Source organism: Eriocheir sinensis, chromosome 42 (genome assembly GCF_024679095.1).
Source record: "Eriocheir sinensis breed Jianghai 21 chromosome 42, ASM2467909v1, whole genome shotgun sequence".
NCBI lineage: Eukaryota > Metazoa > Arthropoda > Malacostraca > Decapoda > Varunidae > Eriocheir > Eriocheir sinensis.
This window is the reverse complement of record NC_066550.1, coordinates 4,139,905-4,211,993: the sequence shown is the minus strand read 5'-3', so window position 1 is coordinate 4,211,993 and position 72,089 is coordinate 4,139,905. Positions and strand designations below refer to the sequence as shown.

Below are 72,089 nucleotides of genomic sequence, written 5' to 3'. Positions count from 1 at the left end.
ACCTGGGGAGGAACGATACAACAAGTCATCGCAGGACAAAATGCGTTGTCGAACGGACCTTTGGGAACCCCAAGTCAAGGTGCAGATTACCTATTTTCTCCGTTTCCTGTTCCCTCTCTCACAAACTAGGCACCTGTAATGACCCCTAATTGATTTACATTTTTCAGCCCTGAGCATCTTTTGTGGCACCACTTCTCACAGGGCAGAGTTAGTAGCCATTTCTCTTCCACACCAACTACCTTCCTGTATACATGATTTCTCAGTAATTACTTATCTGTTGTGCTGTATTATACCTGTTACATGCTACATCAAGCTGTAATACTCAAACTACAGGTCAATCCAATAAAAACAAGTGAATGACTGTCATGTGTGATTATTCCCAAGCTCCATTGGCAATGGCGAGTACACATTATATAACTAATTGTTCTTTACCTCAATTTCCTTATCCTACCCGTGAAATAAAATTAACTGCCCTAACCAAATTAAATCTAACTTAACCTGATCTGACCTAATATAAGGTAATCTAACATAACCTGACCTAAGGCCTGCTACCAAAATTAAATAAATGGAAATAAATCTGATATCAATTTGCAAAATATATATGAGGAACAAAAGATGGAAAATGACAAGAATTGAACAATGAAATTTTTTTTCGGGTTGAAGATGACCAACTGACTAAGAATGACAAGATCTATGCAATGTGACAAGTCGGAATTGACAGTCTTGAAAATGATTTCTGATGATTAAGAATGACATGATCTACTGAATGACAACAATTGTCAGCTTTGAAAATTACCTCAGCTGAAATAATACTGCATGAATTTAAGAATTTAATCACCCTTTTTACATCCCTCTCCAACATTCTATTCCATTCTGTTACTATTGTTACCATAATCACCTTTTCTCTGTTATATTCATACATCACTCAAGCAGGCCAGCATGTGCTCAATCATATCGTCATCCCCCTTTCACACATACATGAATATCATACCTTGGTTCCCCCATCAGGCACCCGTGCTCCCACCTCTCTCTCTTGTCCACCGCCCTTGCCAGCCGGCCCCCAGGACTTGCCTCTCCTGAGCACTGTTAAATCTCTTCCTCAGCTCCCTCATCTCACTCCTCAATGCACGTATTATGCATTCCTGAGCCTCTAACCTCCTCTCGTACCCACACACATTGCATACGTTGCTCACCTCTAACCAACATCTCTCTGCCTCGCCTGACTATTGACCGTCGTTATTTCCAGCACGACGTAACCTCCTCTCCGGCCAATACTCATCATTGGCGTTTCTAGGGTTCAAAAACATTCGGGGCTAAGAGAAAACCATCAGGGGCTGAAGTTTTACAGTTTGCGTTCACCACCATGCACCTAAGATAAACACAAACAGCTACACTCCCAGATTGCACAATAAACTACGAACTGCTCAAACTACTGGTACCTATATGGGTTCCTATATGGGTTCAAAATGTAATCTTTAGTACAGGGTTGGCGGTTTAAACCAAATGGTTTAAGCCATGGTTTAAACCATGGTTTAAACCAATAAAAAACCCAGTGGTTTAAACCAACTAATAAAACCATTTTTTTTTCTTTTGTGTGTATCTTTGTTAGTTTCATCAGTACTGTGGTTTTAACTATATGTAAGATTTTAATTATGTACAGCAGGGTTGGCGGTTTAAACCAGGGGTGTCAAACTCAAAACCCTCCGAGGGCCAATTCATGCTCTGAAGTGCCGTCATGGGGGCCAACAAGGGTAGAAAATACATTGACAAGATTGAAGTTACCGTGATACCGCGGGCCATTTATGACTATCCCGCGGGCCATGAGTTTGACACTCCTGGTTTAAACCAAAAAAACATCAATAAAATCAGCATTTTTTGTGAATATTTTAGTTTCATCAGGTATTGTGGGTTTAATTATATGTGGTTTAAATTTTTTTTACTATGCAGTCATTCTACTAACACCAGGATGAAAACGTCAGTTGGTAAACTCAAATTTCTATTCAAATGCTGTAACTTCAAAGTAACTGAAAACATAATTTTGGTGCATTATATATATATATATATATATATATATATATATATATATATATATATATATATATATATATATATATATATATATATATATATATATATATATATATATATATATATATATATATATATATATATATATATATATATATATATATATATATATATATATATATATATATATATATATATATATATATTATATTTAAAACTCACTAAATAGCAGATAAATTGTTTAAAAAAAATCCTTTAGCGCGTCATCTTATCCTCCCACTCACCCTCACATCACCTTCACTGTATGGCACTGTTCAAGCACTGTAATGGTAGACACACGCACACGTTGCATTATTTCAACACGTTTAAGACTTGCATATCTCTCAAATGCGTATTATCTTAGCCTTTTCTTGGGAGTTAAAAGCCAAGACCCGTTACATAGGACCCGTTTTCGCGTCAAACTTGCGCGTCCCTCACAGCGGCCTCCCTCACTCTAGCTTAGTTAAAACACAATTTTGGTCTTTCATATCTTGTTTCCAATCAAGGACTGTCCACTCCCTCCACATTCCACACCATCGCATCACCGACGCCCCTGTAACTAATGTGTGCACCAGTAGATTACAAGGATGCAGAGGAGTTCTTTGACTCAGAAACCGACGCCTATCAGCACATTTTAAAGATTTCTGGCTTCCTTTCTTTGATGCCACACTGTGAGGGGAGAATACGATACGAACGGCTTTATTTACTCCTAAAATCACGTTAAAATGGCTTCTCAGGGTCTTTATAAGCACATAAAAATGTGATGCCGCAGCGTTTCCTCCATATTTGTCGATGCCTCCGAGAAGCACGCCACAAATACTTCCAAGTTTTTGCGACTTGTAGCCTTTACTGTGGGTCAGGAACGGATCCTAGCACACTCTGGTACTTAAGTCCACTTGTAAGACACAACAACACAGCTGGGATAGCGTAAGTCCTCGTAAAGTAGTGTACAACCCTGGGCACTGCTGGGCAGCGGAGGCCACTTTCTCCTTTCCCGCACAGACCCACAGACTAGTAACCGAACACGAACAATACGCGTTCTGCGGTGATCAGGAACTTTAGGTCCTGAAACTGTACCAAGAGGAACGATACCCTCATCTGATGTGTATAATGCTTTTTTCTGATGTTTTATTCACTAGATATATTATAGAATCTGGTCAACGTCTTTGACTTCCAGCACCTTATTATGAATATAAATGAAATAATATTAAAAACACCCCTGAATATACCAAAAATTATGCCAAATGAGGTAAAGCATAAAATTAAATTTCCAGAAGGGAATTCTAGTCATTCAGAGCTGCGAGCTGCGGTCGGGAGCAAGGTGCAAAATGATAGTGTTGTGTAACGGTAGTGTATTACTGTAGCAGCGAGGTATAGTGTAACTAGGTATTGTAGGGGGGCATCGTGAATGCAGTCATCACCGAAGGGGGGGGTGGGGGGGCGCTGTCCTGGAAGCTGCAATGGTAATCGTCACCTGAATAATTGCCAGGACCACTATTTTAATGATTTTCAGCCCTAGTGACTATTCTCATTAATAACTCAGAATAAGTATTACTTAGGTTCTAGCACAGTAGATATTAGATGCATGCTGTCCATGTTGCATGGTGACACTGGCATCTGTGGACTGTAAATTGTACATACGTACAGTCCATGTATACTAAGGCGGCCATTGTTGTTCCGAGTCATCATAACACCGCCCCTAACTCCAGGGAGCGCGATGCAGCGGCATTATGCGTTGCGGGATATAGCCAGGAAAAAGCCCCCCCCCCCACTCTCTCTCTCTTACAACTGTTTTTGTAGCATGCAAGTGGAAAATTAGAAGAGGTCTTTCACGTTTTACTACTCTTTAACATTGCAATAAAAAAGTATGTTAGAGAAGCTGCATTTTGCCTCTTTTACAGACTGTATGAAGATAAAATGAATATATTGCTAAATCCATCTCTAAATCTATCTATAATTCCTTTTCAAACTCATATATGTATATACGGATAGAATTACTGGAATAAAAATACTGAAAAAAATATATATGTGGTTTAAACCAAAAAAAAACAAGGTTTAAACCAAAAAAAACTGGTTTAAACCAAAAAAAACACTTTTTTTTAAACCATTCGTTTTTGCCAAGCCTGCTAAATCCATCTCTAAATCTATATATAATTCCTTTTCAAACTCATATATATATATATATATATATATATATATATATATATATATATATATATATATATATATATATATATATATATATATATATATATATATATATATAAATACGGATATAATTACTGGAATAAAATACTGAAAAAAAATGGTTTAAACCAGAAAAAAACATGGTTTAAACAGAAAAAAATGGTTTAAACCAAATAAAAACGTTTTTTTTTTAAACATTGGTTTTTGCCAACCCTGCTTTAGTATGAACTACATCAATAACATCAGCTCCGTTCAAACAGCGGACATACAGTACAATACCTGGAAAAAAGACATTAGGAAGTAGTATAAATTATCATCAGCACAGCACGTTGTTGTAACTCCATTTATGGCCACGGCAAAGAGGGTGGCACTCAGAACGCTTCCTTGGGGAGCTCCTTCCTACTGTTCATAGAGTGGTGAGTAGGAGGTACCAACTCTGACGCGGAAGGTCCGTTCTCCAAGAAATCCCTCAATAAACTTTGGCATGCGTCCACGGAGACCAAAGTTATGAAGCTGCTTTAAAATCCCATACCTCTATGTCGTGTCGTAGACCTTCTCGAGGTCAAAGAAAATGCAGACCATGTGTTGTCTTTCTGCGAACGAGCGGCAGATAGCTGACTCGAGACGTACAAGGGCGTCTACTGTAAATCTCATTCTCCGAACCCCTGACTGGTAAGGAGACAGGCGGCCACTGCTCTCTAGATAGTGTATTAGGCGGAAGTTTACCATCTTTTCAAAGAGTATGCAGAGGCAGGATGTTAGAGTGATGGGCCGGTAGTGTAAGGTCTGTGAACCATCCTTCCCAGGTTTGCGTATGGGAAGTACAATGGCTTTGCGCCACTCACTTGGTATATAGCCAGTGTGCCAGACTGAATTGTATATTTGGAGCAGCAGGGTCTTGGTGGTAGGACTGAGGTGTCGGATCATGGCATATGGGATGTTATCGGGTCCCGGCGTAGTATCGTTGCAGAGGGAAAGAGCTGATTGTAGTTCCCGCATGGAGAAGGGAACATTGTATACTTCGGTGTTAAGGGATGAAAAGTCTAGGTGCTGTCCCTCTTGTTCTTCCATGAGTTGCCGTACTACGGGAGGTCTAGAGCCGCGCTGAGACACAGCAGCAAATGTACTGGCTATGACGTCGGCGACTTCAGCGCTCCCTGATATTATGTTATTATTAATTTTCAGTGCAGGTGGTGAGCTTATTGAAAACTTTCCTGCTATTTTGTGCACCTTCTTCCACACTTGTGTCATTTGTGTCTGTGAAGCAAGTGTGGATATATAGCTAGCAAATGAGGACCATCGTGCTTCTTTCAGAGTTCGGCGTGCTTGTGCCCGTGCTTTCTTGTAGGCGATGTGGTTGAACTCTGTCCTCTGCCTCTTGTAGCGGTTGAAGGCCCGGCGTCGGCAAGCCACTGCCTGCTTGCACTCGTCCGACCACCAAGGCACAGGCTGACGTGATGTATGTCCCGTTGTCTGTGGGATTGCGAGTTTTCCAGCCCGGTGAATGTGCGCCGTAAAAAAGGTAACTGCATCCTCGGTAGTGTCGAAGTCATCAATTGATGTCTCCGTGTGAGTCATGGTCCGAAAAAGCTCCCAGTCCGCTCGATCAAGTTTCCAACGTGGTAATCGAGGTGACGGTTGAAAAGTGGAGTGGGAGATGAAGATAGGGTAGTGGTCGCTGCCATGTAGATCCTCTGATATTTCCCACCTGAAGTCCAGGTATGCATCGGGGGAACTGAGTGAGAGGTCAATTATTGACCGTGTATCTGTTTGCATATGGTAGTGTGTTGGATGACCGGTGTTCAATATGCAGAGGTCTAGTCTTCAATTACAGATGCCACAGTGACTCCTCTCGGGTTGCTGGTGGTATCTTCCCATAGAGTATGGCGACTGTTGAAATCGCCAACTATTAGGAAGGGTGAGGGCAACTGGTGTACTAGTGTCAGGAGGTCTTGCTGATCGAGTGGTGCACTGGGTGGGAGATACAGGGAGCATACAGTGTAGGTACGTGTTATGTGGATTTGGGCAGCAGTAGCCTGCAGTGGAGTGTTAAGTGAGAGGGGAGTTTGGGCTATGTCGTTGGAGATGAGAATACTGTACACGTACCTCCCGAAGGAGCTTGTGTGGGATCTGCTGGCGAGTATATGGCACTGTAATTGCGTGGGGGAGGATGAGCGTATGCTCCTAACGGCGACTCCTGGAGGCAGAGACACTGTGGCTGGAAGTCTTTACTTAGGAGCTGGAGTTCCTCCCAGTTTCCTCTTAGACCTCGGCAGTTTCACTGCAAGATCTTGAATTTACCTTTGTTTCTTGTGGGCGTACCCGGAGACGGAACTCCCTGTCGTAGCACCGGGTTTTCCCTGGAGTGTTGACCCCATCACTAGCGTTTTCTTTATCGGTCCAATGGCCGATGTGACGGGTCGGGGAACACTAAGTTTCCCCGGCTTCCACCTCCTGCCGTTGGCTTCCTCACCCTGCACCCCGCAACCTTCCGCCACCCCGAAGAAGCGGCAAGGGAGCGGGGCACGGATGGAGCCCCCGGCATGGACTGTGCGGAGGCTGAGGACACGGGCGCCGGCAGGGCTGCACCTTGACCTTTGGCAGCAGCAGTCACCGGCTCAGAGACAGCCGGGGCCGCTAGTGCGGGGATGGCGGCTGCAGCCGGCACCCGGGTTTTTTCCAGCGACCCCGAAGCGGTAACTAGAGAAGGCATTTTAGCAGGAGGGGTTTCCCTGAGGGACTCCTCGCTGCGACTGCGCTTCTGCTGATGGGGCTCACTGCGGCCATCAGCAGGCGTCTGGGCGGCCTTTTCAGGCAAACATGAGGTTGTGGGAGCAACAGGCTTGGTAGTGGCACGACGGCGATTGGCATGGGTGTTAAGGACAGCGCCGTATGTCATACCAGGAATTGACATCTTGTTGAGGGCAAGTTGCTTCGCCTCCGCAAAGGGTACTCTTTCTTGATTGCGTATATTGAATACTTCCTTTTCAAAGCGGTAACGCTCACAGTCCTTTGATGAGGCAGGGTGAGGGTCACCACAGTGGTAACTCCGCACAGGGCCAGGGCAGTTATCACCTTGGTTATCCGAGCCACAAGACACACATACTTTTCCTAGTCCATTTTTCAAGCAACGACAAGTCAGGAAGACGTGACCATATGCTTGGCAGTGGAAGCATCTTCTTGGGTTGGGAACGTAAGGCTTCACGTTGAGAGTAAGCCACGCCAGCTTGACGGTCTTGGGCAGTACTAGACGGTTGAAGGTGATGAACTAGGTTGGTGTAGGTGTGAGTACTCCGTCTACGTACTCTCCGTTGCCATCGTCGCACTGATGTGACATCGTAGTTTTCAAGCTCGGTTATCAGTCTTTCTTCTGAATAGCGGAGAAGGTCCCGTGAGAAGACAACTCCCCTAGATTGGTTCATGGTGGCATGGGGGGAGCAGGACACTGATGCAGGAACAGAGGTAAGGGCGCGGAGCTTTGAGCTCTCCGCAGGTGACGATACTTCAACAAGCAAGCTCCCGTCGCCTTGTGGCATGATCTGGGCCGCAAGCCTTGACCAAGGAACGGTGTACTGCAAATATGTCAAGGTCGTTTATTGAGCAGCCGTCCACAGACTTTACTATTATATATTTTTCAAAAGAAACAGGCTCATATACACCAGGCATAACTTCTATTTGGGAAACTGGGGAGTTTCCAGGTTTACGCGAACTATTCCGTGGACTTTTGGGTCGCACGGACTTGTCTTGAGCAGACCCTCTAGGGCAGGGGTTCCCAACCTGGGGTACATGTACCCCCAGTGGTACATTTGCACTTATCAGGGGGTACACTGGGTCCGAGAGAATAACCACTAATGTACAATACATGGTGTAGTAATCTGCATTCAAATTGTATAATGTCGTATTTGTTTGTTTTTTTCAATTTCCTCAATTTAGTAAGCAAAACTGTTATTTAAATTATATCATCAGTATACACATACAGATTTAATAACAAAATAAAATCAAAATATTACTATTTAATCATTTTTATACTAAATTTTTAGGGGTACACAGGAACCTATAAAAATGCCCAAGGGGTACAGATGAACAAAAATGTTGGGAACCCCTGCTCTAGGGGGTAGGGACTTCCCAGAAGCACCACCATAAGCAGTGAAAGGTTCCAAGGTGGCGATGAGAGAGGACCGTGTGAGAGTTTCCAGGGACAGGCGGACGTCAGGGAGAGGCAGGCCGAGGCAAGGGAAGCTTACCCATACACAGGGGAGGTGTTTCACTCCCCCACATTCCCACCCACCACGGAGCCCAACAAGGGGAGGCTGGATGTTGGGGCCAGACCGCACCCAACAGCCCCAGGGGTAATGGGGAAGTATACGCATCCACTGCCAGGCGTTTAACTGCGGCCGCGGGACCGTTGCGATCGCCCACCCGGCAGTGACCACTTGACCCTAGCCATCGCATGGCCCTAGCCAGTCGAAGATAAACAAGTAACAAGAGATAAACAATGAGGACGCGACGCGGAAAACGGAGCGCGACGGGAGACAAGAACATTAAAACATTGATGACAAAAACAGAGTATATGCTGTAGCACTCAATTTTCCCTGGCGTCACTGGTAACTGGTTTCAGCGGGGACTCGCCCGCCACAGTCTATCCTTAGCTCTAAATCTCAACTGGAAACTTCACATTTCTTTTACTAAATCAGCTTCCTCGAGGTTGGTCGTTCTGTATCGTCTCCGCCAGTTCTTCTCCACCACACAGATGCTTTCCATATATAAGGGTCTTGTCCGCCCTCGTATGGAGTATGCATCTCACGTGTGGGGGGGGCTCCACTCACACAGCTCTTCTGGACAGAGTGGAGTCTAAGGGCGGCATTACAAGACACTTTCGCTTCTCACATTATCTATTTCTAAAGGTCAAAGAGGGGGTCAATCGGGTTCTAATGAGTGTTTCTACAGGTTCATGGTACAGAGGAAGGGTCACACTATCACCAGGGTCATAGAACTACTCCTGGAAATGCCCACAACTCCTACGAAAGCCCTGTCAAATTAGTGTTCTTGGGCGATGAAATGTCTTATAATACGACCCTAAGGCTCTTCGTCTCATCAGCTCTCCTCCTCTTACTGATAGCCATTTACCTCTTAAATTTCGCTGCCATGTTGCATCTCTTTCTATCTTCTATCGATATTTTCATGCTGACTGCTCTTCTGAACTTGCTAACTACATGCTTCACCCGGTCGGTGTCGCACAACAGGATGTTTAACAACACGTCGTGCTTTTGGCCGTGGAAAGCTTTGATGAACTGACACTAGGATCAGCAAATGATGACTTTCATTAGCAGTCATCATTTGCTGATGAGAAGCATCGGGGAGGAAGTTATAACGTACGGCTACCGCTCGGCCACACATCACTTAACTAAAAGGCTATTGTGTTGTCTCAATCGCTTCAATCAACTGGAGAACGCAGGCAACGGTACACCGGACCTGACGTGAGATAACAGTTCGCGCCTTAAGGGGGGCGACCAAGGGGGGTCCTCCTGCCCATATGGTACGTCCAATAGCTTTAAAATCTTAGTATGTTATTTGTTTCTGTAAATATATGACATTCTGTGAATTTCATGAAATTCGGGTGAAGTATAGGGGAGACTCTTTATATATATAAAAGGTTTTTTTGTTTTTGTTTCACAGACTTGATTTTTCAGTTAATCGCTGTGAAAAAAACAGAAACTTTGTTTACATATCTACATTTTGTATTTTTAAAATTGATACGTTTTGTCTTCGAGCAAAAAAAATTGCAATTTTTTTTCACTTACAATTTTCTCTACTGTGTCCCGTTTTCTTTTTACATTTTTGAAATTTCATAAATACAAAAAAAATGCCCTTTAGTTGTAGTTTTAGTTGGTACCAAACAAAAGTCGGACAGACTTTTTCCTGATTGTGAAATTTTTTGAAGTGTAAAAAACTACTTTCAGATATATTGGCTCCTAAAGATTTTTTCCATTTTATCCATATCTTACCATTTGTATTTATCTGATTGGCATGAAATTTTCACATATGATTGTGTATACCTTGTTGACTTACTGGAGAATGCTAAGGCATCTGGTCCCCCTTTATAAAAAAGTATTACTCACTCGCAGGTGAGGGTGTCAGAAGGCGCCACTTTCCTCATTGTAGAAGAGGTTACGGTCAAGGTTTTCCTGCACGACCGTACTGGGCACTTCTGTCTCGCGATGAGTGTCTGTAGCTGGGAAAGCGACACGGTGATGAAAGTTTCGCTTGTATCAGAAGGAGGAGGGTTCAATTGAACCCCTCTGTGGAGAATTTTTTGTTGGAGCTGCAGTGATGTTTCATGTGGCAATGATTCTGCAGCTGGTGGTGATGTAGGTGGTGGTGGAGAAGGGCGTGATGAGGTACTCGGTGTAGGGAGTGGCGAATCAGCTGGTGGTGGAGCAGGTGGTGGTGGTGATGAGCGGCGGGTGAGCGTGGCAGGATCACGACTCGCTTCATAAGCTCTGAAATTTCTCCCTTCCTGGTCTTGGCCGCTCCATCTTGTTCAATAAGCCTTCTTCATGTTGATGGCTCTCTTACTATTCAACTTGCGTTTGTACGTCATTTCTAAAGACCTTTATTTGGCTGGAGTACAAACGAACAGGTTGCGTGCCCTTCCCCGTTGTTGTCTGGGTAGAGACTAGCTCCACCACACTCCTCTCCTCAAATCACACCCTCCCTGCGATCCGGCACGAGAGGAATGACGGATGACAAAATTTACGGAGAAAAAAATATTCTAATGCAAAATTTACGTACATACAAGCACTGAATGATACAGCGTGTGTTGGCGCGGGCCATTTAAATATGGCTTCCAGGGGTGAGGGGCTTTAATTTTACGAAAACAAACCTCACCACATGGTAGTTTTGGCTATCCCGGCCATGCTGAGCGAAAAAAAACGTATTTGTCCGATTTTAAATATATTCGTAAAAAAATACCCTTGGTCGCCCCCCTTAAACTTATTAAAAATGACACTAAACAACAACCACGTTAAAAAAAACGCTTAAAAGTCGTTAACATAAATGATGTGCAGCGTGGTTACGAACTACTCCGAATTGTTGTACCTCTCTCGACCGTGACTTCAGTGAAAGTTTGTGAGGGCAGAGACAGTGAAGCGTTCTGCTGAGGCAGCGCGCGAGCTTCCTGCTCCGTGAGCGTCGAGTCAGCACCCAGCCATACCCGAGGGCAACGCCCCGCCCCGCCCCGCATAACCCACACAACCTGCGCGCCCCGCCTCGCACAACCAAGTTTCCTCGGAGGTGTCTCGGCACTTGTTTCTTCCTATGACACAACCAGTCGTAGGTGCGCACTTTTCTTCGCCAGGCAACTCGGACCTTTGAGGGTGACTGGTGGGCATATATTGTCTGCCCTCCCCGCTACCAGACGGGGGACGGCAGACCCTGCCACCCCTGCAGCCCTGCCCTTGTCACCGGCGAGGCTAAGGACGCGAGCGTGCTGAGTAGTGTGGTATCGAGGTTTTTAACACATTATAGCTGACACTCATTGATACGGTTTCAGTAATTACACCACTTGTAACATGATTTCAGGTGCATTACTATTAATATGTTCACGTGTTTAGGCGTGTGGGGCCGTATCTAACCTATTAGATTTTTCAGCTGTTGATTTTTCTGGCGTGTGGATGTTTAATATTTTTCTTGAGTAACATTGTTACGCATTTTATGTATAATCATTCATTTTCTTTTCTCCTTTCTTTTGTGTATTTTATTGCACAGTGGAGAAGTTTAATATTTTTCTTGAGTAACATGGTTACGCATTTCATGTATAATCATTCATTTTCTTTTCTCCTTTCTTTTGTGTGTTTTATTGCACAGTGGAGAAGTTTTGTCTTGCTAAGCCTCGAGTACTCAGTAGTCTTTTTCCTCTTTTATTATGCATTTTAAAAGCATCGGGGAGGAGTGAGCACATACTTAGCGGTGAATGATTATTGCTTTAATTATTTTTGCAGCAATATTTTTTTTTCTTTTACCATTTTACTCCTCATTTTACTAGTAACTCTTTTAATGGCAGAGAAACCTGACCCGCAGTTACAAGCTCTCATCGAGGACTATGAGGGGTGGGTAGGGAGAAATGACAGTGCCGTCAAGGATAACGGTAACTGTTCTCATGTAAGGAGTTGTAGCAGTCTTCAAAGGGTGCCTCCTCCTTCTTCTACGCTGCATGAATAACCAAGAGGTATTTCCTTACCTTACTAATCCCACAATGGCTTCTGCCCCTAATCACCCGCTAACAGCAACAGCAGTTAGGCATTTCGCAGGGTAGCAAGGGAGGCAGATTAGTCGGCCAGGGACTTCTTGTTTCAAAGTGAGATTGTCATGAACATTTCATTCGGGTCAAATCCGGGAGATAAAATATCTCTCAGCCGCTCAAAGGTCAATCCCGGGAACGGGGGCACGGCCCTTATAAACAGGAGCGCGTTCGCGGGACGGAAGGATTATGATGCGTTTCGGTCACTTTTTCAACAACGTTGTTGTTGTTTTAAACAAGGAAACTGGACAGATGGAGAAACCATTTCTGTAGCTAATGCTGGATTATTACTAGAGTTCCTTGTGTACACGATTGTCCTTAAAGTTCCTCTTCGAAGGAGTGCAGTATCCCTTGACTACAGCCCCACTGGCAACCTACACGGTTTTATCAGCCAACTTATATGGCATTTAAAGTAATTCTGGGTCCTTTTTGAAGCTTCGTTTGCCGTCGACACGTTCGTCGGGGAGGGGGGCCTTCGCGACCCCCTGACCTAAACCTTTTTGGGTGTCACCAGCGGTAATCAAAAATTCCTTGGTGTGTTCTTTTACCCGTGGTTTAGGCAGAAATAGTCAGATAAATAGGTGGTTGGAAATTTGAGCTTTACGATATCTTTTTTTGCACATAATAATGGTGCATAGTGATCGTCTCCAAAGACTAGCGCCGGCTTGAGGTTCAGCCAGACGCTGCTTTGTCTATTTTTCCACCACACGACTATAAACTGCATCCTCACATTTACTAATTTATGTTTGGTTCCTGAGCTTTTGCCTGCATCTTTTTTTTCATGCAAAAGGGGAGTGCTTGAGTAATACTTTTCACTCTAACCCACTATTTTCTTTTATTGCTGAGTTGATGCAAGGCAGTCAGTCTTCTTAATTAAATTGGAGCCGTAATAACCGAGGGTGTAGACTAACATAGGGATAGGTACAATTTAACCTTGAACCTCATGTGCTTCTGCTTAAAACAGACTTTTTCTCTGCAATGACAGACTTAACTAAACTTGAGCAGATGCTGTCCCTAACTTTCATTGTAACCAGCATGTGAATACCTATAAACTTTGGAAGTAAGCAGACAAGTCTTGCTTACCCTTTTGCTTGAGATACCACTGTTACCCGTTACGGGAATTATTTTTGGCGTCACAGACGTCAGTCATCCACGTTCGTTACGATCGAGGGATAGGTGGACATTTGTCTTTTTAATTTGATGTTTATAATGCTGGAATTACTTTACTCACTTATTCAGGAATTATATATTTCAGTGAGATTTGTTACAACAGTGATTTCACAACTTGGTGACAGGATTTTCTTTCATAGTACTGTAGACCTGACAAACTGAGTATTAGGCGTTAGTGGTGCTGACTGCCGATGCTTCTAAGGTTCTCCAGATTTGTACTTGTTATCACATTGTAACTATTAGGAGACAATACGGATAACATTACCTCTTTTCACACAACCTTATCTAGTGTTGTAAACCCCACCCGTCTCAAAGGCGTGCCGAGGGAACGACACTGGCAATTAATTGTCACGCAACGGATGAGTGTTTCTCTGCGACAGTTTTGTGTCCCGGTGTGACTCGAAGGTTCAGTGTGTAGCAGATCTTCTTCAAGAATTGTTCCTTTTTCTTTTTACTATTCCAAATAGCTCCATTACCATATATCCTAATGACAATTTAGTCAATTTAATTTTACAAAGATGTATCATGTAAATAATTTTTCGAGCTATTATTTTGTTTTCTCGGAATAGAACTCAGCTTCCACGTCCATGACTCTAGCCCTGTTTACCTCAGCCTGTATGTGCATTACCCATTTCTTGTTACTTCTATGATTATTATCATTGGCATTTCCCGATGTTGTATCGATAGGCGGGCTCTGACTTAGGTGATAATTGATTGATTGATTTAAATTAGGCGCCGCAACAGCCAGGGTCATATGGCGCCGCATTCAATGGGTTAAAAACTAAAAAAAGGAAAAAAAAAAAAACTAAACTAAAAGGGCTGAAAAAGGAACCTAAAAAAATAAACTAAGAGCAAAGCCAAACAAAACGAGACGAAACAAATCACACAGAAAACGGTCATAACTCATGGAGAAGGCCAGCCTTTTCCATAAAGAGAAGTACCTCATGTCCCGGGGAAAGGCATCTCCCTCCCAGCATCAGCGAGAGACGGAATGATCCGTCTTCTCCCCGACACTGCGACAGGTATCGCACTCGCAGGTCCCCCAAACTGGGGCACTCGACCAGCAAGTGCCGCACGGTCAGGGGAACCAAGCAGTCATCACAATAAGGCTGCACTCCCCGGGACATGAGGTAACCATGTGTTAGACGCGTATGACCCGTCCGAAGACGGGTCAAGGCTGTCTGCGAGCGACGGTCACGGACACTTTCGTATGACCAAGGACGAGATACAGTCCTGGTAATCTCTCCCATTTTGGAAGTCGCACCCCGAGCATTCCACCTCTCCTGCCAACTGGCAAGAATTGCCTTGCGAATCTCTGGAAACATATCTGTATATGGGACAGCACTAGGAGGGGCAGCTCTAGCTGCTGCCTCCCTTGCAAGTCCATCAGCTCGTTCGTTCCCGTGTACGCCAACGTGTCCTGGAACCCAACAAAACCCAACGCGATATCCCCTGTTGCTGAGCAAATACAGCCACTCGAGAGCAGATAAAACTAGGGGATTAACAGAGGTAGTAAAGGAGCCCAGCGCAGAAAGAGCGCTACGAGAATCACTAAAAATCATAAAAGAGTCCACAGGAAGGGTAAAAATAATCTGTAAAGAGAGGACTATTGCAGACAGCTCTGCAGTAAATACAGAAGCAACAGAAGAAAGACTACCTCTCCGACAGAAGGAGGGGAACACAACACCAAAGCCAACTCCAGCATCCAATTTAGAGCCATCAGTAAAGACAGGGATGAAGTCCGAGTGTTCAGTGAAATGCTCTAAAAATAAGGCTCGGGACGCATATGGCGATAAATCCCTCTTACTATCTATAGTGGGAGAACACACGGATACACCGGACAACTGCCAGTATCCAACCCTAGGTACTCGATAAGGGCAGATAGGAATGGGAGGGAAAGACAACGGTGTCATGGCAGACGCTACCCGAAACCCAAAAGGTTTAGGGAGACTAGGTCGCTCATCATATGCAGGGGAAAGGGAATCCCTCAAAATTGACACACAAGGAACTGATTCTGGAAGGCGTTGGACGCGGAACCAGCAACGGAAAAGAGAGGACTGGCGTCTCAAATCCAGAGGCAGGACGCCAGCATCCACGAGGAGGCTAGGCATCGGTGAAGACCGGAATGCACCAGTAGCCAAGCGGACCCCGGCGTGATGTACTGAGTCCAACACGCGTAGGTGAGCCTCCTTGGCGGAGGAGTATACCTCGCAGCCATATTCCAACTTGGAAAGGATGAGTGTTCTGTGGAGGAGGAGTAGCGTGTCCCTGTCTGTACCCCAAGAGGTATGAGCTAAAACACGAAGGAGGGACAGGGCTTTCCGACAAGCCGCCTTAACGTAACGTAAATGAGGCACCCAGGTTAGGCGGCTATCAAATGACAGACCGCGGAACGAGTCGTCTCTGCACAGGACAGTCGCCTAATACCATGATATAAGTCAGGGTCCGGATGAACGCCTCGAAGACGACAGAAATGCATAGCTACTGTCTTTGAGGACGAAAATCGAAAGCCGCGCGTATTTGCCCAATTTGCGACTCTGTTAATAGTCAATTGCAGTTTTCGTTCAATTAACGACATCCTTGCCGCAGAAAACGAAATGGATAAATCGTCTACATAATTTATAAGGAGCTATGAACTCCATAAGGCAGGACACCAACGACTCCATTAATAGCCACAGCAAATAGCGTAACACTGAGAATACTTCCCTGTGGTGCACCATCCTCAAGTGGACAAACCTCGGAAAGAGTACTCCCCACTCTAACCCGTAAAAGACGATGAGATAAAAACTCCTGAATAAAAACAGGAAGACGGCCACGAAGACCAAACTCAAACAGGTTAAGTAAAATTCCATGACACCTGAGAGACCCCAGAATCATGTATACCTACAGTAATCTTAGTTGGCGGAACAGATTCAACTGAATCTGTAGAACCGCGATGTCGCTTCTTCATACCTCTGGCGGACTTCGGCGAAGCAATGTGAGGTGCATGTACATCAACATGCATCACCATCGAGCCCTATCGAGGTGGGTAAGCCACAACGGTAGGTGGTGCCGCCGACCTCGCTTCAAGCCCCGTCACCACGACAAGGTGACTCCCCTTCGACGGGGACTTATGTGATAATCTTCAAAGCAACTGTAACGAGACCACGTTTAACTAGTACACATTGTGCGACTGTAACATGGGTAGGTACACTGCTTTTAAAGGTTGGGTGAGTCGCGAGGTCGCGACTCTTAGGGAACCGAGCGATGTAGTGTGTATATTATAATGTACATGTGTATGTATGACTGTACGTGTGGCGACACCCGGTCGGTGTCGCACAACAGGATGTTTAACAACACGTCGTGCTTTTGGCCGTGGGAAGCTGTGATGAACTGACACTAGGATCAGCAAATGATGACTTTTATTAGCAGTCATGAACCGGAACCCACACCCTTCCGGACGAACTACAAGCAAATAAAACGGGCGAACAACGCGGAGAAGAAGTGAGAGAAGACGGGTGAGGGGAAGGCGAGCGCTGCTCTGCCGCCCCACACCCTGTGGTGTGGCTGGATCTCAAATCGTGTGACTCCTTCACGTAAACTGTAAACTTTATGTACAATTCTTAATATAGTTAAAATTACATTTTGTCTTGGTATTGCCCTGTGAGAGAGAGAACTAAAGTGAACTAAAGTGAACTTATAACGGCAACCGCTCGGCCAACTAAAAGGCTATCGTGTTATCTCGCAACGACTTCAATCAACTGGAGAAAGCAGGCAATGGTACACCGGCCCTGACGTGAGATAACAGTTCGCGCCTTAAACATTTAACTATAACACTTAACATTCGCCACCTTAAAAATAACACATAACATTCGCCACCTTAAAAATAACGCTTAAAAATCGTTAACATCCTTCGTCTGTATTTCCTCCTGCCTATGACTTGACCTCTTTCAAGAATAGTGTATCAAGACACCTTTCCACCCGGAATTGACCTCTCTTTTGGACAGTTATCGGGCTTTTTTTTTTTTTTTACATATTTTTGTTGCCCTTGAATTGCTCTGTGCTGTAAAAAAAAAAAAAAAAAAAAACTTCATGGTCTCCGATGAAACGCGGCCCTGGCCATAAGCTACTTGTGTCCCTGCCAGCACTATCCTTTCCTTATGTCTGCTCGGCTCCTGCAGTGGTTGTTTCCGTAGTAATGAAGGTTTTGGAATGTAGGTACGTGCAGGAAAATAAAAGAGATTTATATGCAATGCTTGTTGATGTGAAAAAAAAAAAATAACTGACAGTCATCACCTAACAATAAATATCAGATAGTAAAAACTACTTTGACAAGAAAACAACACCCAAAATACATTGATTTTGTGCAAATTCACTGAAGCATGGCACAAAGATACGAGTGATATTCGTAACAGGTAGACACTGATTTGTATATGTGTTAATCTTCTATTTTCTTGAATTTCATCTTATCAGAAAGGAAAAAGCGTGGAATGGTATCTCGTACCGCAATATAACTGACGAGTGTCTCAAAAACTACACGCTCCCCTTTACCAGAGCACCAGAATCAACATTTTCGTCCATATGTATCAGTTGCGAGTTCTTTGCGTTAAACTCCTTGGATGGTTCAAGCAGTGCACCAGGTCAGAGAGAGTGTTGCCTCCAACATGAGCGTGGCTAAGGCGGCGGTGAGGCCCACACCAAGGACATAAAATGCTCCCTGTGCCTGAAAGGAGGAGATTCTGTAAATGCATTAAGGCGGTGTTAAGCCCCTCACTCCTTTATATACATCACCTCCTCCATATACAAATCTCTGCGACCATAGTATGATATAAATTACAATACCGACCATTGTTCATCGGCTCAGAATTATTATAATGACACTGAGTCAGTATTAGCAGTCCAGAACTCGCACTATAACATCAATAGATATGTACAGAGTCCCTTTGTGGCCCGATTTAGGAGATATATACTGGAACGATCGATACATCGAAGTCTTCATGCATTATTTGTCAGTATCGGCCCATAATGCCAATCTGTGCTATGTCGTGAGTTTAAAACTATGGTTAGCATGAAAATATAGATAATAAACAGCACGGAAGAATCATAGTTGCTCACCTGGTTCAGACTAATTGGCTTCGGCCCCTCCGTGATAAGACTAAAACCACACGCCTTCGAGTAGTACTGGCTCTTCAAGTGTTCAATGATGCCGAAATATTGAAGCCATCGCATCCTGCAATGAACTTAACATGTAGAGTCTCTCCTGTCGTTGTCTCTGTATTTTTGTCTGTCAGTCTCTCTCTCTCTCTCTCTCTCTCTCTCTCTCTCTCTCTCTCTCTCTCTCTCTCTCTCTCTCTCTCTCTCTCTCACACATTTGACTCACCTTCCTGATTTATTTACTTAAATTGTCATTAATCTAATGGACCACATCACTGTCCCCTCATCTCAGCCTACCGGCGCTATAGGCAGCATCCCCCCCCCCAAAAAAAAAAGTTCTTACACCTCTGTATAAGTACACTAACCTTATTTCTTAATCTTTTGTATTAAAAACCTCCGGCTTCCTTTGTATATGAAAAATAAATCCACATCTTACAATATCTTATCCTAACCTCTATATGGCGCATTTCCTCCTACTCATCCCCCCTCTGACTCCTTTATGCCTGTTATAAAGATTCTTCAAAATGATGTTTTCTATGCCCTCTCTGGCCTCAATCCTCAGAAGGCTTATTGACCTGATGGAGTGCCTCCTATTGTCCTTAAAAACTGTGCCTCCGTGCTGTCACCCTGCCTGGTCAAACTCTTTCGCCTCTGCCTGTCAACATCTACCTTTCCTTCTTGCTGGAAGTATGCCTTCATACAGCCTGTGCCTAAGAAGGGTGACCGCTCCAATCCCTCAAATTACCGTCCTTTTATATATTATAGCTTTACTTCCTTGTCTATCTAAAGCTTTTGAATCAATCCTTAACCGGAAGATTCAAAAGCACCTTTCCACTTCTGACCTTCTATCTGATCGCCAGTATGGGTTCCGCAAGGGGCGTTCTACTGGTGATCTCCTAGCCTTCTTAACTGACTCTTGGTCATCCTCTCTTAGCCGTTTCGGTGAAACCTTTGCTATTGCGCTGGACATATCAAAAGCTTTTGATAGGGTCTGGCACAAACCTTTGCTTTCTAAACTACCCTCCAAAGGTTTCTATCCTTCTCTCTGTACCTTTATCTCCAGTTTCCTTTCTGACCGTTCTATTTCTGCCGTGGTAGACGGTCACTGTTCTTCCCCTAAATCTATTAACAGTGGTGTCCCACAGGGTTCTGTCCTATCTCCCACTCTTTTTCTGTTGTTCACTGATGATCTTCTTTCCAAAACGAACTGTCCTATCCATTCCTACGCCGATGATTCCACTCTGCATTACTCAACTTCTTTTAATAGAAGACCCACCCTACAGGAACTTAACGAATCAAGGCTGGAGGCTGCAGAACGCTTAGCCTCAGACCTTACTATTATTTCCGATTGGGGCAAGAAGAACCTGGTGTCCTTCAACGCCTCAAAAACACAGTTTCTCCACCTATCCACTCGACACAATCTTCCAAACAACTATCCCCTATTCTTTGACAACACCCAGCTATCACCTTCCTCAACACTAAACATCCTCGGTCTATCCTTAACTCAAAATCTCAACTGGAAACTTCATATCTCATCTCTTACTAAATCAGCTTCCTCGAGGCTGGGCGTTCTGTACCGTCTCCGCCAGTTCTTCTCTGCACAGTTGCTGTCCATATACAGGGGCCTTGTCCACCCTCATATGGAGCATGCATCTCATGTGTGGGGGGGCTCCACTCACACAGCTCTTCTGGACAGAGTGGAGGCTAAGGCTCTTCGTCTCATCAGCTCTCCTCCTCATACTGATAGTCTTCTACCTCTTAAATTCCGCCGCAATGTTGCCTCTCTTTCTATCTTCTATCGATATTTCCACGCTGACTGCTCTTCTGAACTTGCTAACTGCATGCCTCCCCTCCTCCCGCGGCCCCACTGCACTCGACTTTCTACTCATGCTCATCCCTATACTGTCCAAACCCCTTATGCAAGAGTTAACCAGCATCTTCACTCTTTCATCTCTCACGCTGGTAAACTCTGGAACAATCTTCCTTCATCTGTATTTCCTCCTGCCTACGACTTGAACTCTTTCAAGAGGAGGGTATCAGGACATCCCTCCTCCCGTATCTGATCTTGCTTTCGGCCACCTCTTTTGTTTCTCTTTTAGGAGCAGCGAGTAGCGGGCTTTTTTTTTTTATTATTGTTTTCTTTTTTTGTGTGTGCCCTTGAGCTGCCTCCTTTGTTGTAAAAAAAAAAAAAAAAAAACACATACTCACACTTCATCAAACTGTTGCTTCACTGGGCTGTTTTTAGGGTAAGCGAAGGCATCAAGGTCCATCCTGACGGGGTTACGGCCTATGTGAAAGAGACACGGCTTTCCCACCTTCTCGTACTGGCCAGACCTTCCAATGGCTGAGCTCGCCGTGTCTGAAAGTTAAATTATTATCATATATATATATATATATATATATATATATATATATATATATATATATATATATATATATATATATATATATATATATATATATATATATATATATATATATATATATATATATATATATATATATATATATATATATATATATATATATATATATATTATATATATTATATATATATTATATATATATTATATATATATTATATATATATATATATATATATATATATATATATATATATATATATATATATATATATATATATTGATAGTGAGTTATTTATTATAAATTTAAAAAAAAACTTTTCCCCTCAAATTGGCGTCGGGTTACAGTTGTGCTCGAGTGGCTAAGTAACATTTGTATTCCATTGGTTAATGTTCCAGCAGCTAAATTAGAAACGATGTGACAAGTCCTTGATGCAACGGGAAGAAGTCCGTTGGAGAGATTTTCTATGGTTTTAAGGATTTTTGTGAGAAAGGAGAGATGTGGTTCTACCGAAAATTAATACCGAAAAGTAATCATATCGTTGCTAAAGTGTTTATGCAGAAAAAAATGTTGAGAACGCCATGAATTCATAAATTTAGTATTCACCATAAGCAAAATGAAAAAAAGGTAAGGCTCCATTCCGATCAGCTATCATAAGATACATGACTCAGGAGAAGGAAAACTCGACTATCATTAGCGAATCTGTTCTATACATAAATATTCGAATTACGCAAGTAAAATTAAGCCAAATTTTCTTGCATAAGAAGAAAAGATGATTCATGTACTGCCCAGCGCTAGGCACATAGTTGGGTCTGTGATTCAGAAGCAAAAATCGTTCCATGTAAAACTTTGTTTGTCAGACAGAACAGGAGAGAACGGGAGCTGTAGCCAGCGATGAGGAGACGCGACCAATGCCCAGCATCTCTATTGCCACTCCCTTGTCTGATAGCACTGCAAGCTCTTTGATTGCTTGGCTCTGATGCTGGGATTTAACATTAATTGTGAGAATGTATCAACTTTCTTTTATCTTTCGGTATCCTGACGTTTATATACTTTCACATGTCTTACTCTTCCGCTAAAACACAAGTTTAATTGTAACCAAATGTCCCTAACCTCAATTCATATTACATTTCATTTAATCGTGCAAGTTTTTTGCGGCTTATCGTGATATTAGTATTTAAAAAGAAAAAGAAAACTGATGTTTGGTGGTATATGGTATAAAGTCACCCAATGATGTCTAAAATATAAATTGAAGTTTAACACATGAATATGCATTAAGTTAAACAGATAATACGATATTAGACACACTGATGAACACGCAGAAGCATAAATTAATACACAAATGTACATATTAGAAAAATGAATAAAATACTAATAAAAAAATGGCATTGATTCATAACAAAACAGATGCACGAAACAACACCTGGATGCACAAACAAACTACACCGAGACACACACCGCCACCCACCGATAAAGCCGTATGTACCGTCTGCTACCTTCTTCAGAAACTCCCACTGCGTCACCTCTTCACCACTAAACACGACCATCACCTTCCGCACCTGAGCCCCGAGCTGCCCCGAGTCCTCCGTCTGGCAAGGAAATAATGGTGGTTACAGTAGTCGTGGCCTCCAACATTTATGGAATAACATTTATGAAATAATCGCCGATTTGACACACAGTCTTTCCAGTGATATTCCATAATACTGTGGAAGCAATTATTACCAAAAGCATCAATTCGCCTTTTCAAGTCTCTCAACCATACAACAAGACAGGGAACACAATCGACCTGACGATTCATATCTGTTATTTTGCACAGGTATCGAGAACACCATATTCTCGTGCTGAGGGGGTCCATCACCCCAGGGGTGAAGCCAATCGATCGTAAGACTTCTTAATGAGAACCACCATTCTTGTGCCCTCTGCTACCAAGTATGTGAAATTTTCCAAGATCTCTTAATACGCTGTTTCATCCATTAAACGTTCAAACACCTTTACTTCGATCTTGACCCAAGCGACCTGAAATCTTAATGGCTCCGCTATCCCGTGCAGCGCCTTGAGAGCCACCACCAGTATCTCCAGCGACTCTGAGCATTACTGCATCATCGGCAAAAATGTGGTCGGACATTTGCATCGCCACATCGCCAAATGTGAGGTTCAAACTTGGCGGAGGGACTGTTTTTGTGTCACGAATGGCGGTAGTGGGCTAAAGAGTAGCCTATCCGATTTTTTTGTTTATATTTATAGATGATCCAAGAGACATCCTGAAGTTAAATCAAAGTATGTGCTTATCTTTGTATTCATTCATACACAGTGGTAATATTTCTATGGTTTCTGATTCCGAGTGAAATTTTAGTGTGATTATCTAGATAAAGTCACAAATTCGTGTCACTAGTAAATGTAAGTTATGCCTCCATGAAATATACACAAATAGAGAAATATAAAAGCTCACGAAGTCACAATAAGTAACATCACTTGATTTTTGCATTAAAAATATGTTTATTTATGGTAGCTCGTACCCGCAAAATGGCGTGCGCTGCTTCCTCGGCCCAAAGTTGTCGTATAAAATATGAACGTTTTCATATTATTGTTCTGTTGTTTATTCAATGTTCTGCTCAAGAAAAAGAATACTCATATTTAGTTAGTTTTTGGTTATAAGGATTCTTTTCGAAATGCAATTATAACATTACCGCCTACAAGCTAGGAAACGTACTGAATCCTGGATCGGCTAGGGTTATGTTAGGTGTGCCTATTGATGCTGCTCGATTACTTTGATTCACAATACTGCCTAATACCCAGTTCATAAAAGGGTAAATCAGTGCGACGACTACTTTCTTACCAAAGGAAATAAATAGCTTCTGCAATGAGTAGAACAATTATTGTACATTACTTAGGTGAAGGTTTTAGAGGTCGGTCTACCTCAGATACTTCATTTATTTTCGTGGCCGATCGCGGTGCCTTGACTTTCCTAAAACTATCGTTTTGCCTTCACGATGCAAGAGGTACGGCAGTCTTCTTCTTCAACATACGGCTCCTGATGTCAGCCGGTGTAGCCGATCTTTTGGCCACCACCACTGAGAAATTCTTTCAACGAATGTCTCTGGTGGGCTCTTTTAGCCCATTCAGCCAGCATACTGACAAACATACATGGGAAAGTAGGTTTCACAAAGGCTTCCTCGAGACTGAGCCACATTGCAGCCTGTCAGGCGCCAGAGAAAGTAATACCCGATGAGCAACATTGTAAACAAAGCCTCAGCCATGGCGCGTACTACATCTACGCTTCGCATTAAGGCTAAGTGTGCAGCTGTGACGGCATTACCTGCCGTTATTCAACGAGTGCATAAGAAAAGACCAGTCTGAATTCGGTCATGGCTGAAGAGAAGGGAGACCCATGGTGTATAGATCAATCCATCTAACTTTCTCCAGCGTAGACTTACATAAATGTGGATGGCTGTGGTCCCACAACTCGGGATGGTCCCCGACTCTCTAGATATTAAACAGTACACAATACCGGAGGACCAATGAACTCTAGAACTAGGAGCGAAGGTGGTCATGGCGAGTGTTTACTTCAGCTCGGCGGTCTTGGTTAGGGATCCAGAAATAGAAATAAAAACAAACACTACTTTTCACAATATTATAAAATATTACAAACACCATCAAACCTAAAATGAGTATGTTAATAAGTTCTCTAGTATCATGGGTATGCGGATCGCATATTCACGAAAAGTAGCACAGATTTTCAGCCCCGCGCCGCGCTCCTCTCTGATTTGCCGGCTGGCTTTCAAACTCCGCCCACCTCCTCTGCCTCGCTGGCAGTGTCTCACACACACACACACACACACACACACACACACACACTCTCACACACACACACACACACACACACACACACACACACACGCACGCACGCACGCACGCTTGCTTGCTCGCTCGCTCGCTCGCTCCCTCCCTCCCTCCCTCCCTCACTCACTCACTCACTCTCTCCTCTCTCCTCTCTCTCTTTTTTTTTAAATCAAGGGTATAGTACGAGGAGGAAGTGGGTTAGTGGTGAAGGTACAGGTGGGGAATAGGAAAGACAGTAGGAGCGTACAGTTGTATGGTGTAGGTTCGTTAGTTGTTCTGGTGTAGTTATTGTTTATCGGGCACCTTATTTGTATACCCCCGGCGTGCTGTGTGTGTGTGTGTGTTTGAATTGTTTGTGTGTAGAGAGCTAAGCTAAGCTATGGCGTCACTTGTGTGAAGTGATGTGTGGGCGGTTGTTCTCGAAGTGACTTCAAGCTGCGCGGAAACCAGGGATGGACCAAGTGTTCGTGCCGCCAAGCTCCTTGACGTGGGTGTAGTTCACGTCGTCTTGCTGGTCTAGTTTCTCCCATATCTTTCCGGCGGCCTCCCGTAGCCTTGTGCTGACTAGTTGTACTCCGAGTCTGCGGTGTTGCGCTGCTGTGTTTTCCGTGTACGGGTATTTCTGTCCGGTGGCAAATCTCAGCGCTTTGTTCTGCATCCTCTGAAGCTGTAACATCTTGGTGTGGGAAGCCATGTGTGTCGGGGTGGGTGAGTAGTCTAGTATAGGAAGTATCTTAGTCTTTACCAGATACAGTTTGAGCCGCTCTGTGAAGTGCCAGAATCTGTTTAGAGATGTGAGGGCTGTTTTAACTTTCATGGTTTTGTCGTTGACATGTTTAACGATCAGGCCGGTGGATGTCACTGTGTGGCCTAATATCTGGCATTGTTTTTAGTGGGAGATGGTGTTGCCCTGTATTTGTATGTCATTTAATTTTTTCCTGCCGAGTGCGACCACAGCGAACTTGTCTATGTTTGTTTTGATCTTCCATTTTTTTTCAAATGTGTTGAGTCTGTTCGCCTCCCGCACGACCAGGGCGTCATGGTGGTCTAGGGTACCGTTGGAGGTCACTTTGTGTCGCGTCGTCAGCATAATATATATCCATACAGCTTCTATTATCAGGCCGGGGCATGTCAGAGGTGTAGGTGATGAAGAGCGTTGGTGATAACACGCTGCCCTGTGGCACGCCGCTGTGCAGGGGGAACGGGGAGGATATTGCTGACTTAACTCGAATGGAAGCTGAGCGCTGATCAAGGAAGCTACATAACAGTTTTTCCGTTAGCTCTGGCAGTCCGAGTTGAAGTATTTTGTATTGCAGGCCCTGTAGCCAGACTTTATCAAACGCTTTGCTGATGTCGCCTTGGATAATAGTGCAGTTTAGTCCTTGTCCTTTAGTGAGTGCTACTTTTTCGCTGGCGATGGAGATAGCTGACGTAGCGCTCCTCCCTGCCCTGAGGCCAGGCTGGGACGGGTTATAAAGGTTATTTTCCTCCAGGTGACATCCGAGTCGTAGGTTGATTATTCTTTCGAAGATTTTTCCAGGGACTTCTAGGAGTGAGATTGGTCCGTAGTTCTTGGGATCCGTGGATGGTTTGCATGGTTTAGGAATCATGGTGAGTGGCTACTTTGAATCGTTGAGGGAAGTAACCTGTTGTTGACATCGTATTATATATGGTGAGTAGGTACGCCAGCCCCCGGGGGGGTAACATACTGATTTGTTGTTTATCTATTTTGCTCTCTCCGGGCGACGTGTTTTTCGTTTTGTTTATAGTTGATCGGAGCTCGGCTGTGCCTATTTCCATAGTCAACAGATGGGTCTGTGTTAGGCGTTGCAGATCAATCGTATGGTGTGGCCTGGTTCTTGTTGGGTCCTGTTGGAGCCATGCCTTTACTTCCCGTTCATTGTCTTGGTCATAATGAGCGTTGTCTTCAGGTCTTATTGTGAACACTGACTTCCAGGTTTCTCTGAACTCTTGGGCAATACCCTCGTCATCCTGTATTTTGACTCCTCCCTTTTCTAGGTGTATGGGGCGGTTATGTGTGTTGCCCTGCAGGCGTTTTATTCCCTGCCAGAAGGCTTTTGGGTCCTTGTATTTCTCGGCGAGGCCTTTTATTGTGTTTTCCCAGTGCCTGTTGTATGCTGTTTTGCACGTATCTTGTAGCGTTCGTTGGAGAACTCTACTTTGTTGATAAAGATGATGCGTCCAGCCGTGCCGCCCGGCGTATCGGAGGATGTTGGTAAAACGTAGCTGTGCATCCGTAATCTCTTGGTTGCTGTGGGGGTATGACAGTGTTTTGTTCCTTGTGAGGGGTATTGCTTGTGCTTGGGCAGTTTTGACAGCGGTATACCAGGTGTTGACAGCGGTTTCTATATCATCTGTGTTTTTCCCCTCTAGATGTAGGTCAGGTAGTTCTGAGTCTATAATGTTCTTATATTGCTCCCAATTCGCCTTTTTGTGTTCATCCGCTGTGGGCAGGGCACGACAACGGGAGTGGTTGAGATGGTGAACAGTATTGGGAGGTGGTCGCTGCTCGTTAGTGGCCCCTGGCTGGCGTGGGTGTTGTTGTATGTTTTCCCATTCGTTAGAATCACGTCAGGCGTGGTGAGGGCTGAGTGGCCTATAAACGTGGGGAAATTTGGACCTATGTGCTGGGCTCCGAAGGTGGTGATGATTTTCATAATGTTTCGTCCAGTTGTATTTGTGTTGGAATGGCCAAGGCTGGTGTGGCATGCGTTTAAGTCGCCTAGGAAATACATGGGTTCAGGTATGCGTAGCAGTTTATAGAGGAAATACATGGGTTCAGGTATGCGTAGCAGTTTATAGAAGTCAGGAGACATGATGCAGCCCTCTCGTGGGGGGATGTAAGTAGTGGCAATATTAATGGGCCCGAGGGTAGTCATTTATTTAACAGAAAGGGTGTCGGAGTAGTGGAAGTCGTCATATATTTTGTGCTGGGTTCCTGTTTCGACTGCTATTGCCACTCCAGCGTGTTGTTCACCTGTTCTGTTCCGCTGATAACATGAATAACCCGGTATCTTTAGAGCCTGGGTGTTGGGGAGGCCATGGCTATTTATGAGGATTACATCTGGGTTCTCATGTGTGAACGTGTTTATTAGATTGATGCGTTTGGTGTGCCAATGGTGGACATTGTGCTGTAGTATTTTTAGTTGATTGGTAGGTTGTGTGAATGACTTGGTTGTGAATATTAGGGGCCAGTTTTTGTTGCTCCTTTTGCCTCGCTCCTCAGCCCGGAGCGAGTGCTTGCTCTGTTGGCACCTCTGTGTTGGTCCTGGTGTGGTACCTCTTCACGAGGTGATTCAGCGTTTGTTTGGGTTGGGGTGACAGTCTGGGCCGAGCCTGCCGCTGGGGGTGGGGGGCGGGTCTGAATGGCCGTTGTTGATAGACTTGGGACTAGGGCCTGAAGGGTCTGAGCGAGTTCAGCCAAGGCTGTGTTTGCTGATTTCGTGTTAGCCGGTGATGGGAGGCCATTATCAATGCTCAGTGTCCTTATGACATCCTGGTATGTGCCTGGCGTTCTTTGCTCTTGAGATAGGGCAGTAGCTGTAATAGCTGCAACCTTCAATTGGTTTTCTAATGAGCCGGGTTGTAGGTAAGTCTGATTGTTGTTGGCTACATAAGAATACAATTGGTTAGGTTTCAGCTTGCTGGCATTTACCCTGGCACGTTTGACTTTTAGTGCCTGTTTTCTTTTGGGGCATTTCATGGCCATGCAAGAGTGCTGGCCTGAGCACAGGACACATTTTTCTGCTCCTCTGCGTCGCATTCCTGTTCTGCTCCCCTGCGTCGCATTCCTGCCACGTGTGGTCTGTCTCTGCGCAGATGGAGCACACCTTGTAGTCTTGTGGCTTTGTGCACTCCTTTGTTGTGTGTCCTTCAATCTGGTAGCATCTGAAGCACACGGTGAGTGGAACAAACTGTTCCAGCTGGGCTGGCGTAAGGCTGAGATTTAGGACCTTCAGTCCCTGCTTGCATGCCGTGGCAGCCATGTCTTGTGTTCTGAACATGACTTTATACGTGTGGCCTTTCGGGAAGCGAATGACCTCCGTGACGGATGCCCAGCTTTGTATGCGTTCAATATCTTGTTTGATGTGAAGCACATCATGGTCAGCCAAGCCCTGTACATTCTTGATGATAATGCACTTGCGGTATTTGACCTCTGGGGGGGTGTTTAGGGTGAAGCCCGCGTCGCTGAGGACTTTGGCTGCTGTGTCCAGATATATGTGGTTAAATGACTTGTCATCTGCCACGTACAAGGAGTAGCCCCCATAACTCTCCTTTATGTCTGCCACCAAGATGTTCTGATTGGCTATGCATTCAAGGAGTTTTCTCTCTATGGCTGCTTTCTCTGCTCCATCATTGAATTTATATTTCACCTTCACTCTGTGGAGGGTGGCCACGGTGGGGCGTGATGAGCCTAATTAGGCATAGCTAGCCTCCTACACAGTCCTAAGCCGGCGAGAAACATGGCCGGATATAGTGTGCCCCCAATACGGTGAGTGAAGGTTTTGAAGACCACAAGGGCTGTTCACCTCACGGGTAGACAACAATAACACATTAGTAACCAGCTCACAACACAAAGCACAAATACTCAACTCAGTTCCAATCGGTGTACACACAAGAACACAACCTGACACCAAACATGCCACAGCCCTTCCCCGATACCCCCTCGACATTACGACTAACGGAATACAGAAATTACTGGAAGGACTTGACAACTAAATCCACTGGCCCCGACAACATTCCCGCCTTCATCCCTGAAACCTTTGCCCCCATCCTTGCCCCCATCCTTCAGGCCATATTCACCTAAGCCCTATCATCCACCTCATTACCCTCTGACTGGCTTTTGGCAAACATTAATCCATTGTTTAAGACAGGTGACCGGACTGACCCAGGCAATTATCGTTCCATCTCACTAACATCGATTCCATGTAAAATTTTCGAACACATAATACACAAACACATAATGAATCGCCTTGACACAAACAACATCCTTACTGACTCACAACACGGTTTTCGACCCAAACGCTCATGTGAATCGCAACTCATTACTACATATGACGACATTACGAGGCTACTTGACCGACGTGACATCAAACAAGTTGACGCTATTATTTTAGATTTTGCCAAAGCCTTCGACAAAGTTCCACACAAAAGACTGACATTGAAATTGAAATACTACGGTATTTCAGGACCTTTTCTACACTGGATCACTGCATTTCTTACTAACCAGACTCAACGTGTTCTTCTTGACGGATCTTCATCTGACACTGTCCCTGTTTCTTCAGGTGTCCCACAAGGCACCGTTCTAGGACCCTTCTTTTCCTCCTGTACATTAACGATTTTCCACTGTTAACGCCTAACTCTTCCACTAGACTATTTGGCGACGATAGTTTACTGTTTAGAGCAGTAAAGACTACTGACGACTGCAGACTACTACAAAACGACTTGGACGCCCTCGAGCGGTGGAGCGCACCTGGCAGATGCACTTCCGACCAGACAAATGCAAACTTTTAAGATTCACCAGAGCGTACAACCCCCTCCATCACACCTACACTCTCCACAATTCAAATTTAGAATCAATTCACACACACAAGTACCTTGGCATCCATCTTTCAACTAACTTGAAATTCAACACCCACATAGACCATATCAGTGCCACAGCCAACAGAACACTGGGGTTCCTGAGGAGGAATTTACATAACTGCACACCTGACATTAAACACACAGCTCATGACACACTTGTGAGACCAACACTGGAATACTGCTCCACGGTGTGGGATCCTTACACACACAGAAACATTGATAGGTTAGAACAAATCAACACCAAGGCGGCTAGGTTCATTACAAACAATTACACTCGAACGCCTGGAATCACAACACGGATCAAACAACAGATAAACATGGACCCTCTTCACATACGCAGACAAGCACACAGACTTACGCTTATGTACAAGATCACAAACACTCACATTGACATTGACCCACAAACATACCTACACAAGGCAAACAGTCAACGTACTCGTAACACACACATCCATAAATACCAAACATATCACACTAACACTGACGCATACAAGCACTCATACTTTCCACGCACCATACGCAACTGGAACAGCCTGCCTCAACAGATTTTAGACTGCGGTACAATAGACTCATTCAGAAAACAAATACACACTCACTTGTCACCACAACACACCAACACTAACAATTACACCTGATTCACTTCCCTCCCGGCTCCACCGTCCCCCCAACAGCCAACACAAATGCGTGTTATGCACCTGAATGGGTGCCCTGCGCATTATGAATTAAGATCAAGATATGGATGACCAGCCCCCTTTTCCAGGCAGGAGGAATGATACCAGAGTGCCGTACGGCAGTCAAGACTTATGCAACCTACGGATCTTGGCCTCACCTCCAGCTTTGAGCAGCTCTCTGTAATGATGTTACAAAAACAGCTGCTTTTCTACCCCTCATCCGTACCACAGTCTCTGACTGTCAAAAGAACCATTCATTATTCGTAACCCAGCAGTTAGGAGCTGCACGCGGAGAGGTCCGCCATGAAAAATTGCTCAAAGTACTCAGGCCAACGAGCCTTCTGCCCATCCATGTCGTCTCAGGCCAACGAGCCTTCTGCCCATCCATGTCGTCTCAGGCCAACGAGCCTTCTGCCCATCCATGTCGTGACACCAGCAGCAATGTATGGTGCTAGCTTGAGAGGGAGGCTCGGAACGGAGCTTCCACAGAGCGCGGCAGGTAGGCAGTATTTCACCCACGTGTATTTACACTGCTAGCAGGATGGTGGGGATGGTGCGCAAAAATCGCGAAAATATATGGATTTTTGCGTGTTGAGATTATTACTGGTAAAATGATCACCCACCATTCGGCAACACTAAGTTTCATGGCTATGTCTAGTCTAAGTTCACTTTTTTGCTTATTATGTTACCTATGTCAAAAAGGTTAGGGACAGGTCTATCTGGATGAGGAATGCAGCGCCCTCAACCTCCCCAGAGTTGTCTTTCCTCCCCTTTCTCTTTCTCTTCTGTCCATGCTTCTTTCTTTGGGTAACCGGGGGATTAATCACCCCAGGGGTCCTGCGTCCCTGCCCTATGGCGAGCAGTCCTGATCTGGGCTGGTTGGGGGAGGGGCTTGCAACCCCTCCCCAACAAAAAAAAACTACCCTACGCCAAAAACAAATTAAAAAGTAGAGGTCGTGGTCGGGGCGTGAGCCTCGACCCCGATCCGGTCTTGCTGGAGGAAGAGTCCCTTGATAGTCCCTTGATAGAGAGTGTCCCGACAACCTAAGATTTGGACGCCATTATTGGCCCTGTTTTCGCCGCGCTTTTTAAACGCTAGCACACGCTCTCTTTTGTATTTGTTTCACAGCCATACGGGTCGTCCAATGAAACTGAGCACATTTGTGTCAGACCTGCACACCTTCCTCTAACAACCAGTAGGGAGCCAGCAGCCAACGATCTCTGGGAAAATAAATAAAAGACAGTTTGTGTCTACATCCATAAGTATCGCCAACCCACCATTACGCCCTTATACTCTACCATAATTTGGTCACCAGCAGTTGTGATGTGCCGTAAGAAGGTGACAGGAGATTATTATTAGCCTTACGATCAGCCACTGTCTCAGTATAGGCACTCAGTAACCCATGTAGCCTGTGATATAGGCGCGTCAAGGCGGGGTGCTGACGACCTTGAGAGGCGGCAGCGCTCAGAGGATACTGAGAGACTTCACACAAGTCTGGGTGCTTCTCTTTGAGTGTTGCTGCTGTGATGGATGGATTTAACAATACTTATCGCTGTAAAACATTATCGGCAGCAGTCGGGGAAGTCTTTCTATGTCCTGCATATCCCTTCATCGCTAGCTGACCCTTGCCTGCAGGGAGGGACGCTGCCTCCTGAACGTCATGAGCCTTGATATACTTGTCATGGGCCACGTGACTGACACTACCCAAGCTCCATCATTGCAAAGGTACTTTGCTTCCTTTCCATAACCTGCTTGCAGTAAACTTTAGCATATGGAGAGAAAATTAGTGTAAACTAATTATCTGGGGGTAGAGGGAGCCCTGATTCCATTACTCGCCATGCTGCTCTCTTTGTGTTAACAATTTAACACACACACACACACACACACACACACACACACACACACACACACACACACACACACGGCCCGGTAGCTCAGTGGATAGAGCGTCTGCCTCACAACCAGAAGGACCGGGGTCCGATTCCCCGGCCGGGTGAAGATAAGTTGGGTTTATCTTCTTTCACGTGTAGCCCCTGGTCACCTAGCAGTGAGTAGGTACGCGACATCAGGCAAGGTGTTGTGACCTCATTGTCGCGGTGTGTTGTGTGCGAGTGGTCCAGTCCTACCCAAAGATCGGTACTATGAACTCTGTGCTCTTCCGTAGGGGAACGGCTGGCTGTCTCGAGAGAGACCCGCAGCAAACCAAGAGGTAAATTACACACACACACACACACACACACACACACACACACACACACACACACACACACACACACACTATTGCTGCAATAAATGTTCTGTGCGATTCCAAGGTATTGTGAAGATAAGTCATCAATGTTTATAATCCAATAACATTTAATTTAATTTAAATACTTATTGTTGATTGAAAAAAATACAGTAAAATACTAAGGCCATATAAACGTGTTGCATGAGGGTCAAAATAGCTTGGTTTAGAGAATACTGTAGGAAAATGCACATATCTTCAACATATTATAATGGGAGTTTCTAGCTGAAGACCCTTCACATGAGCAAATAGTAACCAAACTTATCACCGCTGAATAAGTAATATTTCTCCGCATTTTATAATCTCATAAACGAGTAATAATAATGGAAACGGTTACCAGAGTGATGATTAGCAAATACACCGCAATCTAAATAAATAATGTGTTAACTTTACATGGGTGATTCTGCTCATCAGACAAATAATGTGTTAACTTTTAGTGGAGTTGCGATTCAGTTTTTTTAGGATGTAGGCTCACCAAAAGCTAGCTTCTGTTCATTAAACTCTTGTAACACGTCTAGTCTATTAGACTGTGGCCTTGATGAGTGTGAAATATCCATTGTAAGTCTGTAATAACAGCTAGAGCCCTGTGGGAGAGATCACATCCAATAATTTTGGCCATAAGGGCGACAGCTTCCCTCATCAACTTCGATGGCTGGACCTGATCGATGTGAACGATTGTTTCAGTCCTTGTAGCTGTGCCTCTCTCACAATGATTTCCATAGACAGTACAAAAGGAGGGCGGTTACGACAGCAAGACACACACAATGGCAGTGTGTGTGTCTTGCTGTCATAACCGATGGTTTCCTCCCAAGACGACTGACTGTTAGCACACCTCTGTCTTATCAGCGGCCTTGCAGTTAAATTATACACTTTGTAGCCCCTCTGTGGCATGTTGCTAGGCAGCAAGGCATTGTTACATTAAAAAGCAGCCGAATCCGCTTCCAAAATAGGTAAAATTATGTTTTTATTACCTCAGTTCAAAGTCGGTGCGGTGTTCGAAAGGCCAAAAATGGCGCCCAGCAGCCTGATGCAGTGTGCGTCCATCTCGGCCCATTGCCAATTCGGACCATTCACGATTACCGACTCGGCCGGTGAACCAACTCGGACCATTTTTTAATACCAACTCGGACCATCAGCTTGATTCTTTTGAAATAAGTCATGCTCACATTCCTGAAAATTTCCTGCGGTATGAAATCTCTGTTGGTGGCCGACGGCATCTAATATTTGCTACAGAAGGACAACGATCCCTGTTAAGCAAGGCAAACCATTGGTACGAAGATGCAACTTTTAAAGTAGTCCGCCGCCCCATTACTCAACTTTGTAGTATTCATACATTCGTACAAAGTGACAAGAACTTAAAACAAGTGTCACTGCTGTTTGTACTAATGTCTGGGAAAAAACGTAGAGATTACAAAAAGGTGTTTGCAAAAACTAAAGATCTTTTAGGTGAGGAATTGAAAATAAAGGTAATTACTATTGATTTTGAGGCAAGCATTTGGAATGCGATTCCCAAAATCCTGCCAGATGTTATAATTCGAGGATGCAGCTTTCATTGGGGGCAGGCAGTGTGGCGGTAAAATTCAAGAAATAGGCCTACAAGTACCTTACACAAATGATGTTGAAACTCATAAATATTTCAGGAAAGTCCCTGCAGAGCATATTGAAGAACTCTTAAGATTTTACAGGAAAGCAAACGACTCTCACGCCCTCATAAGTCTTGTAGACTTTATAAAAAAACACCTGGATCCATTCTGACACTTGGCCTCCCAGAGCGTGGTGCGTATTTGGTAGAAGTATCCGTACAAATAACGATTTGGAAGGTTGGCATAATAGGCTAAATAGGAAGGCGCGCAAAGGACAACTCAGCTTTTACTTACTCATAAAATTACCTAGTGACGAGGCCAAACTAGTAACTTTGCAAGTGCGTCTCCTCTCAGATGGGAAGGTATGGCGTATGTGTTATACATATCTCTATTCTATTTTTATTACTTTTGGTTTTAGCAACTGAATGCAGCTTACTGTACCGTGTAAATAGGCATTGTGCACTTGAAGAGATTAGATTAAATTTCATTAACTACTGTAATTTCTAGCAAGTGTTTCGTTGTGTTGAATACGTAATGGGCGAGTTGGTATGTAATGGTCCGACTTGGTCATGGGCCGAGTTGGCAATGGGCCGAGTTGGCAATGGGCCGAGTTGACCGGTATTCCCTTATGCACAGGGCCGCCTATGTCGGGACTCTCTCTATAAAGGGACTCTAGCGGGGGGACCCGACCGCGCGGCAGGCTTCCACGATGCATCCGCCCCTGCTTGTTGTTTGTTATGTACTTACAAACGGATAATATCTTACACATATAACATTATATTATAATACTACAGATACACATTGCAAACGTCAACGTGGAGGCATAGGACTTGTGGATGCTCATATGGGTGAACCATCCATGGCTCAACACCGCGATGCTGGAACACTTGGTGTTGCATATGCAACTCTTCTCATTTTGGTATTTATGAGTAAACACAACTTACCATTCAGGTAAAGTAATTGTTGATTTACTACGTGCTGCGTGTAAAAGTAATATAAATCATGAAACACCGTAACATATCTATAATTGCAAATTTATTTTTATATATAAAGTCAAAAGAATATGCCAGCATGGTTCATATTGTATAATTTTTGTTGCTACATAGTTCTCAAGAAAAATGCATGTAATGTCCTAAAACCATAACTACTTTTATACTATTTCCTCTCCTTATTTTAGTTTCTGTGAAGACATCATGGAACTTAACAAGATGATGTTTCCGAATTCCCAAATAGCGGCCCACTTGGCATTAAAAAGGACTAAGTGTGTAGCAAGCCACCGCTGAAAACGGTCGCGTGCTCTTCCCCGGTGACTCATAAAATGGTGTGGCAGCACACTCATAATTCGTCATTAACTCGGTAGCAGCGATGGGCCAAATTTGTGGCTTTACCGTGTACCAGCGATGGGCCAAATTTCTGCCATGATATAAACCTCATATAATAGATGATGCATAAACTGATCACATATGCGTTGATATGTTATGAAATGGTTTGCGTGAGTGATGATTCTTTCGCATTATTTTACTTAGAGGGGCCTTTACCCTAACCTAACTTAACCTAACCTAAGAAACATGACCCCCGCAGCTACCGGGTTAATGTTTTCATCGTTGCCCTGTCCTGTGCGCCCTGTTGTCCCGTGGCGTCCTCATTGTTTATCTTAATCGTTAAATGTTAATCTTCAGTTGTTTGTCCACGTCCTGCTACAGATCTCACACACATATTGTACACCACATACACCAACACCCCAATGTCATTTACACTACACAACATTCACATAAATGCATATACACAGAACGATGTCTTTTTTGTTTCGTCTATCCCAATGACTATGTAAATTTTGTAATAAAATAACCTTGACGGGAAGTTTTTTCCTTTACCCGTGGACCAACTAGCAGTAGAACACTCGTTTACCAACACCAAGTGCACCACCTAAGCCAATGTCTTCGGGAACTACGTAGCAGGGAAATTTAGTGAGAAGTTGCAAAGCAACAAATTTAGCATCATAATCGATGAAACAACGGACTGTTCCACCAATACAGTATGTGCCATCATAGTAAAATTTCATGACACTGTGGAACGTAAGATAACAACTGCATTGCTAGATTTAATAAATTTATATGACAATCATGGGTCCGCATCGGAAAAAGCTTTATTTATATTCCAGTCATTTTTCCCGGTGATATAAATTCTGAATTATCTCATCCATTTCCTACTTCTCTCATTGCTTTCACTTTCACACTCTTGGCGTGCCAGGTGCTTTAGGGCTCCTGGACAGGCTGTTTAGTGTCTGCACTCACCTCTCTCTCTCTCTCTAACTGATCTCTCTCTATAATAATAATAATAATAATAATAATAATAATAATAATAATAATAATAATAATAATAATATAATATATTGATAATAATATTAATAATAATAATAATAATAATAATAATATAATATAATATAATATATTAATAATAATAATAATAATATAATATAATAATAATAATAATAATAATAATAATAATAATAATAATAAATAATAATATAATATATTAATAATAATAATAATAATATAATATAATAATAATAATAATTGATAATAATTAATAATAATAATAATAATATAATAATAGTAATACCTGTCCCTTTATTCTGCACTAATCATACTCGGTGTATCCCTAACCCAAATTCTCATTTGAAATCTTCATATCTCTTGTTAAATCAACTTCTTCAGGGTTAGGTGTTCTCTATCGTCTTCACCAGAGTATTCCCCTCTCCAAGACACTATTGATATACAAGGACCTTGTCCTCCCTCGTACGGAGTATCCATCTTATGTGTGTGGGGTTTATACGCACGCGCGCGCACTCGCCTTTTTTTTAAGAGTTAAAAGCTTTTTGTACCATCAGTTCCCCTCCTCCTACAGATCTTTCTCTTAAATTCCGGCACAATGTTGTCTCTCATTGTGTCTTATATTGGTATTTCAATGCTAATGACTACTGAACTTTCTAACTACATGCCAACACACCTCCTGAAGCCTCACTGCGCACAATTTCTTACCTAAGCTCATTCCTATGTTATCCAAATCCCTTATACAAGAATTAGCCAACATCCTTATTTCATCCTTTTCGCTGGTAAACCCTAGAATAGCTTTGCTCTAACTGTATTTCCTCCTGCCTACTACTCGAATACTTTCAAAATGGAAATATCAAGACACATCTTACCGAATCTGACTGTCATTCCTCTATTTGGAGCAACAATGCCAACGTGCGTTTTGGTATCGTCTCTTTTTCCCTTGAGCTGCCACCTTTTCAGTAAAAAAGGAAAAACATCAAATACATGTATATCATTAATGACAGGATCCGACAAGAGGTAAGGCAGTACTCAACCCACACGTATGTATGCTGTGAGACAGCAATGTTTTGACGGGAGGTAAAGCAGCACTTCATCCACACGTGTGTGAACAATGAATGGATTCGACGTGCGAAAATGTAAAGTTGGGAGCATACGCTACAGCAGCGCGTGGCGGCGGTGCTCATCTCCTTCCTGTTGGCCCCTGGAGCCTGTGGTGGGAGATAACCCTCAACCCGACACAGGGCCATTGTAACACCCGGGTTATTACAGTTTATCATCCCCAGGTTTCCCCAGGTACCCATTTATCGACCACCTCGAGAGGGAGGATGAACAACAGCTGAGTGGGCTGCACGCCGACTGCCATGGACGGGATTCGAACCCAGACCCGCAGATTCTTAGTCAGGAACGCTAAACACTGCACCGTGGGGGCGCTTGATTTGACGGGGAGTAGGTAATATTTCAGCCATTTGTATATAAGCAGTGACAGGGACTCACTGGACAGTGAAAGAGGTTCAGAATGTTAATAGGATGACAATGAATGACGGAACATTGTAAGGCTGGAGGATCCGAGTGGTGGAAGGGTGGCAGTAGATTGGCAGAGTGACCAAACGTTAGAAAGTAAAATGGACATTAACACCCACCAGAAAGAAATTGTAAGGGCTGCTCAACATTCTTATGGCGGGCACAAGGTTGCGTTCAAGCAGCTCCTCCAAAGAGTTGATCGGTGAAGACCTGAAGAGCAAATAAGAACGGGAGTTAAACACGAGTATGGCCCATTTTCAAACTAGAGAAAGAACACGAGGGCAAACATTAAAAATTGGGAATAAAACCCATATAACTACTGTTCCTCAAAAGGAATATAGTGGTAAAGAATTTTAAGATTATTATTCAAAAACTATTTGAGAGGTGTCTTGATTCTTCCATCTTGAAAGAGTTAAAAGTCATAGGAAAGAGAAAATACAGGCGAAGGAGTCTTCCAGAGTTTGTAGTAAGGAGGGATATGCCCTTAACCCACCAGAGATGAATTCTTTGAGAGTTTGAGTGAAACATTTATCCATAGAAACAGATGTGTGACACCTTCTGAACCATCAGAATTAGGGAGAGGTGGAAAAGATGTAGTAAAAGTGCAGTGCATATTTTTAACCAGGTGCCAATCGTCTCCTTAAAAAATAGAGTTGGCAAGATTGATTTTTTTTTTTTTTTTTTGAGAGTTTTTGGGGAGTCAAAGAATAGCTTTGACACGATTCCGAACATAAATAAAAATAACATGATTAGCAAGAGTTTGAATACTCATGTACCTTTTGTAAACTACCTCTCAATCTTGATAGCACGAAAACAAGTGTGATTGAACCAGGGATTTTTGGCATGCGGTGGCCGAGTGGTCAGCGTGCGGACATAGCCGGGGACAGGTTTAAGTCCCACCGCCGAGTGGCGGAAGATTACCCACATGCTATCCAGGTCTTCAAGCAACCCTAACTTCAGTGACTTCGGTCAAGATTGATTGATTGATTGGCCCTTTAAGTACATTACAAGAATAACCTTTACAACAAAATACAATTAAAGTATAATAAGCCCTTGCCAGTGGAGCTATTGCTCTCTGATAGTTTATATGCTCTTTACGTTGTACAGTCGTAACTGTAGCAATTTACAGCATTCATTTCTACTTTTTAGGTCATTCACGCACACATACACAAATATATAAATATATACATGCACATCTATCCTTACACAACAAATACGCATCTATATACTGTACACACACTGACATATACACATGTATTACATTAAGTGAAATTGCTTTATCAAGTAAAAATAATGATAATAATAATAATAATACAGTAAGCAGTAAGAGACATTGTAAACATAATAATAATAGTAATAGTAACTTGTAAATTACAATACGTAAATTACAAATACTATTAATAATGAAAGTTGGAAAGTTTCGTTTAGTCGGCGCAACATCTGTGGTCATATGCCGGAGAGAGACAGAAGGGGAAGGAATTATAGGAGAAGGGAATAGATCCCAGGAGACGGGACACAACTCCCGATTAATACCTGGTATCCATTCACTGCTGGGTGGACAGGGCGTAGGTTATCGGAAAAGCCGCCCAAATTTTTCCACTCCGCCCGGGAATCGAACCCGGGCTCTCTCGGTTGTGAGCCGACTGTGCTAACCACTGATTAATAATGAAAATAGCAATAAGTGACAGTAATAATAATTGATGACAACAATGGTAACATTACCAGTAAATATCAATAACAATGATAATACTAATAATTAAAACAATAATTGTTGGTAATTCCATTAGCAATATTTTGAAAAATCATTAAACAAATTGAAATAGCCATTACAAGCAGATTTTGATACAACACGTACGGACACAAACTACTGCCAAGAAGCAAAATAAATAGGTACATAAATAAATAATAATCTATATTACTCAGCATCACAGCTTCCGAATGATATTTCCTTTTTTGTTAAAAAGGAATAGGTTTATTTTTTTTATCTCTTCGGAGAGTTGGCTCCATAATTTAGATTCTCTAAAAATAACACTTTGCTGAGAATGGGATGTTCTGCGCAATGAAATTTTGACTTCATTCACTCGTCGTGTTTGAGTGTTGTGAGTGGTGTATTGAAAACCTGTCTGTTTGATATGTATTTAGTGATTTATATACAAATATAAGAGTTTGATTTGAGATAACGTCACATAGTTAACGTCACATATTTTCAGAAGTTTCATTCCATGGAAAAAAGGATTTGCATGATCATACCTGTTACAATATGACATAACTTTTTTTTTTTTTTTTGAGTAAGGAACAATTTTTCAATATAGGTTTTCTCTGCTCCACCCAAGACTGTAGAACAATATAACGTGTGGATAAACTAGGAATAAGTAAATTTGTCTTAAGGAATCTGTCAGCAATTTCTAATCTTATATAATACCCAAGTTATTTTAGAAATTTTACTGATTACATCTACAATGTGTGACTTCCATATTAGTCTGTTATCTATTGTTATTCCTAAAAGTCTTACTGTTTGAACTTCTTGTAATGTAAGATCATTTATCTTGACATTTATGTGTTGAGAGCCAAATTGGACGATAATGAATCAGCTGTTAATGCTGTTTCAGTAAGCGCGATGAAAGACAGTGTATCTGATCCATGTGGGAACTAACGACGTTCAGTCAACTCGATCTCAGGACCTGCTGTCAAAATACCGTCAGGTCATCCGGAAATATAAGACAAAGTCCCCTCACATCATCGTCTCTGGGATCTACCGAGAGTCAATACGTTCGCCGGATTTAACAGCAAAGCGAACGGCGTCAACACTAGTCTAAAAAACTTCAATTAGCGCCCAGACCTGTTTCGCGATGATGGCCTCCACCTGAACAAGGTTGGATCGGCGCGGCTTGGAAGGCTCCTGAACGAGGCAGTTGACAGCTTTTCAAAAAGCTATTAAAAAAAACTGCAGGCGAAGGCGGGGCAAAGGCAGACCTTGATCAACCAACCCGTTGCGTCGGTGCGACTTAAAAGAAACTGTGTAATCAAAGACGCCCCCGACAAGCGAACTGACAACTCGTCGCAGCCAAAAAACAGGAGTCATATTTCTGTTTTGTATACAAATGCACGTAGTTTATTACCCAAAAAGGACGAAATTGGGGCGTATATTGAAACAGAAAAACCAGATGTGGTAGCCATCACAGAGACTTGGTCCAACTCTGCACATCTGATATCAGAATTGTCATTCCGTGGGTACAAAAGCCTCCGCAAAATAGAAAGCACAAGAAAGGAGGAGGAGTAATTTGCTACGTAAAAAGTACGCTCCCTGCCATAAAAAGAATTACATAGAATTACATAGAAAATCAGACCACACAGACCCCATGGTCCAGACTTGGTGGTCTGTCCTAAAACCTAAGTGATTTTACATTAATCAGAAGGCTCCAAAACGTTGCATTTCTACTCTAGTTGATATTAAGTTGAAGGAAGTGACGGTCGAGCTTATTTTTAAAGGAGTCAATCGTGTTACACTGGACCACTGATGGTGGAAGCTTATTCCATTCTCGCACTACAACGTTGGTGAAGAAAAATTTGGTGCAGTCTGAATTTACTTGTCTACATCTGAGTTTTACGCCATTGTTCATCGTGCGCAAAGTGTCATCGATCATAAACAATGTTGATCTGTCTACATTCGTGAAACCATTAAGTATTTTAAAACATTCGATCAGTTTTCCTCGGAGGCGACGTTTCTCAAGAGAGAACATGTTAAGGGTGGAAAGCCTTTCTTCGTAGGATTTGTTGCGCAAGGAAGGGATCATTTTCGTTGCCCGAAGCAGAACACCTTCTAATTTAGCAATATCCTTTGCATGGCGGGGAGACCAAAACTGTACCGCATATTCTAAGTGGGGTCTGACTAAACTATTATAGAGCGGGAGTATTACATCTTTATTCTTGAATAAACAGGACGCAGAAAAATACGATTCCGTCTATATGGAAATAACCGCAAACAATAAGAAACTAACACTTGCAACTGTATACATGCCCCCAAAACAACAGGCAGCCGACGACATTGCCCTATAGATGGTATGCATTGACGTCACTAAGCCCCGCCCCTAACACGTGGGCCGGATCCTCTGGCCGTGTCGAGAGGTAAACAAACCCTATATCTTTGGCCGTGGACGCTGTACATACCCACACATTACCCTCATTTACGATGGCAGGAGAAGCTGCTGGTGCGGTTTCATTATCATTATGACTCTGCTAGGTGGCGATCTTCCAGACTTGCGCCACAGTGATATATATCAGTATTTGATAAACTTCAAAAGTACTAGATATAATCACAAGACTTTAAGAGCCTATAGAAGTCTGGAAGCCTACAACCTACAACTGTAGCGTACTAGGTGCAGGAACTAGCGTACTAAATGTAGGATTGATAGCGTACTAAGTGTAGGAACTAGCGTACTAAGTGTAGGAACTAGCATACTAAGTGTAGAAACTCGCGTACTAAGTGTAGAAACTCGCGTACTAAGTGTAGAAACTCGCGTACTAAGTGTAGAAACTCGCGTACTAAGTGTAGAAACTCGCGTACTAAGTGTTGAAACTCGCAACCCATTACACGGGTATAGTTTGGACTCCACAGCGATAGATATAGCAGTGTGTGAAAGGAATTTGGGAGTGTTAGTGAATTCTGACCTAAAACTAAGGAAACAATGTATTAGTGCGAGGAATAGGGCTGACAGAGTATTAGGTTTAACAGGACGGTATCCAACAAAAGTGCAGAGGTCATCCTCAGACTCTATTTAGCGTTAGTTAGGCCACACTTAAATTATGCTGTCCAGTGTTGGTGCCCACACTACAGAATGGACATCAACTTGCTAGAATCAGTTCAGAGGAGGATGACCAAGATGATTCAGGGACTGAGGAACCTCCCATATCAAGATAGGCTGCCTAAAACATCTCAACGTACATTCACTAGCAAGACGAAGAGTGCGGGGAGATCTGATAGAAGTATTCAAATGAGTCAAGGATTACAACAAAGGCGATATAAGTAGAGTAGGCTACTGAGAATTAGCCAGCAGGATAGAACACGCAGTAATGGATTTCAATTAGAAAAGTATCGATTTAGGAGGGAAATAGGCAAGCATTGCAAGGTTTAGTAATAGGGTGGTGGGGGAATGAAATAGACTCAGCAATCACATAGTGAGTGCAGGGACGATAGCTTGTTTTAATAGTTGACTGGATAGCTACATGGACGAGGATGACAGGTGGTAGTGGGGGGGGGGGAATCTGGAGCTGCCCTGTGTAGGCCATTAGGCCTCTTGCAGTCTCCCTATGTTCTTAAGTATTTTGTTGCTGGATGGGTCAGTGAGCTACTCATCACAGACATCAATCAAGGGAATGCTTTCACGGTGTGCATCATCATAGCTAAGGTAAGATATATGTAGTGTGGTTGTTTAATGTAGTATAGATCTATATCAGTGGTTCTTAAAACTCTTTGATACTGTTACCCCCACAGAGTTATATACCTCTGTGGTGACCCCAGGCAGTGTTATGATAAATCACCTTGTTGTAGGTACAACTTCAATAATTATGACATATTAGTATACCTACCTCTGTAGCCTATTAGATTTTTATTTTATCGGTTGGTCGGGCATTTATCCACAGTTCTCTGCGATTTATGGCTGCTTCAAGCTCACTTTTCTTCGATGTGGACTTTCTAGAAAATCTAGAATGAGACATTGTCTCTACCTTCCTTATTTGAACAGCCAAATGCACAACACCGCTTAACCATCGTTGCGGCGTTCGCGGTTGCCACGGCCAGCCAGTGGTTTGTTATTGTTTACATGGGATCGTGACGTCACGTGCACACCATCTATACGAAGAGACTCTCAACACAAAGAAAGGCAATAATAATTGGGTAGTTTAATTGCCCTAACATTGACTAGGGACTGATGACTAGGTCAAGAGGGTAGCAGGCTCAGAGGTGGTGGAAGATTCGTTCCTCACTCAAGCTGTAACTCAACCGACAAGAGAAAACAGTCTACTGGATCTGGTATTAGTAAGCGACCCCGACCTCATCCGCGACTGTGAAGTTGGTGAGAAAATTAATGGTTGCGATCACCACTTAGTCCGTTTTAATGTCAACATAAGTCACAAACTAGTAGATAATCCGTCAGTGATACCAGACTACAAAAAAACAAACTTCAACTTAGCCCATGAGCTGCTTCCCCCTGCGACCTGGGACCAACTTAACATCACCGACAATACAATCGACAACGCGTGGAACAACTTCAAAGATAAGCTTTCAGGGATAGAGAAGGCTACAGTGCCTACAAAATCCAGGCGTGTAAATGATGCAGTAGATCCACCATGGATGACCAGAGAAAGAAAAAGGGCAGTAAACTTATAAAAAAGGAATTATAACCTAATGAAAGAGAATGACACGGCCGAAGCCCGTACTCAGTAGCAAAACAGCCTCAGAGCTTGTTGCACCCTTATTCGGAGCAGTAAACGCAACTATGAAAAACAAATAGCGCGTGACATCAAAACCAGCTCCAGAAAATTCTTCACATACATCAGATCAAAAAAGAAAGTAAAATTCAATATTGATCCCCTGACAGACGAGACCGGATCTGTAACTCAGGATGGTAAACAGATGGCCAGAATCCTCAACAGTAACTTCGCATCCGTATTCACAGTCGAGGACATATAAACCATTCCCGAGAGCCCTGACCCGCCGAGGAGGTTCACGCCCCTGGAAATTGACTCAATATGCGACCAAGAAGTGAAAAAGTACTTGGACAAACTCGACACGAACAAGTCAACGGGACCCGACAACTTGTCCCCGAAGTTATTATAAGAGCTTAAACAGAAAATACTTGAGCCACTCACTAACATATTCAACCGGTCAGTACAAATGAATAAGGTCCCAGAACAGTGGCGGATCCAGGGGGGAGGGCGGCCGCCCCCCCCCTTAGGACCTAAATTGCGCCCTTTCAAAGATTCACTGAGATCTGGGGGGTATCATTTCTGTGAACACTGCTACTAGCCTACTAATTATAATGATAATAATAACAACAATACTACTACTACTACTACTATTACTACTACCAGTGAAACCTATTCATATGGAACGGACACTTGCCCCAGCTTTGTCATTTAAGCCACGAATTTTGAAAAATCAACCGCTTTGGTGCAAATCGCTGTAACTCCTTTATTTCTTGGGCTACAGAAAAGTTATTTGTATCAATCGACGGTAAAATGCAAGGGCTATATTTTTTTATTAGCGACCGGGCTCGAAAACCGACTCGAAAGGGTCGAAAACGAATAAATTCGCAAAAAAAAAAAAACTCCGAAAAAAAGTATTTTTGAGTTCCCAACCTTGAAACCCATTCATTTTTTTGAGAATTTAAAAAAAAAATTTAACAAATGATTTAGCCCTGCCGAACTCCAGACATTTTGACGTTTTTGTCTAGTGTGGCCTTGCTATTGCCTCTAGAAGGCTGTAAGTTAGCATGTAGCCCCTCTTGCCAATGTTGTTTGACCAACTCGCAGAATATTCTGATAGTTTGATTCTAAGTTCGTCGTCGAACTGTCACAAAGTAACCTGTTTTTCGGCCCTTTTGCCACGATTTGGACACGTTTATTTTGTGACGGCTCGACGACGAACTTAGAATCGAGCTATCAAAAGATCCTTCGAGTTGGTCTTACAACATTGCAAAGAGGGGCTACATACCAAATTACAGCCTTCTAGAGGCAATAGCAAAGCCACACTAGACAAAAACGGCAAAATGTCTGGAGGTCGTCGAAATCGCTCTCGGCAGGGTTTATGTTTCAAGATCTAGCGACGAAACTACTTGGAGTAGGGAAGCGTTATGCACCATTTTGGAAAGCACATTGGCAGGGCTAAATCATTTGTTAAATAAGTTTTTTGAAATTCTCAAAAAATGAGTGGGTTTCAAGGTTGGGAACTCAAATACTTTTTTTTCGAATCTTTTTTTGCGAATTTATTCGATTTTCGACCCTTTCCAGTCGGTTTTCGAGCCCGAGCGTTAAATAAACAAAAATATAGCCCTTGCATTTTGCCGTCGATTGATACCAATAACTTTTCCGTAGCCCCAGAAATAAGGGAGTTATGGCGATTCGCACCAAAGCGGTTGATTTTTTAATATTCGTGGCTTATGACGAGGGCGCCGCAAAATCAAAAGAGAAAGACGTCCATTACTTGAGATGTTTCTGCTACTACTACTACTGCTGCTGCTGCTGCTGCAATAATAATAATAATAATAATAATAATAATAATAATAAATAATAAACATACAAAACAAATAAAAGAAATGCTCGGGTTCATAGCAAGGAACTTCGTGTAAAACGCCAGACGTGATGCTATCCTTGTATAATTCACTGGTAAGACCGCATCTCGAGTATGCGGTACAGCTCTGGTCTCCTAATTACAGAAAGGACATTGATTTACTGGAAATGATTCAACGACGCACCACGAAAATGATTCCAACCTTAAGGGCTCAACCGTACGAGGAACGACTCAAGCGACTCAATCTCTTTACATTGCAGAAAAGATGCCTACGAGGGGATATGATTCAAGTCTTCAAGTACCTGAAAAAGTTCAATAACGTCGTTTACTCCAAATTCTTTGAACTGCAAACTAACTCAAGAACTAGAAATAACGGTTTACCCATTCAGTCGAATCGATGTAACACAGATATTGGAAGGAGTTCCTTTTCAAACCGAGTCATCCGCCACTGGAACAATCTTCCTTCAGAAGTAATAAATGCGAATACTATCAACTTCAAATATCGAATCGACCGACATTTCGTTGCGACAGGAGTAAACTGAACATCGAGGCGCTTTCATCTGCTCCGAGTAGCTGTCGAGCAGATCACTTTACCAAAGCGGGCAACCTCGTAATGAGCCAATAGGCTTTCTGTTGCTTGCATTTCCATGTTTCCATGCGAGTTTTATTGACATTTAAAGTTCATTTGTTACTATTCAACCAACTGATTACACGCATTAGCTCGTTATTCATTACGTTCTCCATGTAGATTAAATCCCTTCCCTGAATGAAAATGTTAGTATCATCAGCAAATAAAAGGAAATTAAGTTTGAAATTAAGTTACAAAGAGGAAAATCGATGATGAATAACAAAAATGAAGGACCTAAAACTGACCCTTGAGGTACTCCACAACTAACCCTTTTGCACTGAGACACAGTGTTGTTAAAGACAGTGTATTGCTTTCGATAACTCAGGTAACTCCTAAACCATTCATGAGCTGAACCCCTAATACCATATACGAATAGCTTATTCAGCAATATTGAGTGGATAATTGAGTCGAATGCCTTAGACATATCGCTAAAAAACTGTCCGTTGATATATTTATCAACTAAGGCCTTAATCGCCTTATAAATATTTTGGCAAAGATGGTGTACCGCCAATTCCGTTGAATAATTCGGTTGAAACCCTCTCTGACAAGAGACACTTTTGCAACAGGTAATGCATTAATCTACTAGCTACAACTTCAACTATTTTACTTATACTGGGGAGGATAAAAACGGTCCTGTAATTAAAGAACAAAGAACTGTCATCTTTCTAGTAAACTGGAACTACTCTTGCTATCTGTAGGTGGTTTGGGAAATATCCTTCTGTAAATTACTTGTTTATGATATATTCAAGAAAAGGATTGATTGATTATTGGGGGAGTTCGTTCTTGGCGCCGCAACCGCAGGGTCATATGGCGCCGAATATTAAGTAAAATAAATTATATAATAAAAATATATAAAAAACAGTATTTAATTAATTAAAAACAAAATAAAACTCAATAAAAAGTCAGTAAAACCTACAGGAGGTTGACGACGCCAGCCTCCTGTAGGAAGCCATAAGCGTCATGCCCCGAGGAGAGTGCCTTCTCTCCCAGCACCAGGGAAAAAGACTCATCTCCACCGCGACACAGGGAGAGGAATCGCTCTCGCAGGTCCCCCAAAGTGGGGCACTCGACCAGCAGGTGCTGCACTGTTAAGGGTGTTACGTCACCAGTGTCGTAACACTGGTGTGGTCATGGGTCTCGGGAAAAGTACAAAAAACACAAAGTCAAAACAAAAACTGGGTTGGTTAGGCCTCAAAACACCAGGTTCTTTTCCCCTAACCGAACAACAAATAAAAGGAAAATGAATAATTTAAAACAAAGGAAATGGTAGCGGAAAACGCCAAAATGAACTAATATATATTTACAAGTTAATATTTACATTAATTATAAAAAAGAAAGTAAGAATCCAAGATTACCTTAATTACACACACTCCTTTAAAACGTGAAACAAATAACAAAGAAGCACAAAACACTAATGGAAAACACCTGAACGAGGGAGGCGGCATGTAACACAGGCTAAAGCGTGATAAACACGGAAACAGTAAAACCGGCACACGAAAACACACCAAAAACCTTACCTTAAAACAGTAACGACTCTCTCTCCCGTAAAAGAAAACACACGCTTGCAGACGTGGAAAACTGCAGAAGGCGCTGCAGGGACACAAAAGGGGAGAGAGAGAAGTCGGCCTCCCTTCTAACTCGACGGGTGAACGGGAAAACAAGGGAAGGATTAGTGACCTCGGGTCACTCCAGGCACGTGCAGAGGGGGGGTGCTAGGGGTGCCCAAGCACCTGCCCCTTTTGCTCCTGTTTTAAAAGTGCCCTTTTCAGAGAAATGTAATACAGGCCTGTGCCCCGCCCGTTCGATGTCTCGCAGGATTGACACGACTTCATTACATATTTCGCTTAATTTACTATTGCCTCAACTTATAATTAGTTCCATACATGTCTTCATTATCAGCTTAATTAATTGTCCCATTCAGAGCTGAATATAGTCCCCTCCCAATCATAATTATATTAAACATAGTCAACACCAGGCCGTCCGGACGACAAGCAGCCAGCAGGGAGGCCTCGACGGCCATCTTGTCCTTACTCTCTCCCAGAGTCTATGTGCACTAGATCAGTGAAATAAGTGTTATAAGCCCCTATTTGAGTGTTAATTAGTAATTACTGAGACTCTCCCTGTCTCCCTCGCCGTCCGCACATCAGGTCCTGGGCCGCCTCACCGGCTCTGCGCCACACACACACACACACACACATACACACATGCCTTGCCCGTATCACATAGACACTTACGGCTTCCTCAACACGGTTCCCCGATGTTTTCCTTCTTGTAATAAGCCTTCAGAGGTCTCGCTTGTGTTTCCCCCTATCGTTATCTTTGTTCTCTCTCAGTTCTCTCTCCTATCATCTTTCCCTCTTCTCTTCCTCCTTATCTGTCTAGAATTGCAGTTACCAGTTTAAGAGCTTCATGGTTTTGCCAGATGTCCACAGCGTAGTGGAAAATAAAATGGGGCCAACTTTAAATCTCTTAATCTATGAATACTTTTCTTCATAATTATGATCACTTTATTTTTCTCATTCTTTTAATGTATGTTGATCATTATATATGTATATACTATTTCAACGGCTCATCCCTCCCTCCATCCCTTCCTACCCCCGCCTCCCTTTCTCCCTCCCCTCCTCCCTCCCTCCCTCCATCCCTTCCTTCCTCCCTCTCTCCATCCCTTCCTTCCTCCTCCTTCCCTCCCCTCCTCCTCCCTCCTTCCTTCCTCCCACCATCCCTTCCTACCCCCTCCCATTCCCTCCCACCACCCTCCCCTCCTTTCCTCCTCCTTTCCTCCCTCCATCCCTTCCTACCCTCCTCCCTGTCCCTCCCAGTCCCTCCCTTCCCTCCTCCCTCCCCCTCCCTTCTCCCTCCCAACCACCTGCCTGAACTGGTAAAACTAGCAGGGAATATTAATGTTTATGAATAATTATTAAGAAATGATGAAAAGTTTCAGGAGATTTTTACAAAGGTTAAAGAGAGAGCTGAAACTATGGCCATCGACCTTCCCTCTGTGATTTCTGGACAAGGCAGAAGAAGAAAAATGCCTGAAAGATGCAAGTATAGTGCTACATCTGCTACGGAGGACCATCAATACCAAACCTTGGATGACTACTACCGCGTGAGAGTGTTTTATGTGTTTTTAGACACAATATCACAGGAGCTAAACTTTTTTTTGTCTTTGTGAAAATTTTCTTATATTTCGCTTTTATGTAATGCATTGAGGGTAATAAAATGTTATTGACCAGTTTTTTGCCTGAAAATTTATTAGTTACACAATTATAGGGTGGTTAATAAAATAACCACTGCCACACAGTGTACGGGATAAAAAATATAATAAAATTGAATATTCCTTGTAGAAAATTATTCATTAAATGTAAGTTTTTAAGTATTTAGTATAATAAACTTCATAGATATAATAAAATGCACCTCCATATGAAAAAAATTAGGAAAACTTAATTAGAACAATAAAACAAATTCTGTAATGTTGAGACTTCCTCATTCTAATTATAGGCACTACATGGTACACTTTTTTTTTTCTTTTACTTTCACATTTTATTTGGTTTATATATTCTAGTCTTACTTTTCAACACTGGGAAACTTTGTGAAGCATCCCCTTTTGTTATTGAGCAGTGGAGCTTCGTAAACTGAGCTTTCCCAAATAGTGCGATGAGGTTCGAATCATTTTTTTGTGCTGCAGTAATTACATCGTATGTGTCTTTCAATTCTGGTTGGAAGGTGATCAGATTTATCAAGTCTTATTTCTTATGGTATTTTTGTTTTTATTTTTTTAGAGGGTAAACTATTTCAGAATGAAGATTTTCATGCAGGGATATCTTGAAGAAGATATCCCCCTGCAGGAAATCCGTGAACCACCCAACCATGATGAGTCCGACTGTGATGCCGATGAAGACTTTGTCGACGCCATAGCCACTTCTGCTGTCTCGCATGATTTTGTTCCAAAATGGAGATAGAAGATGTATGACATAAACTTCCCAGTATTCAGTGAAAAGGTTGGACCATCTAGCATATTCCCGGAAAATGAGCTTAGCCCAGTAAGTCATATATACACTGAAAAAGTTCAAAATTAGTGTGATTCATGGGCTAGCAGGCGCAGCTAGCATGAAGTCCGAAGCTTGCAATAGAACATCAGGTGAATCTTCCATAGTGGTTAGTCTATCCTCAAAAAAAATCAGAACAAAAATACAAGAAATAAGACTCTCCTCCTCGTCCTGTGATTCAATAGGAAAATCAGTGACAACATCTGCATCGAGTATATCCCTGATTTCATCGTCTGTCAGTCTCGTTCTTGAGTTTGGTTTCTGAAACAAAATAAAAATACATGAGATAGGCTTTAAAAATGTTTTTTTTTCTGATTGCTCTAATAGTCTTACTGTAAGCATCAAACGGTTTTTTTTTTCCATCTTCGAAACACGATAATAATTTGAAAAAAATGTTATATATATATATATATATATATATATATATATATATATATATATATATATATATATATATATATATATATATATATACTTATTTATTGACATAAACAATATTTGTAAAGCCTAATAAGAACTTGTACATACAACATCGTATGATATAGTAGGCTAAACTTCTTTCAGTTTGTTTCGTAAATATTGACTATTTGTTTTTATAAAAATATGTATCCCCATATACCCAGTGAGGAATGGCGGTAGTGATTCTATATAAATATATTTATATTTATTTATTTATTTATTTATTATATATTGACAAACAAAAATTGTATAGTCTATTTAGACCTTGTAAAATACGATGCAGTGGCTACATTTAGTTAGTTCTACATTGTAATGGTTGTTTATTCTGAGCCAAAGAAGTATTACTCCCTCTGGGGCATGGTGGTAGTGGTCATTATATTAACCACCACACTAGGCTATATAAATACTACGACATGAGGTTTATGTCATAATACACATTTTTATCACAAAGAACTGGTATAATTTCAATAATAGAAACGTCTAAAACATTCATGATATAATTACACATCAAAACAAAAAAATACAAAGGAAAACACTTACCGGAAGCGCCATCTTCACCTCTCCACATCAAGTTGTAGTCTGATAATGCATGCTCTGGGGCAACAGAGCGCGGGAACGTGAAGAGACGGTCACTGAGCACGCACGAGGGTGGTCAGTTTTGAAGCGCACTGCTACAATAGTCTAGGGGATTCGTTAGAACAAGTGGTTAATATTCTAACCACTCCAGCCGAAAGGGTTAAAGGTGGGGACAACACAACATGGGGTATCCTAAATGCCTTCCATTGCATGACAGTTCAAGATAACTGGAAAGAACCTGTGAATGAAAAAGCATTCAAGTCATTGCAAAAATTATGCCAGTTTTATGAGCTGGAAGAAGTAGACAACCTACGGTTGGAATTGAAGATATTCTATTCCTCATTTCCATGCCTGCCACAGAACACTGCAGCTACACTGCTGAATTTGATAAAGGAAAACAATGCCCAGGAGATATTTCCACTTATGCTTGAACTCTTAACAATTTATGCCACTCTACCCGTCACAACTGCAACAGTGGAAAGGACCTTTTCTAAACTCAAGCTGGTGAAGACAAAGCTGCGCACCCTGTGCAGTGAGGAGAGGTTATCTGATCTCTTGTTGCTAGCAATTGAAAAGGATATACAAATCAACAACAGTGAGGTTATGACCATATTCAAAGAAATGGCACACGGAAGGGTTCTCTTGTAAATATAAAATGATAAGATCTGGTTAATAGCATACTGTATTAATCATACGGATTGATTTTCTTGCAGGCATTTATGTATAAGTAATATATGATTTTTTTTCTTTAAATAGATTCCCTAGTCTTCTACTGATAATCAGTACAGTAGACTTTATGTTCATATAAAATATTAGCCTGCTGGTACCTATGACAGTTTATACAAATTTGAAAGGGTATTGAGCAGATATATGTTTTATTCTCCTTCATTACTATATTTTTGCCCTTTTTTTCACTTGAGCACCTGCCCTGAAAAAGTTCTCTGCACGTCCCTGGGTCACTCCTTATATTGGGGTGGCTGCCACCTCGCCGCCCACGAGCGGGGTGCCAGACGTCGCTGGCGGTGTGGGACAAGAACTCCCCCACGACAGCTCAAAATACATACAATACATAAATATCCTAACCTAAACATAAAATAAAATATGCATATGTTTACAATACATTGAACGGGCCGGAGAGACATAAATGAAAAGCACAGCCCGGTGGCAACATTGACCCCGGGTCGGGCGGCTGGTGTGAGGAGCTATGCCCGTGCGCGGGAAACAGGTCGGCGGGTGGGAATATTCCGCTCCCCAAACCGGAAATATCCAGTTCATGCTGGGTCGGCGTGGGTGGAAAATGTCACCGAATCCGGAAAATACCGGCCCAAACAAAGGTGTCACATGGGCGATTCACGTGGTGACCGCCCGTGTCCGTGGAAAAGAATAAAACAAGGCGGCGGGTGAAGCCCAGCCGTAACAGCGGGGACGAAGCAGTCATCACAGTAGGGCTGAACTCCCCGGGATATGAGAAAGCCATGTATAGATCTAGTGTGACCCACTCTTAAGGCGGGCCAAGACAGTCTCGCTCTTACGATTCCTAATATGTGGATACGACCAGGGACGCACAGCCCTGATCGTGACTTCCCCCATCTTTGTCGTGGCAGTCACATCCTCCCACCTGCGCTGCCATACCCTCTGGAGTGCAGACCGCACGGTGGAATACAAGTCCGGAAGCGTGCACTGTGAGGGAGGACGAGAAGCAGCGGCCCGCGTCACCTTATCGGCCTCCTCATTACCATGCACAGATGCGTGGGCAGGTACCCAACACAAATTTATTTGATATTCACGCCTTTAATTATTATCATATTGATATCATGACCTGGGGCGGTTCTCTTCAAGTCAGTAATTACATTATTTATTTAATGGCGGTCTGTTGGTCGGAGATAAAAGGAAAACAATTATGGATGGGAATATTCCTCAAATGATCTTGAGTGATCCTTGGTGTTCTGTGCCAGGCTACCGGCAACATTACAAAAGTATCGGTTGGAACTCTGGCTATTTCAAGGCTATTTGTTATGTGATTATTTTCTAGATTAAATGAAGTCTGCTTGGGTCTACTCTTTTCCCATTGTCAGATTTTTTGAAATCTGATCATTTTCTCCTTCCGATCTGGCTGTTAAGTGTAGTTCTAAACTTCTTGAATGTTTTTTTTTTCATAGGTGAGGGGACATTTGACTTACAACTTCTGCAATCTGTTACGTTCCTTGATTGAGTTCCTAACTGCTGATGTCACATATGTTTAATGAGGATATTTTCTACTTTTTCTATTACTCTCTCGGTCCCACACGTCCCCTGCGTGTATCGAAACACACGAGAAATTAATCACAACCAGGAGAGGGTATTCGCCGGCTGCCTGGGATTGAACCCGCGACCAGCGTGACGGGAGAGCCACTCCTTACCGAGTCGGGCAAAGAGGTACCCCACTGGCTAAATGGGTTATGGGAGGCTTGTTCATCAGGCCGTCGCCGCACTACATTATGGTTTGCTGTAATGTTTTTCTTTGATATTACATTCTTTTATAGGAAAATGTTTATCATACATTACTAGAACGTTTTCCATATAAATATCAAGGTTAATCTTAGGGAGCACCACTCCAAACCAATATTCGTGGTAAATTAGCACGTGAAAGAATTATTATTATAATGCATTTTCGTATACGTTTTACCTTGGGGAGGGGCCAGGGGGGCAAGCCTCGTTAATTATAAATCTATGACGCCCTGAAACTTCAATAAACAAGGACTCAATGTGAGGCAACTTCTGAGAGAGGTCATGTTATATGTTACTTGAAAAGTGAGTGAAAATAAATAGATAGTCCTCCAGCTGAAGTACTATTATTTTCGTAAAATGCATTATGAGTTAAGTCTGTATAAGGAAGAAATATGATCATTTAAGCGAGTCTCAGTCCTATTACATCAAAACATACTATAATTGTGTTTAACCATTGGTCCTGAAGTTTCAAAGTGTAGTGGCACACTGCTAATATTAAACAGCAATGTTTAAACCTTTGCATTCCTGTAAATCTAAATTAAAGTTTTCATAAAACTGATAGTTACACTGGGGAATTTTCACATTACTCCCAAGAAAATCGTATACTGAATCCAGAATGTTTTGTTCGTTAAACTGCTCATATGAAATTTCATTAATCACACTCAAAGGAAACGTGATTTACAGTAAACATCTCGAAAATGTTCTTATCACTCAAGTGATAAAATGGAAGTAAGTGAGAATCTATTACTTTATATCTAAGTATTCAATACAGTGTTGTATTGACACTGCTTTGATCGTGGGACCATTCCCGTACGCAGAGCAGCACCAGGCTCAGCACTGTCTCCGGCAGCTGTCATCTCGAGGAGTGCTGGGGTGAACTGAAGTAGTAGCACTAACTCCGCCCTCCCCAACAACCATCCCGAGCCGGTCCGACACTTCTGTGAGCAACACCCACACTGTCCCGAGCCGCGATGTGGTGTCGTCTGCCATCCTTTGTCGTGAGACATCCCATCCTGAACTTCGCATTGCGGAACCCAATCTTTCCTATCACAGTAACTAAGTGAAGCATGTAAGTGTAAAAAAACAACGACAAAAAAACAAGGAAAACCTAAAAACCGATGCAAAGCGGAACAGGTCACAAGAAGAAGAGTAACTGTTGATATCCTTGTCGTAAACATACATACGTCATCATTTGCTTTTATAATAATATAGATTAACTTGGGTGGGACAGATCCCGACAGCCAGTCAACAAAAGACAGGGTACCGTGTCGAAATTCATGTATATATTCAGGATGGGATGTCTCACGATAGGGGATGTCTGACGACACCAAAGCGGCAGTACCTCATTGAACAGGATACCCACTGGTCCGAGCCACGTTGTCACTGCTACGAACTTGTGATATCGGCGGTCAGAGTCTTCCCTTGATGATCAACTTTGTGTACCTGAAATGGCTATTTTGCCCTCACTTATAGCATTTTCTTTCCCTATTGCTTGTGAGGCTGGACGCAGATCTTCATTGATGAAAACGTTAGTCCCACGGAGCTTTGCTGCATTTCTTATAACAGCCTCTCTGTTGCAATATCTTGAAAAGCGAACGATGGCGGGTCTGCTCCGGTTTTCCCTCTGCTGACCAACTCTTGTGTGCTCGCTCGATATCCATCTTGGGTAACTGGAGTTTGTTCCAACAAGTTGTTCATCTGTACAGCAGTCTGCCCTCATGTTTCATTCAGAGTCTCGTCCAGTCCGATGATTTAAGGATTAATCCAGCAACTGTAGTCCTCTTGATAATTGTTTTTTTCCCTCCAGTTCTTTCTGCATCATGCACATATTCTGCAGATCGCTGGTCAAGCCTCATATCTTTTCTTGGTCTCCCTTCTTTTCTCGTTGTAGCTGCTTCACTTCGCATTTAAGATCGTCTACCTCTTTTTGTGTGAACTCCAAACTCCTCGCTACGTTGTTCACAGTCACCTGATATGCTTAAATTCGTTCCTCCATTTGCTTCATGAATATTTCCAGAGCATTCTTGTAAGCTTTGTCCTGGCGCTCTATTAGCGTTTTCAACTCTGATATATCCATCTTGCTTTTGAGGAGTACCAAACTTGTAGGATGTAGACGATTGTGTACTGGGAATGGTTGGTCAGGAGTGAGGGCTGGCACGTCTGTTTAGTACTTGTCGAAGAAAACGGTACGGTAAGTGAACTGGCAACGAGTGTCTGAGTGAGTGAGTGAAGTAAAGGGCGTCTGGGAGATTAGTGCTCGCGGGTTTTCTTAAAGGTACTGTTGTGCTGGAAGCTTCCCCCGGCAACCATAGGCCTCTAGAAGGCTCCCGGAGAAACGAGCAAGGGGGCGGGGAGCAAGGCGAGCCGTCCGCGCCCCGCGGGGCGCGGCCAGGCGCCAGGCGGGAAGTGTTGCCAACTCGCATATATTTTTGCTACATGTTCTTGTATGATCTAAAATATACTGTAACATTCTAGACTGTACTGTTCTGGATATATATAGGAGAAGAGGGCGAGAGAGGGCCAGTCCCAGTCATAGTAAGCTAGTGGTAAGTGAAGAGTCAGAGTGAAGTGTACTACTAAGGAAGAATATTAAACTACAGAAGCTGTGCAAAGTGTTTACATATCTCCCTCCCACGGAGTCTCCTGACGGCGACACGGAACCCAAGTAATACGTCCGGCATAACAGTACTAACTATCTCCTTCAAAGATCCAACTACAAGGCCAGCAATATACAGAGATGATATAAATAAATATTCATTGAGCTCTAGTACAAATGAAACTGAAGTCAACAATAAAAGAAATAAAATAATCGCCACCTAACAAAGAAATCGCGTCTCTGTATCACCGTCAAAAGATTGTATGTGGAAGGTAAGAGGAAAACGACTCATACGAGAAGAAAACAAAGGTACAACTTATGCATTCGGTGGCGATCACGACTCAGTTGTTGCAAATGAATAAATCGTAATACAAGTCACTGCTGTACGTACATATCACGACACAACACAGCGGGGTGAAGTGGTTGCCCAAATGGTAAATGCCGTGACAACTGGAGTAGATGAAAATAATCATTATTATCATTATTATTGTTATTGTTATTGTTATTATTACTACTACTATTATTATTATTATTATTATTATTATTGTTATTGTTGTTGTTGTTGTTGTTGTTGTTGTTGTTGTTTATAATAATAATAATAATAATAATAATAATAATAATAATAATAATAATAATATTGATTACACCTCAGCCAGGACTCGAAGCACAGGCGTGGCACCCGCCGTCACCCCCGCTGTACGCCTTTCAATCTGTCTCTTTGGCCTAATAATAATAATAATAGTAATAATAACATTAATAATGATAATCATAGTATTAATAATATTAATAATAAAACATTAATAATGATATTAGTAATAGTAATTATAATAACAATAATAATGAGAAGAAGAAAAAGAAAGAAGATAAGGCTGATGACGAGAGAGAGGAGGAAGAAAAAGAGGAGGAGGAGGAGGAGAAGGAGGTAGAAGAAGAGGAGGAGGAGGAGGAGGAAGAAGATGAGGAGGAGGAGGAGGAAGAAGGAGAGGAGGAGGAAAAAGAAGATGGGGAGGAGGAGAAACAGCAGGAGAAGGAAGTGGAGAAGGAGGATGAGTAAAAAGCTGAGGACGAGGAGGATGAGGATGATGATGATCGGGGGTGGCAGAAGGCAGGTTGTGTTGTAGGAGGAGCCGCACCTGGAGGGTATGGTGAGAAAGGCAGTGATGGAGCCTGAGTAAAGGGAGCCCACCACCACGGCCGCCAGCATGAGGCTGCCGCCAACCAGCCTGCCGCCCGACACCCGAGGCCACACGTTGCTGCCTGGAAAGATGCGTCAGGCTTGTCACCCATCTGCCCGATTACAAGGTCTTATGCGGGCTGATGGTTACATCAGACAAATTGAGTAGCCAAGACGATGCTAATTTGTTTTTTGAAGCCTCTATCAACCCACGTTTTAGGTCCGTGTCATATTATGCGTCAGGCACCTGTCACACTTCATCAGGGTCCAAGCACACCTTGCATCACACCTTGTCACATACGAAGTGAGGGTACAGGCACCCCATTGACTGATAAGAGCCTATGTGTACCATGCATAAGACCCCTGTCACACCTACCACACCATGCGTCAGACCCCTATCACCTTACGCGCCAGGCCTCTGTAAGGCTATGCTTCAAGTCGCTGTAACACCATGAGTCGGGCAAGTGTTACCCCATACATAGGACCCTGGCACACCACAAATCATGCTACTGTCGCACTATGAATCCGGCCCCCAACACACCATCCCTGGAGCTTATGTCACACCTTGCATGGGGCCCCTGTATCACCATGAGTCAGGCCCCTGTCACACAAAGCGTCAGTGCCCTATCACACACTGCGGTGGTTTTTGTCATCATGCGTCAGGCTCATATCACACCATGTACCACGCCACTGTTTATACGGATGTGCACCACACTTCCTATAACGCATTTCCTACACATCACATCTAATACTTAAGCAGTTTCTAGAGTAGTGGCGTTTCCTATAGAGAGAACATCTAAACATAAAAATCTATCATGTCTCAATACCTACAGGGTTCTATTAGACACGTTTCCTACACAAAGAAAGGCAGAGTCACAATTCCTACAGGGTTCTAGTCATATTTTCCTTTTCCTTGCAAGGCAGCGCGTTCGATTTAATTCTTGCTTGACTCGAAATTTTGACCACCAGTCATGAGCCACTGCCGACACGCTGCCTCCTGTCCTGTGCAGATTGCATGGCTACCCTTGTGGTCGCACCATCATGCATCCATTTAAATAGTTCATTTGAAGTGAACTGAAACTGAAGTGCTCATGAAATCCACTTACAACTTGTTTTACAGCTCCATTTTATATACGTACGCTGTTAAAGAGAAAAAAAATCCAACATTAATATTCTCCAGCGCTTTGTACTCTTTCTTGCATTAGTTTCACCAATTTTGTACATTCCGCTTGGTTGCAGAATTGTAAGAGAAATAACAGTATAACTATAGGAATTAGAATGGATGCACTGTTATGTGTAGATGTGCTGAGTATTCATTTTTTATGTAGGAAATAATATGAAGGAATATGTGTAGCAAATGTGGGAGTGACTACTCTAACTTGTGTAGTTCTGTAGGAGATATGACTACGCCCCTTTATACGTAAGAGACCGTTGCGCAATGCATCAGGCTTCTGCTACACAGTACTCCAGGCCTCTGCTAAAAAAAAAAAAACATTAGAACTCTGTTGAAAAATGCATGTCTCCCCTGGTAAACAATGCATTAGCCCAAGTAACACTATACATCAAGCCTCTGTTACACATTGCATTAGGGCCTAAGGAGCGTGGCTACAGCTCAGCACCTGTCTTCTTCAAGTGAGGCGAACGCCTCGGTAACAGGTGCAGGATATAGAGAAGTTGGTTGCAGGCTGCCGGCTTGAGTGAGGAAAGGGGTGCAGGACGAGAGGCCTGGTGGAGAACAGGGTTGTTACTCTAGCTGCTGTTGCTCGTTAATTTGAGCCGGCCTCCAGATGATCGTCGGGACCTTGGATGGTGAAGTGGTGGGTGCCCTTATACAGGCTACTATCACATTGTCATGCTCATGGCACGCAATGCCTTAGGCCCTCTTACATTATGTTTTCTGTCCATATTAAACAATGCATCAGACCCTCGTCAAAATGTGTCAGCCCCGCCACACATTAGTCTTGCATCTTTGTCTATGACCTGTTATGATGGCTCATGCATTCCTCACACAGTACATCATATTCCTGCTACACAATGTGTCATGCCCGTCATGCAGTGCGTCAGACATCTGTCAATCAACTTGTCAGGCCCGTGTCAAGCAATTTGTCAGCACCTGTAACACAATGCGTTAGGTCCCTCTCACGCAATGCGTCATGCCTATGTCACACCATGCGTCAGGCACTTGTCACATCATGCATTAGGCCCCTATCAGAAAACGCGAAAGGATTTTGTCACACAATGAGTTATTGCTCTGGTCACACTCTAGGGTATGCGCGGCTCCTGTCACAAAACAGGACACTAGTGACTAGGGTCCTTTACACATTTCTTAGAAATTCATCTGACAAAGTATGAAGAACATTCATTAATCAGATATAGATAAAGGCGAGGGAAAGAGCAATAAGGTTTCTGGTTGTGACTCGTAAGGATGATGCTAAAAGTTGTTACCAATAAAGAGTCGCAATATCATCCATGGTATCATGCTTACGAGTTACAGCCAGAAAAATTATTGCTCTTTCGCTCGCCATTATCTGTATCTAATTAAAGAATGTTCGTTTTACACTTAAAATATAAAGTATTCAAGCGTTTTCTAGAGACAATAATCTTTGTTTTGGTGTTCTACGGGTTCATTTTGGTTGACAGTTGTACTTGTGGGGATAGTATAATGATAACGTACATTCGCTTGCGTGTCGAAAGTAAAAACGAGCAGTTTTGAGGGTGGTGAGATACACTGCCCCAGAAATCCTAGTGGGAATAAGTTATTTTGTTGAGGGGAGGGTCATGGGGGTTATCCTGGCAGTCGGCCAAGGAGCACCAAAGAAGTTGCAGGAAATTGCAAAGAAAAAGCTACTCGGGGATGACGCCATCGCATCCATGCACAAGGATAACGTGCAAGTGCTTTTGTGTAAGGACAAACGGATCGTCCCCATGGTGTCCACCTCCCACAACGCTGATGCCACGCCTAAGAGAGTCCACGCTAAGGTCAAGGACACTAACGGGAAATTTAAACTTATCATTAAGACTATAAAGATGCCCGTCATGGTTTAGGACTATAACCAGAACGTGGGTGGGGTTGATCCCTTTGACCAGACGGTTAACTACTACCCATTCGAGAGAAGGACAGAGAAGTGGACCAATAAGATCACTTTCTATTTCATCAACATGGCCCTTTTGATGCATCTGTCCTCTACAAGTAATGCAACAACGACATCTAGAAACTAAGGGCGGTATTACAAGACACCTTCGCTTTTCACATTATATATTTCTAAAGGTCAAAGAGGGGGTCAATCGGGTTCTAATGAGCGTTTCTTCAGGTTCACGGTACAGAGGAAGAGTCACACTATCACCAGGGTCATAGAACTACTACTGGAAATGCCCACAGCTCCTACGAAAGCCCTGTCAAATGAGGGTTCTTGGGCGATGAAATGTCTTATAATACGACGCTAAGTCTCCTTCAGTTCCAGGAATACATAGTTGATAGGCTGCTCAACTTCAATCCCGATGAGTGGCCTACCTCTGGTGTCTCCATCAACCATGTTCCCGATCTTCACTATGATTCTTACAAGAAGTTTCTCCCACCCCTGCCCAACCTCCTGCCAGCACCAGTTCGGCACTTCCCACACGTGCCACCAGCCCACACCAAAGACCCACTCTGTCTGTGGATTCGCTTGGTACACCTGAGGGGTCACCTGAAGAAACCTGAAGAAGCTATTGGTGTACTTGTGACGCTTAATGGGCAAGCTCGCGCGTTTCATAAGGCAGCTCATCCTAGTGTTGCTCCTAAAGCCTCCACCTCTAAGGCAGAGGCGTGCACAGGGGCTTGGACCACCCCCCTCCAAGCGCGCCATGTGGTTATCACCGAAAGGCTTCGGTTGGACAACTCCCTCGCCAACAGGCGGGAGATGATCCCTCACGCTTCAGGTGTCTACGGTGTTCCATCAGGAAGAAAAGCAAGGGCACCAGGTATATGTGTCCTGAGTATAATGAAGTGCTGTGGTGAGTTCCTTTCTCTTCCCAGTAATTACATAGGTACAGATAAACAGACAAATACAGAGACAAACACTCAGTTGCACGAGCATTTCTTTCAGCCGCATCTGTACGTGGACCAATGACTCGCATCACCGCTAAATGATGAAATGAGTGTACTATGTAGTAACATTATTTCAAAAAGGTGTTTCAGTGTTGTAATTAACATTACGTATTTGTGTGTTTGTGTTTGTATGAGTGTATTCGTGTGTGTGTATGGTTATGTGTATGTGTGTGTGTGTGTGTGTGTGTGTGTGTGTGTGTGTAATTCACTAGCGACCTGATCACGAGCTGGACTCGTCATCGCCAGCAAGTACGCTCCTGATTAGAGCAAGGCTCATTAGTCGATTTCTTGGCACTGCCGGGACCTTCGCACACTACAAACCACATCCCCCTTGATTCAGGGGTACAGTTACCGCTCCTTAAGGGCAGTGGAAAAATCCCGGCATGAGCGGGGCTAGAACTTCCGTCAACCAGGCCGTGCAGCCTGGCAGCGCAGAACTTTACCATTGAGCTACCGGAGCGGATTCGCTGGAGGTTCTGGTGATAGCTGTTGAGGCACTGCACGAAGAGACGAAGCCCTTGGGACTTCAGGTCTCCTGGGCCAAGACCAAATTACAGGTGTTTGGAGGCTTGCTAGATGAAACAGTACAGTTTGTTCATCCGTGTGACGAGGACATTTTGAGATCTCGAAAAATTTCATATATTTTGGTAGCGTAGTTAAGAATAGCGATGAATCTCACCAGGAAGTCTTACGTCGGATTGGTCTGGCCCAAGGCGTTCTGGACTCGTTCAGTACGAGTATATGGCGTTGTCGATACCTGTCTGTGTAGGACAAATATTCGGATCTACAATTCACTTCTGCTTCCTGTCTTACTTACTCTATAACTGTGAGACATGGACACTAAACAGGGACTTGGAGACGCGGAATGATGCCTTTGGTAATAAGTGTCTACGCAGAATCATTAGATATCGCTGGAATGATTTTGTGTCAAACCGGCGACTACTCCGTGAGACTGATTCGAGGCCTATTGCTTGCATAGGCCTCGTGGCACGTTACCCAGAAGCCGACCCTGCCCATCGGTTTGTCTCTGTAAGATACAGTCCTAAGTGGACGAGGGCAAGGGGACGCCCACAGAGTTCATGGGTTGAGCAAGTCGATAGATCCTTCCACGAGTTACTAAGGATGGGAAGGGGGCCTGCATGGAGACTCGCCCTGCGGGATCCCCTGACTTCACGGCGTAAGGTGAGCGAGGCAGCGCGCCCCCCGGCGTATGCCTCAATTGACTGATTGATACCGGAGCGGTGTGTGTGTGTGTGTGTGTGTGTGTGTGTTGTGTGTGTGTGTGTATTGTGTGTGTGTGTGTGTGTGTGTGTGTGAAAAATCTATAAGGTTTACATACTTTTTTTTAATGGAGCACATACTGCAGCTGGTAAAATAGTCCAGCAGCAGACAAATTGGGCTCTTTATCAGGTGTTTTACAAGAATACTATAATCTAGCGAATGTATTTTTCGTTTGATCAATTGTCACTGTAACTAATGAATGGTCGTATTAAAATTCTAAGGATATAATAATTGCCATGACATACTGCTACTGGAAATGTTTTTATAAGCTTACTTATATGTTTTGCAGCTCGGATAGCCTGAAGTGAAAAAGATTATGTGTTTCCATAGGCGTAGCTTGGCGGTTTATAATAATTCTGTCCGTCACTTTCTAAATTCCACTACAATAAAACTGTAAGAGATTAATTTTATTTCCCCTAGCTTGTTCACTGTTTTAATTGTGATCAATATGTGTAAAACGTGAATATGTGCGTTAGATATTTTCACTAAAAATCTAGTCTTCTACTACTAAATTCCACCACATGAAACTTATACGACCTATTGGATACCAAATTCGTGAGATTTTCTTGATTTCTGCTTTACAATGTGCTAAAAAGTTGTTACCATTAGTTTTGAATAAAAATAGGCAATAAGCAACTAAAAATGGCACATTCTTCATTGTATTGGGAAATGTTTTTACTTTTTCGCTAACATATCATGGTACTAATTGCCGTATTAGAAATTTGAGGGAAGCATAAGAATCCTCGTAAAATTCTATTATAAATATATATAGTACCTTGAAAAGTTGGCCCAGAAAATGTTTAGTAATTGAGGTGGGGACACGAGGTAACTTGAAAAAATATTTATACGCGCTTTATTCAGCGCCCATAAATGGGTCTATTAATTGTTTTGTATTCATATTATGTCTTGTAAAACTACAAATAATAACGAAACCACTGTTATGTTACTTATTAGGATGAGTGCCTTTGGGGTGAAAATTGACTTAGAAACAAAATATTTCGGCGTGCGGAAAGTCTGCCTGGAGCCGGTCAGAGCTGGGATTCTACAGAAAGGCGCAGGTGAGAAAATTTGTTGAAACTTATGGTGCGCGAGATTTACTTTGGTAAACAAATATTCCAAACGTGGCCCGGCAATAAGAGAAGGTTCCTTTGCTGCCTTCCTTGTGCAGCGTCACCTCTCGTGCCTTCACCAGTATGCTCAGCGCCAGGCCCGCCGCTATCGCCACCGCCACCAGCGACGCCCACACCTGCAAAGGGACAAATGGATACATAAACATATCCAGAAGGCTAGCATGTTGGCCTACATAAGATAGGGACTCAAAAGATACACAAGTGTGTAAGGAGACTAAATGAAACCAGCCAGTCGGCCTTCTGTTGGCAGGGATAAAGGGATATACAAGAATGCGAGGAAACCAAACCATCAGGTTCATCCATGGCCTTTCAAAAAACAATTAAACCATGAACTAAACCAAAACCAAGGCCATCATGATTCATTCAATAAGTCCATCTAGTTGGTCTGAACATGGTAGTTGCTGAGAATCAATTATATATGTACCATCCACAAGGACCATCCAATTTCAACTCCTCCTCCTCCTCCTCCTCCTTATATTGAGCCCTTGCTACAGTACTATCTGTACTCTCTACTAAAGGGCAAAGGTCTTTCCCGATGTTCTCCATCTTTCTCTGTCTGACGTTAGCGCTCCGGTCATGGTTCAGTTTCATCTCCCTGCCTGGTATGTCACTCTGCTACTTGGGGTATTTTTCTCTTTTCAGTTTTAGCCATGATAAAAGCGGCCCATGTACATTTCATATTCTTAATAACTATTAAAATATATTTATCCTCTGCTGTTCGGTGAACCATGATGCTCGCTTCATGACTTTAAATATGTACCCAGTATTGTTATCCATTCTTCTTTGTGCGCTTCTTGACTCTCCCTCTAAACGTTTCAGAACCGTCTATCTTCTTCATATTCCCTTTCAAATCTACTTTGAAAATTTCACTGTGCTATTCGATTCATTGTTAATTATAAGTTTCGCTCTAGCTCGGTAAGACAATCATCGACTAATGTAAAGTTGTTGAGGTAATAACCGCATATCTTGATTCCCGAGTTTTACCACTTCAATTTTTTGAGTACTTTGTCAAAGTAAACCGAAAAAAATTTTGCAGTATCAGAGTTACAGTATCAGTTTCCATAACCCCTCTCTGAAGGGGAGAGTTAGGGCTATTGGAAAAATATTTATACAAAATAATGAAAATTTTAAGAATGAAACAACAAATATGCAATAATTTTTAGTGAACCGCAAGTCCTATGAATATAAATATTCCAGTCGCTCATGTCCGGTCATGGTCACATCACGCACTGAAGAAACTCTAGAGGCCGTAATTTAACTTTTAAACACTTGATGTTTAAGGTATGAAGAGATGAATGTTATGCACAACTTTTTTACGGAAATGCTTTCATAAATTCGCAAATACTTGATGAACGATTTGACATGACCATCAGTGGCGTGAGATATCTCCGCTACCACTTATCTTATTCCTATATTTTTGGGTAATTCTGTTACTGAGTTAAATGTGATCAGCGCCATATAAACTGTTTGTCTCATCGAATAGATTTCACTAATATAAAGTATATATATATATATATATATATATATATATATATATATATATATATATATATATATATATATATATATATATATATATATATATATATATATATATATATATATATATATATATATATATATATATATATATATATATATATATATATATATATATATATATATATATATATATATATATATATATATATATATATATATATATATATATATATATATATATATATATATATATATATATATATATATATATATATATATATATATATATATATATATATATATATATATATATATATATATATATATAGGCATCTTCCTGGTGGGGACTGATGGTCGGACCAAGGTTTCTTCCAGGTGGGGCCTGATGGTCGGCCCAAGGCTTCTTCCAGGTGGGGCCTGATGGTCGGCCCAAGGTTTCTTCCAGGTGGGGCCTGATGGTCGGCCCAGCCCGTTCTGGCGCAGGCGAGTGTTTATAGTGGCGCCATCTTGCATTGGCTCATGCTGCCCCCCTGAACTCGTACTTGATTCGCTTGGACGGCTTCCTCTAGAGTCCGGGTTGATGGGTGGTCTTCAGGACAGCATGTGGGTAGTTTTAAGCCACTGGCGGTGACCGAAAATCCGAGTGGTAGCGTGAGGATTCGAACCCACGTCGTCCATCACGCGGCGAATGTGGGTCCAGTACGCTATCACTTCACTGCCCACTTGTATATATATATATATATATATATATATATATATATATATATAGATATATATATATATATATATAATATATATATATATATATATATATATATATATATATATATATATATATATATATATATATATATATATATATATATATATATATATATATATATATATATATATATATATATATATATATATATATATATATATATATATATATATATATATATATATATATATATATATATATATATATATATATATATATATATATATATATATATATATATATATATATATATATATATATATATATATATATATGTGTAAGTGGGGAGCAACCCTTCTTTTACACACGTTATGTTAAAGATTATTCCATAATGGCAGCTTACTCATTCTTTATTTACTTTCTCATATCTTCTCGCCAGTTATTTGACGTGAGGTTCTATCAAATACAAAAGTTGCCCTAGACAATATCCGTGGTAATGCGACGCGTTTTCACATAGATACATGGATCCAAACATTGTTAGAATCCGAAGAGCCTGATGTGAGATCAGAGGGTAAACAGGAAGGTACTTGACCCAGAACGTCTTTAAATCCATATCTTTGAAGTCTTCTTTAGCTGTGGAGTTGAACCTCAACTCAAGGAACTCCTCCTGGACTTCATCGGCAACATCAGCTACCTCACGTACATTGAAATGGGTTCCTAATGAATTTCCAGGCTTTACGCTTCTCGTCTATATCTGGGAAGTATTTGATGAATTCTGCTTTCAAGTCACTTAGATGAGTGATTATTTGTTTCTTTAACTCAGAGTCAAGATTATTGTGAGCGACAGCAGAATCCAAGTTCCTAAATCTGGCTGTATTTCGCTGCTGAATTCGACATTTCCAGAGGTCGAGTTTGGCCATGAAGGCTCGAATGGTGTCATGATGCATGATGATGATGTTTTTCCCTTGTAGTTTAAGGTTCACAGCATTCAATGCTTCAAAAATGTCCACCAGGTAAGCTAGAGTTATCTGAAAGCCTTCAGACTGGAATTTGTCATGAAGGTCTGCCTTCTGCTTTGAATCTAGAAATATTGCTATTTCTTCTCGTAGCTCATAAAGCCGTCCAAGCATGTTCCCTTATGATAGCCATCGTACGTTCGTGTGAAGAGACGACTGTTTAAGGCTCCAGATTTGATGAAGTTGACTACCTTGATAGCCACGTTCAGGACATCCCTCATTTCAGCAGGCAAAGTTCTGGATGCTGAGGTTTCACGGTGACGTATGTAATGTTTACTCATTAATGAGGGATTTTTTTCTTTCACCTTTGTGACGAACCCAGACTGCAGACCAAGCATGGCTGAGCTCCATCAGTACATACCCCTACCAGCGAGTCCCAAGAAAGTTTATTTTCCTGAAAAAAAGTTAGATGAATTATGAAAAATAGCTTTTGCTGTTGTGCAACCTTCCATGGGGTGACAGAATATAATTTCCTCTTTTATATTGTTGCCTGACACGAAACGAGCATACATCAGTAACTGAGAACACTGAGCGATATCAGTCGTTTCATCACACTGGATGGCAAAAACTTGGTCGAGAGTTTGATCTTGGATATCTTGAGACAATTCATCGATCCTTTTCTTGACTGTATCGTTTGACAGAAAAATTTGGGAAAGCTTATTTGCACTATATTTCCCCAGAACGAGTTCTGCTGCACAGAGTATACTTGGTTTTATGAGACATTTTCCCATGTTATGGCTCTTCTTGCTCTTTTCAATCAATCAGGGGGGGGTCAATGTACACGGGAAATGGTATGCCTGGGAGACTTTTGAAAACAAGAGTTTGTAACGTCAATACTTCTGCATTATTTCATAAACTTATCTTTACAGTACTGCCCCACGCTCTTGTCAAGAAAATAGCACACAATTGAAAAAAATGTATACTTTTCACCTGAGGCTCGCGCCCCCCCTGGAAATCAATCACGCCCCCCTAGGGGGGTGCGCCCCCCAGGTTAAGAACCACTGAGCTAATTGATCTGCAGGTGAACCATGTGATTGTCAAACAAAATTCCGTGCATTACCGCTGGCTGGTTTCTGGTGTGATCAGTTGATAGCATACACTGGACTAGCAAGGGAGCGTTGAAGATGATCATCCCATTTCCAACTACCTACCTGTGCGAAAAGGCATTCTCCACCATGCTCCAATTCAAAACAACTGCCCGGAACCGCCTTAAAATTGGATTGCTCCACGATATGAGGGTGGCTCTGACCAACACGAAGCCTCACATTGAGAAACTGGTTGCACATAAGCAACAACAAAAATCACATTGCTGTATGTATGATTGATTACCCAGCTGTGTATATTTGAGTTTGTCCATGCTATTTTTTTTCTCGAATTGAGAAACTGGTTGAACATAAGCAACAACAAAAATCACGTTGATGTATGTATGATTGATTACCAAGCTCTGTATATTTTAGCTTGTCCATGCTATTTTCTTTTTCTCGGGTTCTCTTATTTCTTCTATCAAAAATATTTGCAGTTGTTTTTAGTTCTGAAGACTCATCAAAATAAATGATCAAGCAGTGCACTTAACTTTCCTTTATTCTTCTAGTAATCAGATATTAACCAGAGGGTGCTGGACTGCCTATGTCTGACCACAGGGGGTGCTAGGGTCGGAAAAGGTTGGGAAACGCTGCTCTAGTCAGAGGGCAGTATTTGTAAATAGTTCCGTTTGAGAGGAGAGTATTTCGCTCTTTTTTTTAAGTGGTATAGGATATATAGTCTGGTCCTGGTCTTTTTTGTTTTTGTTTTGAGAGAGTGGATAGCAGTTAGGACTTCATTGGTAGGTATTACAAAGTTAGGCAAGGCATAACCGAGATTTACATTAGTGATATTGTCGTCGCTGGTGTTGGTGAAAGAGGCGGTAAGACTGCTAGTATTAACTGAGGAAAAATAGTTATTTAACAAATTCGCAACACGTTGGCTTTTTGTCACTAATTCGACGACACTTTGTTAAGTGTCCATTTCCACTTCTGGTCGCCTTTTTTTGTTGTTTAAAAAGATTTCGGATTATTTTTACAGTTGGCTGCAATGTTTTCTTCATATCTACGCTTTGCTTCACATACTAATCTTTTTACTCGTCGCTTGGCTTCATAATAAAGTCTGTTTTCCGACGTGTTTTGCTCTTTCTTTAACCTATAAAACTAATTTCTCTCCTTAATGGAAAGTTTGATTTCGCTTTTAAACCAAGGTGGACTTTAATTATTTGTGTTTCTTCGTTTCTCGCAAAACGGGACAAATGTGTTCTGCTGAGTGAATAAATAATTATTAAAGTTTAGCCAGGCTTCCTCTACATTGCAATCATCTGACAGTTGTATTTCTGTAAGTTTTGGTCGGATTTCTACGAAATTTGCCCTTTGGACACCATGATTTTATTTTCAATCACTGTTGTTTGAGCTCTAACGTCGACGCACACTGATTTATGAGCGCAAGAACCGAGATGTTCTCTTACCGTGACATTACTGACTAGGTTATCTTGAGTTGCTATAACAAGGTCTAGTGTGCTATTATGTCGAGTTGGTTCAGTAACCATTTGACTTAGGTAATTATCCTCTAAAAATTCAATCATTCTATGTGACTCGCTTTCTGTACCCGACAGTGTCGCCCAGTCAATATGAGGGAGATTAAAAGTCTCCTAATATCAGTTAGTCGCAGTTATTAAATGACTGGCGTAAAACGCTGTACATTTCAAGATCATCTTTGAGAGATTGACCCAGAGGTTTGTAGGTGACGGATATATTCAAATTATTTTTCACAGTATTTACTCGCACGCACAAATGTTCAACATTACCATCTCTTGGTGTTGTGTCAGTAGGATGCAAATAGTTTTTGAGAGAGAGAGAGAGAGAGAGAGAGAGAGAGAGAGAGAGAGAGAGAGAGAGAGAGAGAGAGAGAGAGAGAGAGAGAGAGAGAGAGAGAGAGAGAGAGAGAGAGACACTGACACTGAGTAAGGCAAACTGAGGCATGCGGAGATGTATTTTTACACGTCATTATCATTTATTTATAGATTATAGTGAGCTGATCGACTCTAGTATTAT

The 72,089-nt window shown here is 42.5% G+C and overlaps 3 protein-coding genes across 3 annotated transcripts in view; all 3 read right to left on the bottom strand.

Moving 5' to 3' along the window:
* LOC127010198 (translation initiation factor IF-2-like) overlaps positions 1–7,168 on the bottom strand; it is a 7,833-nt gene extending 665 nt beyond the window's left edge. The window contains exon 1 of the mRNA XM_050884076.1: positions 6,728–7,168. Coding sequence (XP_050740033.1) covers positions 6,728–7,168 — 441 coding nt within the window. The remainder of the gene's footprint in view (positions 1–6,727) is intronic.
* A 10,835-nt stretch (positions 7,169–18,003) lies between these two features.
* LOC127010197 (glutamate receptor 3-like) lies at positions 18,004–59,884 on the bottom strand. Its single transcript, XM_050884075.1, has 7 exons — positions 59,878–59,884; positions 59,273–59,396; positions 39,180–39,270; positions 22,689–22,809; positions 21,065–21,215; positions 18,818–18,932; positions 18,004–18,425 (listed from the first exon to the last, which is right to left on the bottom strand). Exons 1-7 carry the CDS (start codon positions 59,882–59,884, stop codon positions 18,327–18,329), a joined length of 708 nt encoding a protein of 235 aa, XP_050740032.1. The 3' UTR covers positions 18,004–18,326.
* Positions 59,885–65,759: 5,875 nt separating this feature from the next.
* The window catches only part of LOC127010196 (glutamate receptor ionotropic, delta-1-like), a 22,051-nt gene continuing 15,721 nt past the window's right edge, over positions 65,760–72,089 (bottom strand). The window contains exon 5 of the mRNA XM_050884072.1: positions 65,760–65,927. Within this exon, the coding sequence (XP_050740029.1) occupies positions 65,760–65,927 (168 nt within the window). The remainder of the gene's footprint in view (positions 65,928–72,089) is intronic.

Bases quoted from the DNA above. Each gene is read 5' to 3' on its own strand.
- LOC127010197 (XM_050884075.1), bottom strand. The intron at 18,933-21,064 runs GTGAGTATGTGT...AGTTCATTGCAG, and splicing joins AAGCAACAGTTTGATGAAGT to GATGCGATGGCTTCAATATT. The intron at 18,426-18,817 runs GTGAGCAACTAT...TCCTCCTTTCAG, and splicing joins AGCCAATTAGTCTGAACCAG to GCACAGGGAGCATTTTATGT.